General features: G+C 43.2%; 2 protein-coding genes across 2 annotated transcripts in view; both read left to right on the plus strand.

Moving 5' to 3' along the window:
- Positions 1–4611: 4611 nt before the first annotated feature.
- Positions 4612–8316, plus strand: LOC136516474 (auxin-responsive protein IAA17-like). Its single transcript, XM_066509875.1, has 5 exons — positions 4612–5060; positions 5914–6146; positions 6755–6854; positions 6982–7043; positions 7925–8316. Exons 1-5 carry the CDS (start codon positions 4747–4749, stop codon positions 7960–7962), a joined length of 747 nt encoding a protein of 248 aa, XP_066365972.1. The 5' UTR covers positions 4612–4746; the 3' UTR covers positions 7963–8316.
- Positions 8317–71713: 63397 nt separating this feature from the next.
- LOC136515574 (uncharacterized) overlaps positions 71714–72089 on the plus strand; it is a 3323-nt gene continuing 2947 nt past the window's right edge. The window contains exon 1 of the mRNA XM_066509124.1: positions 71714–72089. This exon is cut by the window's right edge and continues 51 nt beyond it. Coding sequence (XP_066365221.1) covers positions 71714–72089 — 376 coding nt within the window.

Below are 72089 nucleotides of genomic sequence, written 5' to 3' on the forward strand. Positions count from 1 at the left end.
TTTCTACTGAAGTAATTTAGGTCACTTGTTCCTCTTCTACCATTTGATGTGTCATGAGAGGGACAACTATTGAATCTCTCTACAATCCTACCATCAGAGTTAGTGTCATGTCCTATTTTTTTGGCTTCTGGTCTTTTTTATGACATACCCTTCACTCCGACCACTTAATTCATCGAGAATAATTTGGGACAAGTTCTTGAAAGTTTCACTACTACAAAAATGATTTTGTGAGACTACCCAATCATTAGCGTAGGGGGTCACAAACTCCGACAGTCTCCTAAAATGCCTGAGCATTTTTAGAGGTGGACGTTTTATTTACAAAGGCGATCAAAATATGTTGCCTCCTGCAATGGATTTATGGAGGCGGTAAAAAAAGTGACTATATCCTAAAATGAATTTACGGAGGCGGTCAAAAAATGTCCGCCTCCTAAAATGATTTTATAAAGGCAAGCCTCTTAAGAGGTCCACCTCCGTAAATGGCCAGCCTACCTCTATTAATAGATTGAGGCCAAAAGCCTAGGCCAATGATTCGATCATATATAATAGAGGCAGGGTTTCACTTGTGGTCCATTCCTTCTTTCCCTCAGCTGCCTCCATTCCTCAAGCGCACAACCGCCTCCGTGACCGAGCTCGGGCCCTTCCTTCTTCCTAGACTAGCATGGCTCCCTTATCCATGATAGAGCTTGGAGTCCTCTCCCTCTCCCTTACAGCCAGCGACCTAGGTGGATCTCGCGTGCGCGGGCCCTTTGACAGTGCGGCATGGTGCATGGCATTGTTCTCCAATGGTGCAGCGTGGCATGGAACCTGGCCTTCTCCTTTGTGCAAGGGGACTGGCCCCCTCCTCCTCTAGATTCGATGCGATGGCATGACCTCAGACTACCTAGCGGTAGCATGGCTCTCCCCGCTGAGAGCGGTGTGAAGAAAACTAAAACGCCATCTCAACCTTCAATCGAACTCAAACCTCTTCCTTCCGGTCCTAAATACGCTTTTCTAAATGGTAATCAAGAACCCCCCTTGATCATAAGTGACAAACTTTCTAAGGAGGAATCATTCAAGCTTATCATCATTTTAGAAAAATATTGATCTATTATGGGCTACTCTCTTCAAGATCTCAAGAAATTGGTCCTACTCCTTGTACACATCGCATCCTTATCGACCCTAATTTCACACCATCAGGGCAGCCTCGACAAAGGTTGAACAATTTTATGAGAGAGGCCATCAAGAAAGAAGTCTTGAAACTCCTACATGCTGGGATAATTTATCTTGTCCAAAACAGCAATGTGGTTAGCCCCGTGCAAGTTGTGCCCAAGAAGGGAGGAATGATGGTCGTTCAAAATGAGAAAAATGAATTGATTCCACAACGGACTGTCACGGTATGGAGAATGTGCAACAACAACAGAAAATTCAACAAGGCTACAAAAAAAAGATCATTTTCCACTACCCTTCATTCATGAAATGTTGAAACGATTAGCAAAGCATTCTTTCTTTTGTTTTCTTGATGGGTAATCAGGTTACCATCAAATTCCCATCCACCCCAATGACCAAAGTAAGACCACATTTACATGCCCTTTATGGAAATTATGTATATCATCAAATGTCGTTCATGCTATGTAATGCCCTAGCTTCTTTCCAAAGGTGCACGATGTCCACATTTTTTGATATGATCAAAGGAATCGTATAAGTATTCATGGAAAATTTCTCTCTATGGAAAACTTTCATTGATTGCCTTGAAAATCTAGACAAGGTCTTATAGAGATGTGAAGAAAAGCACTTACTCCTAAACTAGGAAGAATGTCATGGTTCAAGAAGGCATAATTCTAGGACATATAGTGTCCGAGTGTGGGATAGAGGTGGATAGAGCAAAGATTGAAGTGATAGAACAAATTCCACCTCTCACGAATGTCAAAGGGATTTGTAGCTTTTTGGATCATGAGGGGTTCTACTGTGGTTTCATAAAATAAATACCTCAAATTGATAGACCATTGACTAACCTGTTAGCTAAGGATGCACCCTTTGATTTCAATGATAAGTGGCTTGATTCATTCTACATTCTTAAGAAAACACTTGTCTTAGCTCCAATCATTGAACCCCAAGACTAGGAGTTGCCTTTAATTTTGAAATAATGTGTGATGCAAGTGATTTCGTGTTGGGGTTGTTCTTGGCCAAACAAAAGAAAAAAAAATATCATGCAGTTTCATATGCTAGCAAAACTTTGATAGGGCCATAATTAAATTATGCAACAATTGAAAAAGAATTGTTGGTTGTTGTTTTTTGCTATCGACAAGTTTAAATATTACTTAGTGGGAGCAAAAGTAATTGTCTTTACTAATCATGCTTCTCTAAAATACTTTCTCACTAAGAATGATGCTAAACCTCGCCTAATAAGATGGACTTTGCTACTCCAAGAATTTGATCTTAAAATAAAAGACAAAAAATGAGTACAAAATTCGGTAGCCGATCACTTGTCTCGAATACAATTCACGATCAGGACCTACCAATTAATGTTTTCCTCAGGGTGACACACTTCTCAAGGTAACAAACTCCAATCCCTAGCATGCAATATTGTGAACTTTATAGTTGCAAGATATGTCCTGTCAGGGATAGATAAAAAGAAGCTCATCTACGAAAGTCGACTTCACCTATGGGCCAAGCCTTACTTGTACAAAGTCTGAGCTAATGGATTGTTGCGAAGATGTGCCTCGATGGCCAAGGTAACAAGATAGAGCGATGCCACGCAACACCATATGGAGGTCACTATTGAGCATTCTACACACATGCAATGATCTGGTAAAGCGGATTCTTTTGGCCAACCATGTATGATGACACTAATGAGTTCACCAGAAGATGTTGACAATGCCAAAAGCATGGAACACATCAATGCCAGTGACACTATGTCACTCACCAACAATCTTCAAATAGAGCTCTTCGATGTGTGGGAGATCAACTACATGGGGCCTTTCCCAAAGTCCTATTATTGAATACATCTTTATGATCACGAATTATGTTTCTAAGTGGGTAGAAGCCTTACCATTCGAGCTACCGACTTGAAGCATGCCAAGAAAATGTTCCACGAGATTATCTTTCCACGCTTTGGAAGAGCTTAGTGTGCATGAAAAAACATCCTCTCTATTGTCACTCTCCAGTGCACCTCTCTGGTGCGACACTAAAGAGCTCCGGTGCATGATTTTGAATTTGTCGCCTCCTGCACATGAACTGTTCCAAAGCTCTGGTGCAACATCTTCGGTCTACACCAGAAGGTTGGGTTTGAGTGTTTGAAAACAACATGACTTGGTCAGTGTTTCGATGCTCTAGTGACCCTAAAAACAATGCAAACAACATGTTTTTAAAATCTTTCCAAACATGCTAACTCCGAGTGACCAACACCTTCAAACCTTAGTTAGCATTTTTTAACTTTTTCCCAAAAGTTTGTCACTTGATTTTCAAAACACCACTTGAATCTATAGACAATACAAAGATTGATCTCACAAATGACAGTAGATAACTTAATTTGACCCTCTTGATAGTATAACTGTATGAACTGCCAATCTCACAAATGTGGACATCGGCCACCTTACTCCACTAAACACCTCGTGGACGATAAAAGATAAAACCTATGGATATACATTTGTCTTCACTTTTTTCCCCATCCTTCATCTCCATTTTCACCTCGTTGAGTTTTTTGCATCACATAATCTATGTCATCTCATATTCATGCCTGCATGTAGCTCACTTAGTATAACTTAATCTTTCATGTCTTATATAAAGTCATTAGTTTATAATTATTAATTATCAAAACTCAAACTTATCTAGTACAAGATAGATGTTCACTTTCATCGACCAATGTACCTGAAATTCCTATACGTAAAGTCAAGAGTTAGGGAGAGTAAATGAGACGTTCAAAGAGTGAAGTTAACGCTTCCCTGGCCACTAGGGAGTCATCAAAGTCTGGGTCCATACACTTACTAGGTAATACTGGATCGTCAAAGAGTACTGTATTAGGGCACTCCCAATGCAGAAACCACCATAGCTTCTATGAATATTAATTGTATTGTCACCTAAACGTTTTGCTGATGCGACAAGGTAGTTATTGAAGAGAGAGAAAAATCATAGAAATCGGATCTAAATTAGAAACCATGTCTATGCGAGAACCAAGACATGAAGGGATACGATTGGTAGAGAATTGAGAGATAATATATATGATTGGATAAAAAATTATTCTGTAAAAACTATCTATTAGGATCATAGTTTCTATATATGGTATATATAAAAATTAATAGGTATAGAAAAACATATATTTTCTAGGATAGGGAGTGCCCTTAGTACTGCACGGTCTGCACATCGACGGATTACACTTCAGTAGCTAAGAGGGTATTTGGTTTGAGCTACTAAACTTTAGTAGATACTAAACAGTTTAGTTACTTTTAATAACTCCAGAGTTACTAGAGATGACTCAAGTCTTTTTAATAACTTTTAATCATAACGTTTGGTTAAAAAATTACTAAAGCGACTAAAAACTGCTAAATTTAGTAGCTACTGACCAAAGTGTCGCAAACCATGCCAACTCGACCCAGGGAAGCTCACTTGTTCACCTCTCAAACAAAACCACTCTTCGCTCCGGTTTCCAGTCCCACTCTCTCCCCTTCCGTTCCACTCCCAGACTCCCACTCTCCCCCTACCGGCTACCCCCACACCCAAACAGCCACTCCTCACCTTCCCCACCCTCCGGTTCATGTCCTGCTGCTCCCCATGTCGCCCCCACTCGAGCTCGACTACATAGGCCTCTCGCCGCCGGCGGCCGCCGCCGCCGCTGCCGATGCCGACGACGACCTGAAGGGTACCGAGCTCCGCCTCGGTCTGCCGGGGTCCGGGTCGCCGGACCGCCGTGTCGCGGCTGCCACCACTACCACCCTGGACCTGCTCCCGGCCAAGGGCGCCAAGCGCGGGTTTTCTGACGAGGCGCCCCTGCCATCGCCCGCTGCCGCTGCTGGGAAGGGAAAGAAGGTGGCGGAAGAGGAGGACGACGACAAGAAGGTTACAGCGACGCCACAGCCGGCTGCAAAGTAGGTGGAGTGTGGAAGTGGATCTTGGGGTTTTACTGCCTCAAACGAAAAAAGGGGAAGCTTGGGGCTTTGCCAGCGCGTTCATCTGGCGTTTCTCCATAGTTCTTGGGACTGCGGCCACTAGTGGTTTGCAAATTGTGATTGTTGCCCCTTTGTTTGGGAGCAAGTTTTCTGCTGTTTGGGAAATCTTGCTGGGTTCTTGGAGTTCATGACATTTCCAGGTTCTGTAACAGAAAATTATCTTTGGAAATTCTGTGCTTTTAAGTGAAACAAACAGCCTGTTAGCTGGGTTTCAGCCAGGGCTTATGACCCCGTCAACAGTATTTTCTCCTCCAACAAACCAGCGCCAGGCGAACTTATCACCTCAGCGAACAGGCCGAAAAGGGTAGGAGGAATTGAAAAGGGGCTGAATTGTATGTCAGGGGATCTCTCTTGGCTTGGTATTTTCAATTTGTTTTTACTCTTCTTTGGGTGGGAATTTCGGTTTGTCTTGGGGCCTAGAGGAGGGAAACTAAAGTTGCAGCTTTGTGATGTTCTTTTAAATTCCCACGTTTCCTCCAAATTCTCTACTTTCCAAAATGAGCCCTTGAATTTATCTTCAGCTTCCTTGGTTTTTTTTTCACTTTTCTTGCTTGCTCAAGCTCTTCTCATCTTTTCTCTGCTCTCCCTGCTTTGTTTTTGTTGTATTTTGTTCATAACAATTTGATTTGGCATTACCTTGCTCAAATTCTGTGACTTCCATCCCAAAATTCGCCAAAATTCGTTTCTTTATTTTGTCACCGGTAGAGCATCTCCTGATCTACCTCTTCGTTCCGTGGTTGTAAAGATTATTGAGCTCAGGTGTGTTGTGCAGAGCTCAGGTGGTGGGATGGCCACCAATCCGCAGCTACCGCAAGAACACGATGGCTACCACCCAGCTGAAGGGCAGCAAGGAGGATGCTGAGGCCAAGCAGGGCCAGGGGTTCCTGTACGTCAAGGTCAGCATGGATGGCGCGCCGTACCTCAGGAAGATTGACCTCAAGACTTACAAGAACTACAAGGACCTGTCCACTGAGCTTGAGAAGATGTTCAGTGGCTTCAATACTGGTGAGATGTCTCGGGTTACTCTCCCTCTTTCAGATGGCGCATCAGTATGTAATTGTGTTTCATTTTGATGTGGATGGTGTTAGAAGTACATCAAGAAGCCTTTAAAAACCATCATACTTGTTTCTTAGGATAAGCAATAGCTTCGACTTACCGTTATTTTTTAGTAATTGTAAGATTACAAACAATTTAGCATGCTTTTTTTTTTCTTTGGTGAACTTTCTATTCCTTGCTAAACAAATACCCTGCTGATTGTTCAGTTATTGCATCTGTATCAAGTCTTTCTTAGAAAGATATTATTTCCTGTAAGGCAAAATAAATTTTGGCTCCATGTGTATGATTATTTGAGGATATCTTCGAGTCCTGAGTATTATTCCAGAAGCTACTATTCACTATGAGAGTGGCATCCCCTATATATTTCTGAAATTTGGAGATCTATGGTCCTGTATTTATATATCTAATATCTCATTAGTTTTCACGACTTCCTTAGAATAATGGAATTGAAAATAAGGTCCAAGTCTCTTCAGTAGAAATTTTAGTACAAGAAGAGGCTCTCTTCTGTTTTCCTTTTATTGGTCTTACAGGTTAGTATGGGTGTAATGCCATATCAGGCAAGGACGGCTTATCTGAGTACCGCAAGGATGGTGAATATGTTCTGACTTATGAGGACAAGGATGGAGATTGGATGCTTGTCGGCGATGTACCATGGGAGTAAGTACACTGATCTTACTTAAAACAATGAAAATGGAACTAAATTAATTACCGATTTGATTTTGTGGCTCATTTTGTCGACTAGATACATATTTAGCCGTCACATTTTCTTTCACTCCAATTGTAGGATGTTCGCTGACTCTTGCCGCAGGCTCAGGATCATGAAAGGATCAGATGCAATTGGACTTGGTAAGTTTGTACTCCTATTCTGTTTAGTGTATTGTCGTGCTAATCATATTGTCTTAGTTGGTTGGTGGATATGGTAGGATGGTACATGATATGATGATCCAAGTAGGTTGTGTTGTTAGTTGTACATGATACAATTTTTATTAGGAGTTCCTCACAAAGGGGACATAATTCATGGTCCCTGCATCTGGGGTGATAGCTCTCTTGGGCAATCCATTTGCCATCTTCTTGTACATAGCACTCAAATGTAGGTTCAAAGTCAGAAGCGTGGGATGAGCCATTATCAGTTGTATTTTGCATTTCAAAAAAATTATCAATTGCATTTAGCAAGAACATTTAATTAAAGTTTTCTTTCACCTTGTAAATAACTACTGCAAAATAATTAAAATATAAAAATTAGATTCTGAAAGAAAATTAAAAAATATGCTCCCTTCACGATGAGATGCCTAGCTTCCCGATTAGCACTGTTATCAACACTAGAACCAAGTATGTCATTATCAGTTTGGAGTGCACATAATAAAAAAGGGCGTACCCAGTGCAGAGAGCTCCCGCTCTGTGCGGGGTCTGGGGAAGGGTGTCAGTGGCCTTACCCTCGCATGTGCAATGCGAGGAGACCGTGACTCGAACCCGGAACCTTCCGGTCACAGGTGGTAAGACTCTACCGCTTGCACCAGGCCTGCCCTTCTGGAGTGCACATAATAATATGAAAAAATAGGTGTCAAATTAATAGTTAAATATTGAAATTGGAATATTTGAATCATAGTTGTCACTTGCTAACAAGGTATTCTAATTCAACTCCAGAGTTAATCTAATAGGTTTGGCTCCATTTTTTACTTTGACTTCCCTGAATAATCCGCGTCTCTTGCTTTTTTTTTCTTTTGCAGCTCCAAGGGCAGCTGATAAGTCCAAGAACCGCAACTAGAATGGTTGCTTCCTACAGTCCAGAGCAAGAGGGAGATCCAATGACTGTAGGGATCTTTATGAAAACAAAAAAAAGTCTAACAGTTTTAAGAGGAATTCTGCCTTATGGTCTGTACTACATGGTTTGCTGTTACGCAAGTAAAGAACTCCACGTCTGTCATATTAGTTTTGCAACATCGTCTATGGACAAAACGCTATTTGATTGTTGTTAAGCCTTCGTACCAGTGTTATTCGTGTAAATGGTTTGGTACATTGTGTGGTGCTACTATGATTGAGGACTCCTACCTAGTTTGCAATATAGTGTCCATGAACTGTTTGTTGTTCCTCTATATAAATGTTCGATGAAGCTTGCAAATGTATGGTCCATCTGTGTTCATGCTCTGGTTCATTCATCTTGATTGTGTTGAAATCTGATGAAGCAACTTGTTTTGATACAGTGATCCTCTGTGCAATAGTGTCTTTGTGGAAACTTTGGTTCCTTTTTTACCAGCTTTGATGCCTAAATGCTGGTGGGGCATGCAGTGTATTGAGTTATTTATCTGCTGAAGGTCATGATGGTTGTCTATGATCTAACTCGAAAGTGCCATTATAAAAAGGCTTCCATCTGAACCATCATTCAGGTTGCATATAATATTATGATTTCAAGAGAGATGGCAATGCATTATGATCCCTTGGAATCAGGCTTTATTTGCCTGCCCCATTAGAAGTTATGCTCCACTCTTCTCCTTTTGTGGTGCCTTTTTCTCCTTACTGGTGTCTGTTAGTTGGTGTGCATGTGGAGCACTGCCTATTTGTTCCAAGGAAGACACTTAAAATTCTGATTCTGTTCATGTTTCAGCTGAAAAGGCATCTTTCACTAACCCAAATGAGCCTTCGTCTGCACTTGTTTATCTCTTATAGCTTGCAGGTTGTCGCATCCCAATTTACGAATTTATTCGACGGCAGTGCTGCGGCGCGCATCGGCTGAGAGCGACGGATAGGGTTTATAATTCTTGCAGATTGGCAGTGTATGTAGCAATCCTGGATCGTATGGTATGGTTGTCCCAACACTTGATATCCTGTTGTTTTATCCATGTAGATTATACAGCAGCATCCTGTACCTTGTAGGCTCTGGAGTCCTTTGTTCCCTTCCTGGTGGTCCTGCAACTCCACCATGTCGGTCTGGTTATTGTAAACCTTTGCTTGATCCCTTTCTTAACCGATAAAGCCGCGCATTAGGGGCTAGTATAATGCCTTCGCGGTTCTTTTATGCTCCTGTATGCGGCGGTTTGCCCATCCCACCCACATGTTTCCTTGTCTCCAGATTACTGCCCTGCAATGGTGAAAGCTTTTTAGACTACTTCACTGCTTTCGCTTTCACCTTTCGGGAGACATGGCCGTGCTTATTTTATCGCATAATTACCTTGATTACTACTAACCTTTGGTTGATATGAACCTCTGTAAATGTCAGTCTTGCAGGTCTACATCATTTCTGTTGCGTGCTACTGCTCTCATGCATATTGCATACCTCTACAGATGCATACCCTGCGAATGAATGGAATCAAGATTCTGTTCTTGGTGAATTCCTTTCTGCCATTCTGTTGAGGTCCTGTAGAATTTTGGGAAAAACTGTTGGGAACAATTCTGTAAAATTCGGTGGTTTGAGTCTGACAGGAAACAGTATTTTCTAGAGTAGGCACAATTGCACAAGTGCCACTCTATAGTGTTGACCTGGCGTTATAACGCTTTTTTGAGAATGTCAGGTCTGGTATCAGAAGAGGGGCAAAAAAAATGAGCATTGCTGCACAAGCTTTTGGCTTGTTCGCTTGAACTTATCAACCGGCTTATCAGTTAGAGTTTACAGTATTTTTCTCTCACAACAAATCAGCCAAGGCCGACTTATTAGCCAACTTTAATACTAAACAAGGCCGAGTGGTGATGGCAGCTGCAAATGGCCAGCATCGATCTGTCTCTTTGTACCAGTGGTGAATCATCTGTTGGCCACCATGGAGAAGCAATAATTTTATTTTCATTCCCACGTGAAATTTATGCGGGTTTGTATCTTTTAAAATGCAAAATGGATGGGAATTAAGAACTGTTCGGTGGATTTGGATCTTTCAGGATCTTGTCTCCCTTTGATCAGCAGTAGCCTGCAAAATATGGTTTAGCAAATAGAAATGAATAATTATAAGCTCACCATTGCAGTGTAGGTTAAAATCTTACACCAAACAAGTCCCAAATTACTCCAACAAACTAGAAAGAAAGCACAAAATGGTCCAGATTTTATTAAAAAAAATTGTAACAAATCAGGAACAAAACAAGTAGCAAGCAGCTGGGCCCCACTTGCTTGGGAATTGGATTGACTTTCTGATCGCGGGTTTCGTTTGCCCAACGCCATTCATCTTGCCACAAATCCGGTCCACAGCTAAGCTTTTGCTTGGCTGATAAGCTATGGCTGAAAGTACCGTTGACTGATTTATTGTGAGAGAAAAACATTATTCGTTGGCTGAAAAAGTACGGCTTATAAGCCCAACGAACATGGCGTCAGACAGCATGCACAGTGTCCAGACTCAACGGAATTTGTTGTGCAAACCAAAGAACCTCATCATATTTTGTCTTTTCTAGTCAAAAAGAAATAATGAAGGAAAAAAGGGTGGGGGCCAGAAAGGAAATTATCAGCCTGTTCGGCTTATTCCCTCGTAAATGATCGTAAATTTTCAACCGAAATAATATTTTTCTCTCACACTAAACCAACCAATAGTACTTCTTCACGATCCAGCAACAAAAGCCCAGCCAAACTAACAAGCTGTATGATCGTGGGCCCTGCAGTCGTGGGCTTAGGACATTATGATGGAGCATGGATGCAACGCAGCCCCGTAATCCAGCGGGCCCACCACCACCACCACCCGGTCCCCACGCGAGACAGACCCGGGCGGAACGAGGTGAGAGTGAGACCGCTGCTACTGCCGCACCGAGTCCTGGCCGCGGGTCATAGCGAGAGGCAAGGCCCGTGTGTCAGCGTGTGGTACACGCGTCGCCCACCTGCCGTCAGAGGCGAGGCCGTGCGCGCCGTGTGGGGCCCGCGGTGAAGTGGAGTGGGGCTGCGGGTGGGGAGACACCCCCCACTCCCGTCCGTAATTCCGCGGGGCCCACCGCCGAGAAATAATGGCTGATACGATCCGAACAGGGTGAATAATGCTCTCATTGAAACGTGTGGGGATCTATTAATGTCATTATAACGCTGGACGGTTTTTGGGAGAATAGGCAAATTGACATCCTCAGAGTAAGCAAGCTCTTTCTAATTTTGACCAGCGGCAGTTGAAGCTCGCTTTGATACTGCCTCCAATCATAACGATTTGATGATTTGTTGAAAAAAAAACTGGTCGAAATCTTAAAACTGTGACCAACATTGGTCTTCAAAATATCTAGCATTATCATATGTTTATGAGATTGTAAAGTTACTCATGAGTCATGACGTATTGGAGTACTAGGATATTCTTTTCCAAATGGTTTTGAAACAAATTGACGGATATTCATTGCTTCCCGTCTGGCATAGTATGCAAGGTTGAGAATTGGAGCCATGACCCCGTTCGTTTGGAGGAATTCTGGATAAATTTAGAGTAATCTGAACGAATCTGGAGAAATTTGTGAGAGGAAAACACCGTTCCGGATGAAAAAAGAAACAGATCAAAGCCGGGTTGAAGGTCACGCGAACAGACCCATATGATTATCTTAATGGCCATGACATAATCATTCCTTCATCTCATTGTTGTCCTTCCATTAGTAGTGCTCGTTATTAACTCCGTAAAATCTGCACTATGATATGTTTTCTCAATATTGATTCCAGTTCCAACTTCCTTGTCTTTTTAAAATAATGTTGCTAGAATCCAACGCCCTACATATTGCACTATGAAAACAGTTTATAAAATAAATAAAGGTATACAAAGTGTTGTATAGTAGCAAGTGATGTTTTTTTCTGAACGTCCACACAATCCCCATACTACAACTTAGATAATAAAAGTGTTTATCTGAGAAGGTTAAATTTGACACGTTCTCAAGCAAAATTTTGCATAACATTTTCATATGAATAAAAAGGTTAGCTTCGTTGTAATTTACATAACAAGAGAAACTCATTGAACTTGGGCCATATAAATTTGAATTGGCTGGATTCGGTCAAACACAAGATGGATTCTCTTATGAAAGAAGGGGACTATCCCCATGGAGCAGCTATAGGCACCTGTTGTAGATTCACGAAACGTGTCCATGTACAATTATCCATCACAGTTTTTCTTTTCAACTAATACTCCTAAATTTATGCAATGATCACTTGTGTTTGATGATTTCGTATGCAAACGTAGAGATGAAAACGGTACGGATATTTTCCAACCGTATTCGAGACCGATTCCGTTTAGAGGGGTTTTAATCCGTCCGTATTCGAGTCCGGATATTCAACATCCGATACCGTATTCGTATCTGAATATTTAAATTGCATATTTATGATGTCGATATCTAATCGTATCCTATCCGGCATGGTTGATACTATCCGTATTCGAATCCAAATCCGGACGGAAATATAAAAACAAATATAATATCAGTGATATCCGTTCGTATCTGATCCGTTTTCATCCCTAGCACACGTGTGGGGATCGTTTCCACTCATTTTTTTTCTCAAGGAACACAAGGACATGTTTACGGCCTAATAAAATACGAGGGATGAGAAAATACAATATAGGAGTACATGTGTTCAAATGACTTTTTTTATTTTGAGTTTTATTTTTTTATTAGGCGATCAATCCAAACTGTTTAGTTGGTTAGGTTCTTGCGGTGACCCACAAATTTAAGTCCCTCGAGTTGTCCTTATTTTTCAGAATTTATTCAGGATAAATACTAATTTTCTTTAAATGGTAGACGACATACTTATTAACTTCATCAACCTTAGAGTAAATTGCACGGCCGGTCCTTAAAGTATCAGGTGGTTCTCATCTGGGTCCCCCAAACTATGAAATCGTACATCTAGCTCCCTAATGTATTTAAGTGATCTCATCCAGGTCCAAAATAGACACGAGGATGATTAAAAGCTGACGTGGCTGTCCACGTGGACATAATTTAAGCAGAAAACCTGAGCTGACGGGCGGCAATGGCAGCAGCGGCGCACGACGTGGCGGTTCTGCTAGGCAGTAGTGGGTTCACCAGCGACCGTAGAGTGGCTGGCGGTCTATGCTACCCACGGGCGCATCCATTGGCGGCGATGGCGCGACAGTCAATGCACCGTGGCATGGCTAGCCATGGGCGACAGCCGTCGTGGGGTTGGAACCGCGGCAAGCATTGTTGTTCGAGGTGGTGTCAGAGTGCATGTCTCCGGTGGCTCGGGTGGACTCAAGAACATAAGAATCATAAAGGGGACGCAACGATTTATCCTGGCTTGGGCCGATCGATGCCCTACGTCCAGCAGCTGATGATCCTTATACTCAAGAGCACCCAAAATTGGGCGAGTACAACAGAGTATACAGGAGAAAGGGAGAGATTTGGTAGGGGGTTAGCTTGGTGCTAATCCTAAGGTTGCCTCGCTGCCGGTGGAGCCTTCCCCTCGTCGAAGAGGAGGAAGATGACGAGTGCGGTGGAGGAGCTCTCGGTGCCCCTCTCTGGGTTGCTCTTCTCTCAGTGCTGAGTAGGAGCGGATCGGTGAGGAATGGAATGATCTGTCTTGGATAGTTCTCCCCCCTCTGGGATCCAACCTATTCCTTATATACCAAGATAGATCAGGTACATGGCAGTTTGGGGAGATGAGTCTATGGTCTACATGCTCTGGAGTCTAGGAGGGTCCTACAGTGGCGCTCTATGGACCGTGGCGATGTCATAGAGCCAAAGAAGCTCTGGGTGTCATCCAACTGCTCTGTCCTGACACGCTGAGTGTTAGGCTCTGTCGGCTTGGACCAGCCTTGTAACACCCTCGGTGTTACGCCCTAAACAAAATATAAACCATATCATGAGCATCATGTTTATGTGATAATGCATGTGATGGAATGTGTAGATAACATTTTTGTAACTTCAGATGATCAATAAAAATGTTAAATGATAAGTTATTCCATAACTCATATGTATCAAGTAGGGTGTAAAATTAATTTTTATTGAACAAAAATACCATAAAACATATATGTGCTGATTAAATAAAGTTTGGAACATGAACTTTGTAGATGACAATGAAATACTTGCCATGGAAAAATAACATTGCTAGCCAATATTTCTAATAGCCTAGAAATGCAACTTGGAATCAAGTTCAGCTCAAAGACTTAGAATATTTTCAAGTTCGTAGACAGCAAGACACTGCAATGTTTAGGAATTTATTTTGTGAAATTGGGGTTAAGGAAAGGTGTCATGTTTTAGCTCGGTTTGGTAGCCTCATATGCCATCTTGAGCATGCTAAAAATAGTTTAGGTCCAGAAGCAACCGTTTAGTTGTTATAGGCGATTTAAATTTCGTGCACAACACATTCTCAGGTTGGCTCACCGGGTGGACGCGGTCACCAAGCTCGGTCGCTCAAGGTCACCGCGCTGGTCGTGCGTGCGCGCGCTGCCGCGCATGGCCGGCCATGGCTGCCTCTGGCCTGGTGGTGGCCCAGCCGCCGCTGGCCCCGCCGCGTGGAGCCGTCGCTGCTGCCGCCTGCCCCGCCCCATGCCGCGATGAAGCCACTGTCGGTGCCATAACCTCGTCGTCGCATCCACACACTGCTGTCCTACCTTACGTTGCCGCCATCGATGCCACTGTGACGCCGTGTTGCGCTGCTGCCGCTCGCTCTGCCACCGCGTGCACGTGGGCTATTCCAGCTGTGCTCGCGCCATTGCCTCACCTTAATGGCACTACGGCCGCGCAGGCCATGCCCCCACTTGCCTCTCCATGCATGTGGTCTGGTCGTGCATCACGTAGTGAGTACGTAGACATGGTCGTAAGTCTAGCCAGCCGCTAGCTGCTAAGGTGAGGATGGACAAAGCTCAGACCCGTCTCCCTCTTTCCCTCTGCTATCGCCGTCGGAGCCACACCAGCACGTTAGACAGTGAGAGGTCATCTCCAATGAATTCCGCCTATCGACGGCCCTGCCAGCAAGTTCTCCAACTGTCAAACCCCACCTAGCCATGGAGCACGCACTACCAAGCTCCAATTTGGAGCTTTCCTCGCCACCGTGCCGATAAGGCTACGACCGGCCATGGTCGAGGGCAGTCCTCCGACCGCCACCCTAAGCTAATTCACCTGCACTACTAGCTTCGCCTTGCCTCCCTCTCCACCTTACGCATGCCTAAGGAACCACTACCGCCTCCCCGTCGCCGCTGACATGACCATGCCACCATGGTACACCGCCGAATGGCTCGGCCACATGTGGCCACCCCTTTTCTACCATCTTCCATCCCAACTGTCACCTTGTCCTTGTCCACGGTAGTCTCCTGATGCTCATTCGCTAGCCAATTAGGTCTATAGCGGCCCTAGCTCCTCGGAGCGGGTGCGTCGCCACCGCGGACGACGCGCGTCGCTATAGCTTGCTCCAGCGTGTCCCACCGCCCGCGTTGTTGCTTGGTGTAGGCGGTTGGACCCTAAAGGTCGGCCTGACCGATGGGCCAGGGTGAGCCTCTGGTGGTCAGCGCGGTCGCGCCGTGTCACTGCCCGCCGCGCCATCATGCGCTAAGTCGCTGGGGGTGCGCGCGGGTGAATTAGGGAAAGGTCGGGGGGTTAAGTGAAAAGGTCTGTGAGAGGGGGAAGTAGTATTAGGACTTCGGTGTGATTTAGGAGGAAACTGAGGACGTGGTTGCAAAAGCGCCAGTGCGTGGGCGCCTCGCGCATGGGCCAACCTCACATGGGCCGCGGTAGCGTGCCACCACGTGCGCGCGCTTTGCGCAGCGTGGGCCGCACGGAGAATTCGTTTTCTTTTTCCAAGGGATTAGTAAATAGTTTTCTTATTTAATTTCTGAGCTAATCTTTGGTAATTAATATAAAATCATGTAGGTGTCCAAAAATTATGAAACAAAATTTGTTAGGTTTCTAAAATTGTGATATATCTAATGGTGTATTTAGTTCATGTTTATATGTGTTGATACTAGGAGCTATTAAATCATTTGAAAGTGCTTCATAATATTAAGTTAATTATTGTAGGAATTTTTGTGGTAAATTGGTGATTAGTCCTAAAATTTTTATGGTAGCTTCATTGTATTATTATGTGCTCGTTGTAATTTTTGTAGCCTTAGAATAGAGTAAGCATTAGGGTAGTTAAATGCTCTTTGTTTTAATATACATTAAATCACTAGTAGAAATAAAGATATATCCTTAATTTGCCAAGCTAAGGGTTTGTTAGTTGAACCCAACACTTTGCTTGATGAAGATGATAGTTAGCTTAGTATCTTAGTCATTAGAGATAGCTTAGTAGTTTAGTATGTGTATTCTTATTTTAAGAGTTGTTGTTGCCTAAATGTTAAGTGTTGCATCATCATCGCATGCATGTAGAGAACGAGTTGGTGGAGATAGTGACCATAGACGATCGTGAGTTCGAGGAGATTGTCAAGGAATACGAGGAGGAGATCCTCATGAGGGAGGAGGTCCCAGAGCCACCAACGATTGATTTAGCTGACACCACGCCTGCCCAAGGCAAGCCCCGGTGCATAACCCTTATTTTTTGATAATCACTGTATATATATATATATATATATATATATATATATATATATATATATATATATATATATATATATATATATATTGTTCATTTACGTTACAGGAATCTTATGAAAACCACCTGCATAGATATAACTATCCTATGAGCCCTACTAGTACAGGTTGGAGTAGCTGCTATGCTTAGGTTTTCGGTAGCGTGAGTAACCTGCCGTTACTCATAATAGGTGATTATTATAATTACTCTCATGATAAAATAATGAAAGAAAAAATGGAGACCGGGCAGGGATATGGTATGGGTTATGGTAGGTGTGACGAGTTGTGTCTCGTAGCCATGGGGCTTAGCTTGGTTACACTATTTTCCCTATTTGTGTCGATTAAGGACCGCCCGTTGTTGTGGATAGCACATACTTGCTTATGGGAGCGGGAAGGCTCGTTATGGTCTTGTCATGGGTTCCAGCTCTTTCTGGACCGACTGATTCGAGGCGCGGAAAGGTGGAGGTCTAAGCACCATACTGAGACCAGGTCTCAAGTGTGGGGGCTTGGAGTCCAAGTTTGGATGGGGACCTGGACCCCTCGACATGAGTGGAATGGGTCAGTCTTGTTTGTGCTTGGGGTACAAACAGGGCGTGTGTTTTGGGGTACCCAGTTGGGATATATTGGTTCTTGAATCGCCGTTTTCATGAGACGGTATGACTTGGCTATGGTCTAGCACCATAGTAAGAACTGGAATATGAAAGATGGTAAATTGGTTCTAACTGCTCAACCCTTGCTTGAAAGTAGAACAGGTGCTTACCTAGAATGGTTAGCTAATGAAGTAATCATGACTGCCAATAAAACTTGACTTAAGGACTTACTATTAGTAATGCTTTTCACAAACAAAAAAGAAAACAACAAACCATATTGCCTATCATACCCCTTGGAGTTAGGAAACTATTCCCTCTAGTCGAGTAAGTCTTGTGAGTACATTGTGTACTTAGGGTTTATTTTACCCTGTTGCAGGTGCAGCTTGAGGAGTAGCTCTTGTGTGGAGGATTCTTCTAGTGGGCACAGACGGATCCTTGTATTATTTCCACTAGATGTTTGTTTTCATTCCGCTATTTAATTATCACACTCTGAACCCTAGTATTGTAATAAATAATTTCCAAGAACTCTTGTTGTATGAAATATACTAAGTATTGTAAACTCGTACTCATTATTGGATCCTGGCGGTAAAACATGGATTGTTTTGAGTTCTCCCTTGGGGTGGGCTCGATAGAACAGTCCGATATAGCTCACTTTCGAGGTGCTTAGTGTCTAGTGGAAGACGAGCGCCTCCGAAAGTGTGCTAATTCGGGTGGTTCTGCCACAGGTGGTATTACCAATAATGAGTCTACGAGTTTAAAAACTCTTTTCAAAACCTAAAATTTGACCAACAAAAGCTTTGCGAAAAGTAGGATGCGATAAATTACGTAAATAAGTATAAGCCCTAGTAATATGGTCTATCTAGGATAGTGACACTGGTTTTATCTAATCAATCTTCTATAGGTACACTAACTTACGCTGCGTAAGTGTCGACACAGAATTTCATCCCATGCCGAGGAGACACGCAGCAAACTAGAAGGGTCCGCTTGATGGAGCAGATCCGCCTAGCTTCAGCGTAGGGATGGTCAATCCTGTGCAATCCTCCCAAGGCGTGCCAGTCAATTTGACACTGCAATTGACAAGGAGAGAAAGTTCATCAGTAATTAAGGGCGGAACTTGCTAGTGTTGCCAGACAGTTCTGAAGGTATGGCTATAAGAGCCGATATGGAAGAAAATCGGCTAAATAGCCGATCCCAGTATATTCATGAGAATAAGTTAGTTAGAGCTCATGGGTCGTGTGAAGAAGAATCGGTTGTCATTCAGAATAAATATCATTTAAGCAAACATTAATCAATGGCAATAAGATATCGATGATGATTGGTTTATACTAAGCCAATGATTACAAGTAACTGAACTCCTGTTTATGTAAAGAAACAATTCAACACCGCTCAACCATCTAATAAAAATAAATCTAATGAACATGTTAGATCTCATCTATCGCCATGACCAGTGGGGCATGAGGTAGAATCATGTAGGCTGTAGAAACAACAATAGACTCGACGACCCTAACTTATTACTAATATCAGTGGGGCATGAGGCAGAATCATGCAGGCCATAATACAATAATAAGATCATGGGGCTAACACATCTTTCAACTTATCTCTACTTCAACGATCTAGTGATGTGAACTGTTCATGAAAGCATTCGATATCGGCTAAACAGCCGATTCAGGCATAGCACACAGTTAAGGTCATGCCTTCTCAGGAACGGATCTACCAACTAACGATCCCCACTCCACGGTGCCAACAGTGGGGTGAGAGGCAGAATCCCATAGGCCATGATGATAGGCCATGGAACGGTTCTCGCTAACCAATAGATCTACTATAGATCGAACATGCCTTAACCACACGCTATGCACGATTAAGATTGATATAAAACAGCCAATAAAAACATAACTCATCGTTTAAGGTATAGATTAGATCAGTTTAAGATTAGCAAATGATGGGTTAAATAAGATATAAGGCCGATCCAGATCAATCTCAATCGGGCAGAGTGATATTGCTATAATTAGATAAACAATGAAAGCAATAAGCAATATCGGTAACTTAACGAATCTATCAAAGACTGCCATTCAAAGGTAGAGCCGATAACTTGACCTTGATCTAATTCAAGCAGTGAGGTGTGAGGTAGAATCACACAGGCCATACTTGAATTAGGCAAGAGTCGATAACTAGCTTATACCAGAGCCGCAGTGGGGGTCGACCGGATCGATGCAGCCATATGAACAGAGGTATAAACCATGACAATACTTACAACAAGCAGTGGAGGTCGACTGGATCGATGCAGTCGTACTTGCTGAAGAACTCGCCGAGATCTACTCTACTCCTACTCCTAAGGGGTGGCCAGAGCCGAAAAAAGTAATTGACTTGTATTTGATTGATTGGTTCCTTCTTACAATAGCCGGGGTTTGGTATTTATACCCGGAGCCTGAAACGATCCCTACTTGAGTACGACTTAATACAATCTTTGGCATAATGAAAACATTCCTAATTTAAGATAGCTTGGACTCTAATCTTTCCCTTTTTGTAGAGTCCAACACGTTTTCGTCCTGGAGTCGAGCGTAGCCTCCGTCGTTATCTGCTGGCGCTGTCCGAAGAAAGTCGATTCCTAGATTTTTGTATCTGAATCAGCTATTTCTGATCCACATGATCCTTTGATGATACGATCCTAGGAGCTTCTGGGTCCCTGTGACTCTCCTTCCAAATTTTGGTGTAAACACATGGCCCTAATTTTGGGACAAAAGAAATTTTGTTCCAAAATTACCATGTTCGTGCTCCCGATAGGCCCATAGTCACGGGTAAGGAATCTTGATCTAGGGTCTACTATTTGTTGCCATCCATATCAACTCATGAGCCCATGCTTCAAAACTTTTTCAGAGCATTATTGCTTCCCGAGCGTTTTGGATTCATCCCTCCAAGCCGGCTATAAAAATGGCTATCCGACCTTGGTGAAAGCAAACTCAACGATTCAGCCATGTTCTGCTTCTATCTACCTCCTCGTGTGTTTCTGATCCTGCTGGATCCTCATGGTTTATCCTTTTCCTATGCAGATCTTGAGTGGTTAGAAGAATTCTTGTGCATAGGGTAACTGTGTCACTTATTCTAGCGTTTCGTTGAGCAAGAAGACCAGCCATCGTGGTTAGAAGAATTCTTGTGATATTACCTGAGTCTTCTCTCCATGCTCACAAAGCTATTTTAGTGTTTTGTGAAGGCTAGAATATGTGGACATCTTCCCCTTGTTTGTTCCCTCAAATGCCTATCGGGAAAGCCACAAGCTTCTTTCCAGCGGTGTCCTAGTCACCGAGGAATTAGTTGGGTATCTGTTAGGCAGGTGGCTCTTCCCTTTCTCTTGCACAATCTTATCAACGGGCCGATGTGACTTGGTTTATGATGACCCTCAGCCTTATGGGGATCCAGACTCCCTTCAATCCAAAGAGGCCTTGGTGGGTAGATCTCTAGTCAATGTAGATTCTTTGTATCCGTCCCACGATGCTTTGTAGTTTGGGGAAACGATAAGTTTGAATTTGTTACCCTTCCGTTATCCATCTCCTGAACTTTCGGAGTGCCGTTTCGCTTCCGTTTCTGATTCCAAACTCACACCCCTGGTGAAATCTATCTTCTTGCCTTCCTAGGCTATATAAATGGGCCTCGATAGTTGATCTAAGGATAACTCACTTTGCCCCAAAACTTCTGCACCCCTAGCATAGTTCCTACTTTTCTATAGGTTAGAGATCATAGAGAATAGCAAGAGGTCCCTTGAGAAGGCCTTCATCGGATATGCGTCATCACATCAATGCCTTCGTTGTCAGGAAGGTGTATCCCATGATGCCTCCGCTACCCTAGGGAATAGGGCTGACTCTGTCTGGCCTTCAGGGCCTTCCTCATCGATGGCTTGCCACCAGCCCTCTTGCCATCAGATGAGGCAGATTGACAATGACGATCTACTTGCCTCCATTGATCGACATGGCCAGAGTCTTGCTGAGTGTCTATCCCTCGTAGAATCAGCCTTGGCCATGGTCCGATGTCGGTCCCCTCCTATGGTCGATTAGGTGGAGGATAGGTTGGCCAAGGCCGAGGCCAGAATTACAGGTGAGATACCTATCGTAACCTCTACTTCTTTTCAATTTTGTCTTCGAGACTCTGATCACCTCCCCTTTGAATCTTTTAGATCTATCTGCTCAACTAGAGAGCCTTCGATCAGCTGTGGATCATGCGGCGGGATTCTTCAATGCTAGGGGCGCCGTTCTGGTGGTTTGTTTGCATGACATCCCGAATCATGTTAGGGAGGTTGCTCTCCATGGTGTTCGTCATGGTGCTGCCATGGCGTTGGCTGCCACCCAAGCCTGTTTGGGCCAAAATCTTCAGCTTCTTCCCCATGGGTTTCTAGACGCAGCATACCCTGGGGAGCAGGAGCGCTTGGTCGAGGATTTCATGAGTGCTGCCAATTCTGTAGCTTTTGATACCTTGGCCGATGACATAGTAGGCAAGGTCTTCCTTGGCCCGTAGTTTGTAATAGGCAATATTTAGCATATAATTTTCCTATCTTGGCACTATGCACATCACTTTTGTTTATGCTTGCCTTTTCGGCTAAAGAGCCGATTTGATATAGCTGATCCAGGCCCTTGGTTTCACCAAGTCTGAAAACACGACTTTTATTAAGAGAACCCTTCGATTTCCTGCCTTTCAGTTGCTCAGTGCTATATTTCCATTGGCATTAGTGAAGTAGTGCTTCGCCTTCCATTAATTGTTGTTGCCTTTTACATGTCCCGAGGCGTCCGCCTCTTCGCTTCACGTCTTCAAATACCAACCGAGGGCTTCAGCTTCAAATGCCTCTCTATCTGCAACAGTTCCTTCGCTTCCTTCCGTCTGCCAAAACCTTGCAGCTGTTCCACTCCTTTTTTCTGTAGATTCACTCGTTCCTCATGGCCGGCGAAGGTAATCAAGGCAAGCGTGCGACAGAGGAAATCCTGGTGGAAGACATGCTGATGAACTAGCGTTCCCGGCGCATAAGGTAAGATTGGCAACCCTTGTTCACGATGATGGTCTGCTCTGACTTGCCTATAAGCTCATTGTGAATGACAGCCTTCACTCCTTTTCTAGGACTAACAACCCCGCTAATGCTACATCTTCTGTGTTGGCTTCATCGCTGGGTTCTTCCAACTCATATGACGGTGATGATGCCTGGCATTTCTTCCGAGAATGGAGGATGGCCGAGGAGCACTATTCCAAGGCGATTTTGAATAATGGTCAGCTGGAGATTTGTTTGGGAGTCCTCCAGGCTGCTCTTAATGTGATAGAGGAGGAGACCAACGCTGTTCGAGCGTGGCTAGCTAAGTCTGATGCCGCGGTAGCAGGTAAGATGAGCTTCATGAATGTTTCCATCCTGGTTTCCATTGCCTTTGCCTTGATATTCTTCTGCAATTGCCAGTTCAAATGGTGCAACTGGAATCTCTTTAATCGGCGGTGAATGCGGCTGTGGACATCGTCAATGCAAGGGGGTCCCCCATTGATGTTCGTCTCCAAGACATTCCGGCCCGCGTCCAAGAGATTGCTCTCCATGGCGTTCGTCATGGCACGGTGGTGGTGCTAACTACGACGTAGGTCCAAACCAGGCATGATCTCCATACCATGGAGGTTGGCTTCCCAGCCAACAATGGCCCTGAGGGACATGAAGATCTGATAGAAGATTTCACCGCAGCGGCAAAGGCCATCGTGGACATTACACCCGCTCAAGATGTGGTGAACAAGGTCTTCAATTAGTTTGCATCTAGGATAAACCAATGAATGAAGACCCTTGTTCTTTTATGATTGTGTTTCAATGCAATGCCTTCATGTATGACTGTGAATGTTCCTATCTTTTATTTTTTGCTCTATAGGCGATACATATCGTATCGGCTTTTATTGCCTTTGAAGATTTTCATTTTTGAACTAGAGGCGATACCCTTACGATATCGGCTATTAGAGCCGAGAATGAATCGGCTATCAGATGTTGATTAGACGCCAGGATAACATCTCGTAGAACTTTCAATATCAAAGGTCAGATGAGTAATCAACCCAGGTCATGTGTCGTATTAAGTGAAACAGAACTTCTCTTATGAAATCCATTAACTCTGAATCGCACTTACAATTTAACTCAGCCTTCACATACGTCGGCCTAAACCCATCTCCAAGACTTAATACTCATTTTCCTTTGATCCAACGGCCGACGTGAAGCTGTGACTTTTCTACTAAAACAAACTCTCAGAGCCGATCACTTGCATCGGCTGTTGGCTTTCATTGCTGATTTTAATGAAGCCTCCTTCCCATGTCTTGCCATAAAAACACTCAAAATCTCCTAGTTCCCAAAAGACTGGATCGGCTGTTGCGATGCTTACGGACTCATCAGCACGAACCAGTTCGACATCATCTCCATGCCATTGAATCAAACACTGATGCATGGTCGATGGTATGTAGCAATTCACATGAATCCAATCACGACCGAGGAGTAAACTGTATGATCCTTTCCCATCGATAACGAAGAATGTGGTGAGCAGAGTTTAACTCCCGATTGTCAGTTCGACGTTTATTACCCCCCGAGTCTTAGATGTGTTACCTCCGAAGTCTCTGAGCATCATGTCAATTTCCAACAGATCTTCTGGTCCTTTGCCAAGCTTACGAAAAGTAGTATAAGGCATAGGATTGATAGATGCACCTCCGTCCACCAACATCTTGTTCATCGGCTTCCCATCAACAAAACCTTTCATATACAACGCCTTCAAGTGCTGATGTTTGACTGGTCTGTCAAATATCACTTGCTGCATGACTGTCAACTTGGCAACCATCTCTTCATACCCTAACTCATCGAAGTCTGAATAAATGTCCTGATCTGCCGAAGCTCTGAATTCTGATGGTAACAGAAAAGCCATTTGGATATTAGCCGATGGTTGCCTCTTATCAGCTATCTGCTTGGTACGCCATACTTGAGTTTTATCGGGTGCCTGAGCCTGTTCCATCTCTCTGTTCCTTAGGCACTGCACCCTCCTCTTTTGGCTTCTCGTCAAATCTCCTAGGCACCACTGGCCTTCCTGCCATGTGTATATTCTTTCAGTGCCTTCCTCTTCATGATCAACCCAGTTCTGTCCAATGACTCTTTTCCCCAACCGATCATGAACACTTTTGTTTTTTAAGCGTCGATCCATGTTGTTATAATGATATGCATCTTGAGCATGGATAGACCAGCGGTTGGTTTGAGATTGCCTATACTCCCGATATCGATTGCTGCATTCTAAACAGTCATGTCTGGTAGGCAACTTCAAACCTTCATTCCAGCAATGTCTAAAGAAAGGACAATTCCAATGTAATTCAGTTTGTTCCCTTTCATACTTCTCTTCTTCTAATTGATGCTGGTATACTTGATCTTTTAACCAACGTTGAGAATCCTTTTCTTTCTGCAGCTTGTCGATGAAATATGGTCGGCAGTCCACCTAGGGGTATGCCCAAGGTAGTAGATTATCGGTAGATAGATGCGCAAGCTACAAACAAGATGGTGATGCAAGACTGACACGAGGTTTTATCCAGGTTCGGCCGTTGTGAAGGCGTAATACCTACGTCCTACGTCTGATTGTATTGCTGTATGTCAATGAGAGAAGTTGGAGATCTCCTTATATATTTTGGAGGGGCAGGGTTACAAGTAAAGTAGCCTATTTGGTACTATATAATGTCTCGCGGTGCACGCCGAGCAGTGCCGTGCACGCCTTGATCTTGTAGGCTGGGCCACCTCTGATGGTGCGGCCCGTGTATTGTCTTGTAGATACCGGGGGCCATACCCCCACACCGCTACCATTTATTCAATAGAATCCAAGATGTGACCCGCGGTTTTGACGTCTCTGCTTTCGACATTTTCCCCTGCTCGCATCGTCTCTTTTGTTCAGCATGGTGTCTTCTAATCTCTCTGTACTCATTAGCCGATATTTGTATTTCGGGATCGACTGTTCCAGCTTCTCTCAATTTGGTCAATGTTAGGACCTTGGTTTTTCCTTTGAACAGCCCAGCATCAACCATGTTCTGATCTCCTGGGAAAGGATTATCATCGACTTTCATCTTCCGAGATGTATCAAATTTGAGCCTCCCTTGCTGAATAGCTCTCTGTATATGCTGCCTGAAGATTCTGCATTCATTAGTGGAATGAGAAGTAGCGTTATGGAATTTGCATAACTTCTTATTCTTCAACTGATCAGGGGGCAACATGACATGACCATCGAGCAACTTGATCTGCCCCTTCTCAAGCAAGAAATTGAAGAGCTTGTCCGATGTGGTAACATCAAAGTCATAACTCTCCTCAACTCCTTTTCCCCAAGGATTTGGCACCATCACTGTCTTCTTGCCCCAATTCCATTCAGCTGTAGTGACCTCTTCTTCTTCATCTTCATAGCCGTCATTGACTGAATATGGATCGTAAGCTTTGGCTACTGAAGTACTCTTCTGAAATCGGGCATCTTTGCGTATGCTCTGGAATTGGCTATTAAGTGCTGCCACTCATTGAGCCAATTGACCCAAGTTGTCAAATTCCTATCCCGACAGCTTCTCTTTCCACATTGGTAGCATTCCTTGGACGGCTAAAGCAGCTTACTAATCATCTGCCAAGCTCAACGAGAAACACAGATTCTTAGTCTCTCAGAATCTCTGAAGAAACTTAGTGCCTGATTCATTAGTCCTCTATCTCATGGTTGTCAAATCAGTTATTTTCTTCTCTCCAGTCCTAGTGTAAAAATATGTATGAAACTTCTCTAGGTCAGCCCAATTAGCAATGGAGTTGACTGGTAGTGACAAAAACCAAGTAAAGGCCGGCCCTGACAGGGACAAGGAGAAAAATGAACTCAATGGGCATCCTCAACTGATACTTCACCCAATTGTGTAAGATACCAACTGACATGTTCTATTGTGCTTGTGCCGCCTGTAATTTGTAGGGAGGGCGACCAAATCATACCATTCTAGATATGGGCGTTTGTACGAAAAAGTCATTCCTTTTGGCTTCACACCGAACTGACTCTTCATCATCTTGGTCACCTTGAGCAGCAACTCGTCAGCTTGTGGATTCGGATTTCTCGGTACTTGCTGACCCATCTGTGGATTGAAATCCCACGTGCCTTGATACCCTGGATTTGGTATCATGTGGAGGGTGTTATAATCTGTGCCATAATGATAGCTTGTGGAATCTCAATCTGTTGGGCCCTTTGCTGGCTTGCTGCTTGAAGTCTCTGATTATAGACATAAGGATCTATATCTGTACAGATCCTCTGAATGGATGGTGCTATCTTTTGAGCCGACGACGGTATGTGGCTTGATGTGCCAAAATTGATCATCTGGTTTTGACTTTGCCCTGCCGGCTGCTGCACACACTGTACTGATGGTTCAGGATTGTACTGTATCTGATTTGTTGCAGTACCTAGAGTTTGTTCAGATGAACCTTGAAGTGCCTGGACTTCACCATTACTAGCTGGTGCTGCTTCTTGATGGCTAGTGCCAACTTGATTAGTCCCTTGGGTCAATGGATTTGGAATGTTGTAACAAGTCGATCAAACCAGACTAACTAGAACTCCATGAATTGCCTCTTTCATGGCGTTGTGAAATGCGTCAATGAAAGCTTCATTGCGGCTTGATAGGGCATCACAAACAGATTTGTCTATAGCTTTCACAAAGAAACGCCTGTCTTCAGCTTTAACTGTATCTATCGGTCCGTGTAGTAGAACTCTTGGTAGCAGAAATTTCCGAATAACTGTGCTGTCATGTGTTTTGGTGTAGGACAACAAACACTTCTTCTAAAATTCTTCTGTAGCTTTGTTGATTGTATCCTTATCTTCATCAGGTAGGTCTTCATAATGTGCCATAAGGATGTTGTCGTTGTTGTGAACCGCCATGATGATTATGGTGTCCCACCGAGCGTGCCAGAAACATGTGTCGGCACAGAATTTCATCCCGTGCCGAGGACACACGTAGCAAGCCGAAAGGGTCCGCTCGATGGAGCAGATCCGCCTAACTTCAGCGCAGGGATGGTCGATCCTACGCAATCCTCTCGAGGCATGCCAATCAATTTGACCCTGCAATTGACAAGGAGAGAAAGTTCATCAGTAATTAAGGGTGGAAGTTACCGGTGTTGCCAGATAGTTTCAAAGGTACGGCTATAAGAGCCGATATGGAAGGAAATCGGCTAAATAGCCGATCCTAGTATATTCATGAGAATAAGTCAGTTAGAGCTCATGGGGTCATGTGAAGAAGAATTGGTTATCATTCAGAATAAGTATCATTTAAGCAAACATTAATCAATAGCAATAAGATATCGATGATGATTGGTTTATACTGAGCCAATGATTACAAGTAACCGAACTCCTGTTTATGTAAAGAAACAATTCAACACCGCTCAACCATCTAGTAAAAATAAATCTAATGAACATGTTAGATCTCATCTATCGCCATGACCAGTGGGGCATGAGGCAGAATCATGCAGGCCATAGAAACAACAATAGACTCGACGACCCTAACTTATTACTAATATCAGTGGGGCATGAGGCAGAATCATGCAGGGCATAATACAATAACAAGATCATAGGGCTAACACATCTTTCAACTTATATCTACTTCAACGATCTCGTGATGTGAACTGTTCGTGAAAGCATTCGATATCGGCTAAACAGCCGATTTAGGCATAGTGCACAGTTAAGATCATGCCTTCTTAGGAACAGATCTACTAACTAACGATCCCCACTCCACGGTGCCAATAGTGGGGTGAGAGACAGAATCCCACAGACCGTGATGATGGGCCATGGAACGATTCTCGCTAACCAATAGATCTACTCAAGATCAAACATGCCTTAACCGCACGCTATGCACGATTAAGATTGATATAAAACAACCAATAAAAACGTAACTCATCGTTTAAGGTGTAGATTAGATTAGTTTAAGATTAGCAAACAATGGGTTAAATAAGATATAAGGCCGATCTAGATCAATCTCAATCGGGCAAAGTGATATTGCTGTAATTAGATAAACAATGAAAGCAATAAGCAATATCGGTAACTTAATGAGTCTACCAAAGACTGCCATTCAAAGGTAGAACCGATAACTTGACCTTGATCTAATTCAAGCAGTGGGGTGTGAGGCAGAATCACATAGGCCATACTTGAATTAGGCTAGAGTCGATAACTAGCTTATACCAGAGCCATAGTGGGGGTCAACCGGATCGATGCAGCCATACGAACAGAGGTATAAACCATGATGGTACTTACAACAAGCAGTGGAGGTCGACCGGATCGACGTAGCCGTACTTGCTGAAGAACTCGCCGAGATCTACTCTACTCCTACTCCTAAGGGGTGGCCAGAGCCGAAAAAAGTAATTGACTTGTATTTGATTGATTGGTTCCTTCTTACAATAGCCGGGGTTTGGTATTTATACCCGGAGACTAAAATGAACCCTACTCGAGTATGACTTAATACAATCTTTGGCATAATGAAAACATTCCTAATTTAAGATAACTTGGACTCTAATCTTTCCCTTTTTGTAGAGTCCAACACAATTTCGTCCTGGAGTCGAGCGTAGCCTCTATCGTTATCTGTTGGCGCCGTCCAAAGAAAGTCGATTCCTAGATTTTTGCATCTGAATCAGCTATTTCTGATCCGCCTGATCCTTTGATGATACGATCCTGGTAGCTTCTGGGTCCTTGTGACTCTCCTTCCAAATTTTGGTGTAAACAGTAAGAATCGTTTAGCATATGAGAAGTGAGTGCGCGTTGTGCCAAAAAAGATATGGAATGCCGCTATATTCTGGCTTGAGCGAACGAATAGGTCGATCCATGCATCATGAAAAGAGAATCTTGCTTAAACTAAACTCCCCACACATATAATTTTGGGCAGTAAATTGATAGGATAATAAATAAAGAGAAATGCTTTAACTCTAAGAAAAAGTTCTCGCTTGTAACCATTTATTGGGCCTTATCATCTCTCTAGCTGTTTGTTTCTAAGTATGGAGGCCTGGTCCCTAATGGTGGGTTCCTATCTATATATAGATGAACCTGAGGTCTGGTCATTGGAGCACCAGTGCTGGGATAGGCCATGGTCTTGGTGAAGACAAGGGTGAAAATGGCCATGGCAATGATCATGGCAATGCTAATGGGGAGAGCCACAAGGCCCCACTCCTTGGTCCTCCTCCTCCGCCACCACCACCGTCTTCGATGACCCATGTGAAGATGATGGCCGAGATGTTCGCTGCTCATCACGAGTCAGCCCGTGCCCTGGAGATGCTGGCACATGCTATTGGTGGCTTTGCCCATGGAGGCCCCGGTGGCAATGTCTGGAACAGGTGTAGTGCCCATGGTCCGGAGAGGCCCTGTTCCTATCAGGACATCTTGGGGACGCACCCGCCCATGTTCACATCGACTGCAGAGCCTCTAGACGTGGAGCATTGGCTTCATATTCTGGAGCAGAAGTTTCAGCTGCTCAATGTGACGGATGAGCAGGTGCGCTTTGCTGCACAATAGCTTCTGGGATCTGCTAGTTCTTGGTGGGACACTTTCAATGCCATGCAGCCTATGGATCACCATGTGACTTGGCGGGAGTTTACCATTGCTTTTCATTAGTACTATATTCCTGCTGGTTTATTGAACAGGAAGCTGTCCGAGTTTCTAGAGTTGAAGCAAGGAAACATGACTGTGATGGAATATGTGAACAAGTTCAACCACCTTGCACAGTATGCTAGGACTCATGTGGATACTGATGAGAAGAATATGGACCATTTCAATCATGATCTCTCTTGCATCTTTCAAGAGAAGCTGTATACAGGGGGCTATCAGATCTTTGGTGCTTTGATGAATGTTGCCATTGCTATTGAGGGACTTAGTGTGACTTGACAACCAGGCACTTTACTTTAGGCTTTGATCTGCCACTTACAGAACTGTTTTGGCTGAGTGGAAGCGTATGAGGGTGATCTCTAGATCTTCTAGTCACCCACAGTCTTAGAAGGTACATGTTCTAAGGAGGGTGTCCTATCACTCTTTGGGTGGATAGATGTCTCGTTAGACTTAGCAGACTTACCAGGCACCTCCCACTTAGTATCGTGCACCTACTCAGCAGGTGCAGTAGCCTCAATGACAGTAGGTTCCGCCTCATCAAGGATAGGGGAACAAGCTGGGTGCTTGTTTCAAGTGTGGCAAGGAAGGCCACTATGCCCATGAGTGCCCCCAGAACCAGCTTACTTAGTCTTCTCAGCCTTCAGCCAACTCTCATTTTGTCAAGAGGACTATCATTAGGAAGAAGGTGCCCATGAGCCGCTCGGGATAGGTTAACTTCACTGAGGCTGAGGACATCCTACAGGGAGAGCTCATGATGGCTGGTATGTTCACCCTTGATTCCCACCCAACATATGTATTATTCAAGTTTGGTGCATCACATTCATTCATGAGTATGGGGTTTGCACAAAGGCACAATATATCTACTATGGCTATGCCTATTGCCTAGAGAATCAGAACCCCGGGTGCGTAGTTGTGCGTTAAAACTCAGATGGACATAGTGAGACTAGTGCTAGCCACTCACTCTTATCGTCTCCAGTTCATGGTGTGAAAGGTCCTAATGGCTAGAGGGGGGTGAATAGCCTATTAAAAATTTCTACAACAACACTTAACAACCCGGTTAGACAAATATTAGGTGAAGCGAGTGTTGCGCTAGCCTACTAAAAATTCAAGCCACCTACTATAATTCTAGTTTATATAATCTCTATCCACACAATAGCTATGTCACTACACTAAGTTAGTGTGCTCTCAAAGGCTAACTAAAGAGCCATACTAACCAAACTAACAAGCTCTCATGACTAGCTACACTAAAGAGCTTGACAACTAGTTTGCGGTAATGTAAAGAGAGAGAGCAAGATGGTTATACCGCCGAGTCAAGGAATGAACCAATCAATCACAAGAATGAATATCAATAAAGACCAATCACCTCAGAATCAAATGATGACACAATGATTTTTTACCGAGGTTCACTTGCTTGCCGGCAAGCTAGTCCTCATTGTGGTAATTGTAACACCTCGGGTGTTAGCCTTGCATAACTTGACTTGCATAACATGAGCATGAGCATCAAGCATTCATAAATCATCATTTACAATTGAAACATTTGATCGAAACATATGAAACATTGCTTGTTATCTCGTGTTTCTTGGAACATTTGCATATGATCATGTGCAAATGGATGCAAGTGGGTGATGTTGGTCACTAAAACACCTTAGCTACACTTAGGTTAACAAAAGGAACCTTGTTCATGAAGGCCACATTTCTTGATCAAGCACTTAAGTGATATTTCATGTGTTGACCTGGATAGCTCTATGAGTGACCACTGCATAAAATGATAGGATGACCTTGGAAATTTCTTAAACATGCTTAGGATATCATCATGAACAACTTTGGTATTTAGGGCTAGGGCTAAATTGGTCATTTAGTCATGGTTTGAGTATGTATCATGTTTTCAAAGTGACATGTTTGACTAAAGTTGAACTAGGTGTTAGGGACCTTGCATGGAGGAGTTCACTAAAGCAATGTTGTAGTGTTTGACATAAGGAACAACTTTGATTTTTGGGCCTTTGACTGATTCAGCTCCTAACATGTGTGAATTTGGGTTTCAAAAATCAGAGAAATCACAATTTCTACACTTAGCAAATTTTTGCTAAGTCGTGAACACCGACAGCCTGACAAGCCAACTTTGAGCATGATTTTTCCCCTTAACCGTTGCGAATTAGGTCTTGATCGTTTAAGATGAATTACAGATGGTACTTAGAGCTACAACTTTGGTGTAGATTGTGTGCACTAATACTTCATGGATTAGAAGATCAAGCTCCACGAAAGTACGTCGTCAGGCACTGCATCGCGCGACTGAATCGACTGAATCGCAAACGTTCAGTGGCCGACACCGGCAGAACCCACGCGCCGCGTGTCCCCGGCGACGGCCGTGCGTCGCCAGCGCTCTGTCCACGCAGGCCACGACGCGCCTAGGCGCGCCTTCATCACCGCCAGCGCCCGCCCGAGCCACCCCGCGCCTCATTTCCCAATTTCTGCTCTGTCTTCCTCGCCGCAGCGACAGCCGAGCTCGGCCCGCACCTCCGCCGTCGCCATAGCCAACGCCAACTCGCCCTCGCTGCTTCTCCACCCCGGCAACGCCTCCACTAGTGCCCCAGCGACCCACTGCCTCCTCCCGTGCTCGCTGACCGAGCTTGGTAAGCCCCAGCGCCGTGCAACGCCTCGCCGGAACTCTTCCGCCACACTCCGTCACCGTGGTCCGGCTGACTCCGACCACCGCGTGCCACGTTTGAGCGCGCAATAGGCCAACCATAGCTCGTAGATGCTCGTTCGAGCTTGTGTTTGTGTCACCGTAGCTTCCACCAGCGTTTCACCGTCGTAGCCGCCGTAGCCGCTAGCTCTGACGAGAAGGCCACCCACGTAGCTCAATCGATGCGCGAAGTCGAGTAGATCATCGTGTGATGATGTCACCGCCGGCGAGTTCGCCGTCGGCGAGCTCTGGCCACGCCAGCAGCGTACAGCGCCGCCACTCTGCTTCAGTGTCGATGACATGTGGGGTCCTCTGACCGACGGGTCCCACCGGTCAGCGACAGAAGTAGAGTAGGCTAGTTCAAAAATTTCAGATTCAAGTGTGATTTGTGATTTTTGTATCTTCAGTTTGGTAGCTCCTAAAATTTTGAAATAAATATGATTGTGTTGCTTAGGAAGTGTAGTATTTAAGAAAAATATGTTCTTGGTTTCAACAGTAGAAATTTCTGGAGATTTAAATAGGGATTTGAAATGTGCTTTTGAATGCATTTAAATTTGTTTATTTTATATCTAGAGTTCCTGTGCTCCAAAAATTATGAAATTTTTGTGGTAGGCTATTCTTGTCATATATGAACTCTAGTAAAAATTTGAGGATCAGTGCATGTGTAGATCTATAGTTATAGATTTTTATTTTTTAAATAGTGAATCCTTGTATAAATTTTAATAAATTAATTATGGATCTAAAATTCATGAAATTTGTTGGAGGGTATACTAGTACCCTAAAGATGTTAAGAAAAATAAGAAATCTGTTGCTTGAGACTTTTCAATAGGATTTTCCATTTATGCTATTTCAAGCCTTGCTTCCTTATCATTTTTGTATCGAATGTTCTGCTTAGTAAAATGACTTGAAATTTTTATAGTAGTCCTTTGATAGCATTAGTAAGATTCTGTAAATTTTTGAGAATTTATTAAGCACATCTGATATATACTTATTATTTAACCTAGATATCTAAATAAAATAATAAAGGCAATTTAATAAATAGTTTGGGCTTCACCATTATATCATCTTAACTGTATTTGGTATGCTTAAACTGTTGGTAGGTTCTAGGTTGTCAAATTTTGAATGATTACATGAAGTAGAGGTGTTATTACTTTATATTGCATGTTAAATAGTTTCCGGACTAATTCTAGGGTGTGATAAGTTGCATGTTGAAACTGAGGTGTACTGTAAAAATGGTTAATAGCAAAGTTGTAGAGAATTTGATAAGCTTTCCAGAAAGTCCAGGATCACTATTTTTGGATTTGTAGAACTCCAGTTATGAGTGAAACAAGTAGCTACTGTTATGGCATAGTCGATGCATTGTAGAAGTAGTTAAGTAGTAATCGAGAAGAGATATGCACCTACTCAAACAACGTGATGCACTTGTTAACATATATGCATTCGTGATACTCATACCATACTCATGCATCTAGGATCGGAGGAAGAGATCACGTTGCTGGAATTCGAAGAAGCAGAGGAAGGGAACCAGCAGGAGGATCCGCAAGCCGCAGCTCCCGAAGGCGTGGAGCAGAACCCAGAAGAGCTTCCGGAGTGTCCTGACCATCGCCCTACTTCCTTTCTGCGAGGCAAGCCCCAGAGCATTATAAGTCTCCCAGTAATTTACAACTGTTTACTTACGTACTTATGATTGTTGCATTAGGTTATAAGAGTTGATTGAAACCACTTGGTGCATGTACATTCCTTGTCCAGATATCACACCTTTAACCGGTATAGGTCCAGGATCGAATATATGCTTAGCCATGCTTAGACCAGTAGAAGTCGGGTGAGTTCCTGTCACCTGCAAGATATAGGTGGATACCAGAGCATGGTTGGTTATAATTGTTATCGTGGAAAAGAACCATGGTTAATGTAAATGGAGACCGGGCGGGATGTCGATAGAAAAGCAACAAGACATGGAGGTCTTGGGTGTGGATCTATCCCCGTCTGTGTCGATCAAGGACCGTACCGTTGTTGGAACTTCTGACAAGATTGAACGCATGCCTCTCACTTAGCTGGCCGGATAATTCGTTCCGACCGCGAAGCCGAGTAATTCAACTCAGGCCGGGAACCGTTCTGTTGTGCGCTCCTTCCGGGGAACGATCAGACTGAGCCCAAGGGCAGGCTTGGCCTGAGCATCCTGGCATCTGGTGTTCCAGATTGTGCGGCGCGGTATGGACCCACGAAATGTGTACCTGAGTTGTATCAAAGGTGACCTAAGGCTATCGTGGCTGGTAGACCTGGGTTTGTGTTAGGAATAAACTCCCAGCTGGTTGAAATCGATTCGAATCGCCGTCTCTCCCGGATAGTGAGAAACTTGGCTAGCTCCAACATCGTAGTAACTGTGTTATGAAACATGATGGTTCGGATAAAATTGGAATTTCAATACCGGCTATGGTTACTATTGTATGCTTCTAAATGATATACCACATGTTTGGCACAGGATAGTTGCTAATCTAGAGAGGAATAGTTATAATTAACTTGATAAAGGAATCATAATTGTTCAACGGGTAAGTTGCCTTTTTCGCAAAATGTTGCCAAGTTACGTCCACTTATACAGCCTTGCATAATCCTTGGAGTCATTTTATTTCTGGTTCATGACGGGTAAGTCTAGCTGAGTACCTTCTCGTACTCAGGGTTTATTTTCCCATTGTTGCAGATGGCACTGTGTATCATGGGTATTGCAAGAGTTGCTTCTATCCTGCTGTGGATGAGGAGTAAGCCTTGGGCAGGCTTCCTTAGTAATTCCTATCTTTGCTTTTGTGGACCGTGATCTGGTTTGGCACTGTATCAAACTATGATGGAAACTTTATCTTCGAACTTATTTGCTTCCGCTTTATTTATCAAACTCGGTTTGTAATAACTTTTATTCGTACTCTGATGATGAAAAGTATCTGTGAACTATATGTAATATGTGGCATGTATGTTGAATCCTGTACGATCTTGGTTGTTGTAAATCGTTTATCGAGACCTGTCGTGGTACTCGACGGACTACCGGGTTTATATGGGTTCAAGTATGACAGTGCGACCGCTTGCGGATTGCCATTATACTTGTATTCTTATAAATTGGTCGGTTCTGCGACAGCTGGCATCAGAGCAAGATTCAACGTTAATTGTCACAAGTGTATTTAAAACAAAAGTTTTTGTTTTCCAAAAACCCTTCTCTGGCAACTAATAGTTATTTAATAGGTATTTGAAATCTAAAGTGTGCCAATGATCACTTTCCTTATGCCCAAATTAAGGACTATTAGGTGGCTATTTAAGTACTAACATGGGGGTTTTTACTTCGTCATCCATACGGCGTGCTATAGTATGGATGCCATTCACTTGAGTGGTAATGTATGGATCAAATGCCTCTACGCCAAGGTAAGATAAGTGTATGACCGCAAGATGTGAGCGTGCGGTCGGGAAGAGTTAGCTTTGGTACGGCTATGTATGCATGCTTGCATGTGTATGTGGTACGTATTTAATTGTGGGTTTAAATTCTTGTCGGGTAGATTGATATGGAAGTATATGTATGGGTATACATATATGAAAGTATTTACAATTACATTCTGCATATTCATTATGGGATTAGGGCTGAAATGAAATTTTATGCAGGTACACTAACAACGAAACGTGTAGCTCGATTAGTTACGATATATATGAGAGAACGTATGTATGCCACCGTGTCTACCGTTAGAAACAAATTTTTCCTAAGTTTGTGAGGACGTACGGCACGAGCATGCATCATGTTAAAATACCATTCACATAATTACATTTGTTCCTTCCCTTATAAAATTCTTACTCGGTTATGTAACTCTTATCCATTATGGCATTGTCTCACCAAGGGGTACATGTTAATGGTGCAGATGGCACGCACCAAGCAGACTGCTCGCAAGTCCACCGGAGGCAGAGCTCCTAGCCGTCAGCTTGCTCCATGTACCCGTCAACGTCACACGTTCCTTGGAGAGTTTGGGATGCCTACACTCTTATGGAGAGTGCTCAGCTATGTAGGTTATCCTGATGGAATGGAACCCCGCTACTTCTGGGCGAATGAGCGGTTGGGAGAAGGTCTCTTAGTTACTGTGGAGGCCATTGTTCGTCCCCATGATGACGATTCTGAGTGGACAGGCTGGTGTTATGAGTCAACTGGTAGGACTGCTGAAGAAGCAGCTGGCAGGGCAGTCTTTGGGATCCTGAGGGATATCATGGATCGTTTTCCTTAGGAGCTGGCAGCCGCTTTGGTTGGAGTCTTTCCAAGAGGTAACCCCTCCACTGACTCATGGCAGCAGGCAAGAGGAAGATCTTTGGAGATTGGTGCAGCAGAAGGGCAGAACAGCGATAACCCTTCCATGAGCGCCATGTTCGCAATGATGAGAGTGTTAGATGGAGTTGAGGGTAGCCTCAGACGTGTGTCTGGTGCACTTGGTCATGCCCACGAGGATCGACGTCAGCTTCAGAGGGAGCACGACGCCGAGATTGAGAGGCTCACTAAAGAGATGACTCGGTTAACTCACCAGCGAAATGCAGCTTGGTCCAGGGAAGATGTCCTGAGGGCTCGACAGTTTGAGCTAGGACAGCAGCTGGCCAATGCGGAAGAATACAACGATAATCTGAATGAAGAGGTTCATCTGCTGCACAATCAGCTCCACCCGTATGTTCCACTGGGAGCCACAGAAATGGATCTAGAAGGGTACGAGGAAGAAGAAGAAGTGGCACTTGAAGAAGAAGTCGAACCTGAGGAAGGAGATGATTCTGCGTCTGACCTTGATAGTGATCATGATGAGGATTAGATCGCTTAGCATTTAGTGGAAGGACTAAGGTATCACCTTTATTTATGTAATGGACCTATAGTTCCAAGTTGGCATTAGTAACCAGACTACCATGTAATGTTAATCACACGTTTGGAGGAACGTCAATGCAATTCTTGTACTTTGTCGTTAATCACGCTTTAAAAATTGCATGCGTTATGAGCACGATAAGTGGTCAAATTGGCGATGTCATGTTGCGAGAATGAATTGTTATGCCTCTGTTTTTATTGTGCTTTTGAGAATTTTCTCCAGTAATTTCAGTTTGGCATGAGTACCTAATTCATCTGCAATCTCTTGGCATCAACCAATAATCGCTTATTGTTGCAACTTCACAGATGACGCGCACCCGTGCAGGAGCTAGTAGCAGCCAGGATGGCAACCATGATGACTTGCCACCCCCACCCCCACCGTCTGCTCAGGAGTTCTTTGCCCAGTTCCTGGGGAGCCAGAGGACAATGGAAGAAGCCTTGCGCCTTATCGTGCAAAACACTGCTCGTGGCCACCCACAGCAACCGGGGGCCGAGCCAAATCAGCACAGTTCATTCAAGGAGTTTCTGGACACGAAGCCTCCGATCTTCAAGGTGGCTAAGGAACCACTGCAGGCCGATGAGTGGCTGAATACCATCGAGCAGAAATTTCGTCTGCTAAGGGTCACAGAGCACCTGAAAGCAGAATATGCTTCTCATCAATTGCAAGGACCAGCAGGAATCTGGTGGACGCACTTTTTGTCGTCTCTGCCTGCTAATGCGAGAGTGACCTGGGATCAATTCAAGCTGGCTTTTAGGGGACACCATATTCCCCCAGGCCTGATGCGCATGAAAGCAGCAGAATTTATGAGGCTCACTCAGGGAACAAAGTCACTCACAGAATATATGCACGCATTCAACAACTTGTCAAGATATGCTCCAAGTTTCGTGGATACTAAAGAGAAAAAGATTGAGAGTTTCAAGCGAGGGTTGGGTACCAAGTTAATGAAGACTATGGCAAATTCTCGATGTGCCACGTACAATGAGTTTATTAGTGATGCCTTGACCCAAGAAAACCACAACAACATGCATGCAGTTGCTAAAGGTCGCAAGAGGGCCTATGAGGCCGGTGCATCCGGATCTTTCCAATCGAAAGCGTCTATCACAGCTAGGCCACAATTCCGTCCACCTGCACCCAAGTTCAGGCCTCCACCACTGAAAGCTCAGAATAACAGGCCACAGAAACCATTTCGTAAGGCGTTCACTATTGCCTTACCAAAAGGGAATGGTAATCAGGACAGCTCCACCGGATTCAGAAGTAATCAACCTTGTTTCAACTGCAACCAACTGGGTCATTGGTCCAAGGAGTGCCCCCACCCCAAGAGGAATGGCAACCCAAATCAGAACAATCAGAGGCAGGTGAATGCCAGGGCACGTCAGGGACAAGTGCATTATACCACTGTGGAGGAAGTGCCCACCGGAGAAGTTGTCACGGCTGGTATGTTTCTTGTCAACAAGCATCCCGCTGTTGTTTTATTTGATTCGGGAGCTTCTCATTCATTTATGAGTCAAGCATTTGCATCTAGACATGATCAAGAAATAATAGAAGTAAGTAAAGGGGGTTTTAACATAAGTTCAGCAGGGGGAACTGTTACTACCAAAAAGATAGTCAAAAATGTACTCATCTTGATACAAGGGAGGGAGTACACAACAGATTTGATAATATTGCCGGGATTGTCGATAAGTGTAATCTTAGGCATGAATTGGATGAAGGATCATGGTGTTCTTATCGACACTAGCACCCGTACTATCATGTTGAGAGAACCCACGGGAGGGAATGCTTTTCTAGTTCCACTCTCCCGCGATTTCGAACCCCAACATTTAGCCTGTGCTATCCAAGCCACCACCATATGTGATATTCCAGTGGTTTGTGAGTTTTCGGATGTATTTCCAGAGGAATTACCAGGTCTACCACCGGATAGGGATGTGGAATTTAAGATTGAATTAGTGCCAGGTACCGCACCCATATCCAGAAGGCAACGTATCAAGTGCAAACCAACCTCTCCGTGCAAACCGTGCAAACCAACTGCGGGGGAGAGGTGGGAGGGGGGATTTGCAAAAGTGTGATTAGGAGCGGGCATAATTACACTTTTGCAAATCCCCCCTCACACCTCTCCTCCGCAGTTGGTTTGCATGGTTTGCACGGAGAGGTTGGTTTGCACTAGATATGTTCCCTATCTAGAAGGCCCTATAGAATGCCACCCAATGAGTTAGCAGAACTCAAGGTTCAATTGCAAGATCTATTGGACAAAGGTCTTATCCAACCTAGCTCATCTCCGTGGGGATGTCCAGCACTATTTGTGAAAAAGAAGGATAAGTCACTGAGGATGTGTGTAGATTATAGACCACTCAATGCTGTGACCATCAAGAACAAATATCCGTTACCCCGCATCGACATCTTGTTCGATCAGCTAGCGAAGGCAAAGGTATTCTCCAAAATTGACTTAAGATCAGGTTACCATCAGATAAAGATCAGACCAGAGGATATACCTAAGACTGCTTTCTCTACTAGGTACGGCTTATATGAGTATTTGGTTATGTCTTTCGGACTAACAAATGCTCCCGCCTACTTTATGTACTTAATGAACTCGGTATTCATGCCCGAACTTGATAAGTTTGTGGTTGTGTTTATCGATGACATATTGATTTATTCAGAAAATGAGTCAGATCATGAAGAGCATCTAAGGATTGTCCTATCCAGACTGAGGGAGCATAAGCTATATGCCAAGTTTAGCAAATGTGAATTTTGGATGAGCAAAGTACCTTTCTTAGGTCACATTTTATCAAGAGATGGAATCTCAGTAGACCCATCAAAAGTACAAGAGGTCATGGATTGGAAAGCCCCAACTTCGGTGCATGAAGTTCAGAGTTTTCTAGGGTTAGCAGGATACTATCGCCGGTTTATTCCAGATTTCTCAAAGATAGCTAAGCCTATGACCAGACTACTTCAGAAAGATGAGAAGTACAAGTGGACACCAGAATGTGAAACAACTTTTCACACCCTTAGAACTTTGTTGACTACAGCACCAGTGCTAGCACAACCAGACATCGAAAAGCCTTTTGATGTATTTTGTGATGCATCAGGAATAGGTTTGGGATGTGTACTTATGCAAGAAGGGAGAGTAATTGCATATGCCTCTCGGCAACTGAGAAAACATGAAGTCAACTACCCTACACATGATTTGGAACTTGCAGCCGTTGTCCATGCATTAAAGATATGGAGACATTACTTGTTGGGCAATGTATGTCATATCTATACTGACCACAAAAGCCTCAAGTATATCTTTACCCAGCCAGAACTGAACATGAGACAACGTAGATGGTTGGAATTGATTAATGACTATAATTTGGAAGTGCATTACCATCCGGATAAAGCTAATGTAGTAGCCGATGCACTTAGTCGAAAGTCCCATTGCAACCCCGTGGAAGCGCTATTGGAAGATGGATTCAACTTGCTACATCCTGCTGTACTACACAATATCACAATCAGTTGTTCACTTGAGGGCAAAATCATAGAGCTACAGCAGACTGATGTAGGAATAAGTCACATCAAGAGAAAAATGCAAGAGCAAGAAACCAAACATTTTAGATTGGACGAAAGAGGTGTATTATGGTTTGAGGACCGACTAGTGGTGCCGAAAGACCGTGAGCTAAGGAATCAAATTTTAGAAGAAGCTCACTCGTCCAAATTGTCTATCCACCCGGGTAGTAGTAACATGTATCAAGATCTAAGAAACCATTTTTGGTGGACTAAGATGAAGAAAGAGATCGCAGCCTATGTTGCTAGGTGTGATAACTGCAGCAGAGTGAAAGCCGTCCATATGAAAACCGCTGGATTACTTCAGCCACTGCCTATTCCAGGATGGAAATGGGAGGAGATCAGTATGGACTTTATCACAGGCCTTCCAACAACGCCCCAAGGTCACGATTCAATCTGGGTCATTGTTGATCGTCTCACCAAGTCAGCACATTTTGTACCAGTTCACACAACATATCACACGGGTAAATACTCTGAGTTATATGTTTCCCAGATCGTGAAATTGCATGGAGTACCCAGGACCATAATCTCAGATAGAGGACCACAGTTCATAGCTCGTTTCTGGGAGCACTTACACCAAGCTTTGGGAACCAAGCTAATCAGAAGTTCAGCTTATCATCCGCAAACTTCAGGACAGACAGAGCGAGTGAACCAAATCCTAGAAGATTTACTTAGGGCTTGTGTTATATCTTCAAAAGGTTTATGGGAGAAATGGTTACCTTTAGCTGAATTCTCCTATAACAACAGTTATCAAGCGAGTATCAAAATGGCTCCATTTGAAGCCTTGTATGGCAGAAAGTGCAGAACTCCATTGAATTGGATTGAGCCCGGTGAAAGGAGATATTTTGGTATTGATTTTGTCAATGAAGCCGAAGAACAAGTATGTATCATCCAACAACACATGAAGGCAGCTCAATCAAGACAGAAGAGTTATGCCAATAAAAGAAGAAGACCACTAACTTTTGAAGTAGGTGACTATGTGTACTTGAGAGTATCACCCATGAAAGGTGTGAAGAGATTTGGGATGAAAAAGAAGCTTTCACCAAGATATGTAGGGCCATACAAAATTTTGGAACGAAAAGGAAATGTTGCGTATAAGCTACAACTACCACCAGAGACGAGTGCAATCTTTGATGTGTTCCATGTTTCTCAGCTAAAGAAATGTCTTTGAGTACCGGAAGAAGCTATTGCACCCACCAACGTGCAACTTCAATCGGATTTGACTTATGAAGAAAAGCCAATTCGAGTATTAGAAGAGATGGAGAGAGTAACAAGGAGTAAGATCATTAAGTTTTATAAGGTGGTGTGGAACAATCATAGTGAACAAGATGCTACGTGGGAAAGAGAAGATTATCAGCAAGAAGTTTATCCCGCCTTTTTCCAAGAATGGTAGGCCTTGCAAATCTTGGGACAAGATTTTTATAAGGGGGAGGGGCTGTAACACCTCGGGTGTTAGCCTTGCATAACTTGACTTGCATAACATGAGCATGAGCATCAAGCATTCATAAATCATCATTTACAATTGAAACATTTGATCGAAACATATGAAACATTGCTTGTTATCTCGTGTTTCTTGGAACATTTGCATATGATCATGTGCAAATGGATGCAAGTGGGTGATGTTGGTCACTAAAACACCTTAGCTACACTTAGGTTAACAAAAGGAACCTTGTTCATGAAGGCCACATTTCTTGATCAAGCACTTAAGTGATATTTCATGTGTTGACCTGGATAGCTCTATGAGTGACCACTGCATAAAATGATAGGATGACCTTGGAAATTTCTTAAACATGCTTAGGATATCATCATGAACAACTTTGGTATTTAGGGCTAGGGCTAAATTGGTCATTTAGTCATGGTTTGAGTATGTATCATGTTTTCAAAGTGACATGTTTGACTAAAGTTGAACTAGGTGTTAGGGACCTTGCATGGAGGAGTTCACTAAAGCAATGTTGTAGTGTTTGACATAAGGAACAACTTTGATTTTTGGGCCTTTGACTGATTCAGCTCCTAACATGTGTGAATTTGGGTTTCAAAAATCAGAGAAATCACAATTTCTACACTTAGCAAATTTTTGCTAAGTCGTGAACACCGACAGCCTGACAAGCCAACTTTGAGCATGATTTTTCCCCTTAACCGTTGCGAATTAGGTCTTGATCGTTTAAGATGAATTACAGATGGTACTTAGAGCTACAACTTTGGTGTAGATTGTGTGCACTAATACTTCATGGATTAGAAGATCAAGCTCCACGAAAGTACGTCGTCAGGCACTGCATCGCGCGACTGAATCGACTGAATCGCAAACGTTCAGTGGCCGACACCGGCAGAACCCACGCGCCGCGTGTCCCCGGCGACGGCCGTGCGTCGCCAGCGCTCTGTCCACGCAGGCCACGACGCGCCTAGGCGCGCCTTCATCACCGCCAGCGCCCGCCCGAGCCACCCCGCGCCTCATTTCCCAATTTCTGCTCTGTCTTCCTCGCCGCAGCGACAGCCGAGCTCGGCCCGCACCTCCGCCGTCGCCATAGCCAACGCCAACTCGCCCTCGCTGCTTCTCCACCCCGGCAACGCCTCCACTAGTGCCCCAGCGACCCACTGCCTCCTCCCGTGCTCGCTGACCGAGCTTGGTAAGCCCCAGCGCCGTGCAACGCCTCGCCGGAACTCTTCCGCCACACTCCGTCACCGTGGTCCGGCTGACTCCGACCACCGCGTGCCACGTTTGAGCGCGCAATAGGCCAACCATAGCTCGTAGATGCTCGTTCGTAGCCGCCGTAGCCGCTAGCTCTGACGAGAAGGCCACCCACGTAGCTCAATCGATGCGCGAAGTCGAGTAGATCATCGTGTGATGATGTCACCGCCGGCGAGTTCGCCGTCGATGAGCTCTGGCCGCGCCAGCAGCGTACAGCGCCGCCACTCTGCTTCGGTGTCGATGACATGTGGGGTCCTCTGACCGACGGGTCCCACCGGTCAGCGACAGAAGTAGAGTAGGCTAGTTCAAAAATTTCAGATTCAAGTGTGATTTGTGATTTTTGTATCTTCAGTTTGGTAGCTCCTAAAATTTTGAAATAAATATGATTGTGTTGCTTAGGAAGTGTAGTATTTAAGAAAAATATGTTCTTGGTTTCAACAGTAGAAATTTCTGGAGATTTAAATAGGGATTTGAAATGTGCTTTTGAATGCATTTAAATTTGTTTATTTTATATCTAGAGTTCTTGTGCTCCAAAAATTATGAAATTTTTGTGGTAGGCTATTCTTGTCATATATGAACTCTAGTAAAAATTTGAGGATCAGTGCATGTGTAGATCTATAGTTATAGATTTTTATTTTTTAAATAGTGAATCCTTGTATAAATTTTAATAAATTAATTATGGATCTAAAATTCATGAAATTTGTTGGAGGGTATACTAGTACCCTAAAGATGTTAAGAAAAATAAGAAATCTGTTGCTTGACACTTTTCAATAGGATTTTCCATTTATGCTATTTCAAGCCTTGCTTCCTTATCATTTTTGTATCGAATGTTCTACTTAGTAAAATGACATGAAATTTTTATAGTAGTCCTTTGATAGCATTAGTAAGATTCTGTAAATTTTTGAGAATTTATTAAGCACATCTGATATATACTTATTATTTAACCTAGATATCTAAATAAAATAATAAAGGCAATTTAATAAATAGTTTGGGCTTCACCATTATATCATCTTAACTGTATTTGGTATGTTTAAACTGTTGGTAGGTTCTAGGTTGTCAAATTTTGAATGATTACATGAAGTAGATGTGTTATTACTTTATATTGCATGTTAAATAGTTTCCGGACTAATTCTAGGGTGTGATAAGTTGCATATTGAAACTGAGGTGTACTGTAAAAATGGTTAATAGCAAAGTTGTAGAGAATTTGATAAGCTTTCCAGAAAGTCCAGGATCACTGTTTTTGGATTTGTAGAACTCCAGTTATGAGTGAAACAAGTAGCTACTGTTATGGCATAGTCGATGCATTGTAGAAGTAGTTAAGTAGTAATCGAGAAGAGATATGCACCTACTCAAACAACATGATGCACTTGTTAACATATATGCATTCGTGATACTCATACCATACTCATGCATCTAGGATCGGAGGAAGAGATCACGTTGCTGGAATTCGAAGAAGCAGAGGAAGGGAACCAGCAGGAGGATCCGCAAGCCGCAGCTCCCGAAGGCGTGGAGCAGAACCCTGAAGAGCTTCCGGAGTGTCCTGACCATCGCCCTACTTCCTTTCTGCGAGGCAAGCCCCGAAGCATTATAAGTCTCCCAGTAATTTACAACTGTTTACTTACGTACTTATGATTGTTGCATTAGGTTATAAGAGTTGATTGAAACCACTTGGTGCATGTACATTCCTTGTCCAGATATCACACCTTTAACCGGTATAGGTCCAGGATCGAATATATGCTTAGCCATGCTTAGACCGATAGAAGTCGGGTGATTTCCTATCACCTGCGAGATATAGGTGGATACCGGAGCACGGTTGGTTATAATTGTTATCGTGGAAAAGAACCATGGTTAATGTAAATGGAGACCGGGCGGGATGTCGATAGAAAAGCAACAAGACATGGAGGTCTTGGGTGTGGATCTATCCCCGTCTGTGTCGATCAAGGACCGTACCTTTGTTGGAACTTCTGACAAGATTGAACGCATGCCTCTCACTTAGCTGGCTGGATAATTCGTTCCGACCGCGAAGCCGAGTAATTCAACTCAGGCCGGGAACCGTTCTGTTGTGCGCTCCTTCCGGGGAACGATCAGACTGAGCCCAAGGGCAGGCTTGGCCTGAGCATCCTGGCATCTGGTGTTCCAGATTGTGCGGCGCGGTACGGACCCGCGAAATGTGTACCTGAGTTGTATCAAAGGTGACCTAAGGCTATCGTGGCTGGTAGACCTGGGTTTGTGTTAGGAATAAACTCCCAGCTGGTTGAAATCGATTCGAATCGCCGTCTCTCCCGGATAGTGAAAAACTTGGCTAGCTCCAACATCGTAGTAACTGTGTTATGAAACATGATGGTTCGGATAAAATTGGAATTTCAATACCGGCTATGGTTACTATTGTATGCTTCTAAATGATATACCACATGTTTGGCATAGGATAGTTGCTAATCTAGAGAGGAATAGTTATAATTAACTTGATAAAGGAATCATAATTGTTCAACGGGTAAGTTGCCTTTTCGCAAAATGTTGCCAAGTTACGTCCACTTATACAGCCTTGCATAATCCTTGGAGTCATTTTATTTCTGGTTCATGACGGGTAAGTCTAGCTGAGTACCTTCTCGTACTCAGGGTTTATTTTCCCATTGTTGTAGATGGCACTGTGTATCATGGGTATTGCAAGAGTTGCTTCTATCCCGCTGTGGATGAGGAGTAAGCCTTGGGCAGGCTTCCTTAGTAATTCCTATCTTTGCTTTTGTGGACCGTGATCTGGTTTGGCACTGTATCAAACTATGATGGAAACTTTATCTTCGAACTTATTTGCTTCCGCTTTATTTATCAAACTCGGTTTGTAATAACTTTTATTCGTACTTTGATGATGAAAAGTATCTGTGAACTTTATGTAATATGTGGCATGTATGTTGAATCCTGTACGATCTTGGTTGTTGTAAATCGTTTATCGAGACCCATCGTGGTACTCGACGGACTACCAGGTTTATATGGGTTCAAGTATGACAGTGCGACCGCTTGCGGATTGCCATTATACTTGTATTCTTATAAATTGGTTGGTTCTGCGATAGTAATTCACTCACTTTGAGGTTCACGCGCTAATTAGCATCACACGCCAAACACTCAATAGGGTGCCACACAACCAATACAAAATGAGGATCACATAAGCCATGAGCAATTTACTAGAGTACCTTTTGGCTCTCCACCGGGGAAAGGTCAAGAATCCCTCACAATCACCATGGTTGGAGCAGGAGATAATCACCAACCTTCGTTTGACGATCCTCACTGCTCCATCCCATCTAGGTGGCGGCAACCACCAAGAGTAACAAGTGAATCCCACAACAAAACACGAACACCATGTGCCTCTAGATGCAAACACTCAAGCAATGCACTTGGATTCACTCCCAATCTCACAAAGATGATGAATCAATGATGGAGATGGGTGGGAGGGCTTTGGCTAAGCTCACAAGGTTGCTATGTCAATGAAAATGGCCAAGAGAGTGAACTAGAGCTGGCCAAATGATATTTATAGACACCCCCAAATAATAGAGCCGTTGGCTCAATTATTGGGCTGACTACGGGTAGATTGATATGGAAGTATATGTATGGGTATACATGTCTGATCGCTGCGTCTAGTTGCAACCTGACTGCCACGTGTCCCTTTCAAACTTTTTAGCCATTCGTGCCCAATGGCTAAAACTACGCACAATAATGCTAGTGACCGGACGCACCGTTAGAAATCGACTGGACGTGGGAGACGCAGCGTCCGGTAGTGTCTAGAGAGCTCCCATAGCCTGTCGACTGAATATCGTCGGTAGTCCTCCGAGGGGTATCCCATGAGGGTAGATTGATCGACAGAGAAGCATGTGATCAAGAACAAGACGGCAACATAGACACACGAGTTAGACAGGTTCAGGCCATCAGTATGAAGTAATACCTTACTCCTATGGTCTGTTGGTTTGTATTAACTATCGTATGATATTGCGTATGTTTGGAGGGGGTCCCTGCCCACCTTATATAGTCTAGGGAGCAAGGTTATAAGTCGGTTAGATCTGAGAGATAACTGGAAAGTAATAACATATTACAGGAATCTTGGGATCGTACATATCCTAATAGATCTCATAGTATCTTCAGGATATCTTCCAGCTATCTTGCAGGAGGCGCCGAGCAGAGTCGTGCCCCGCAAGGCTTCGTCTTGTGGGCTGGGCTGCCCCTGAGGGCGCAGCCCATGTGATCTACCATGGGTATCTAGGGCCATACCCCCCATAGCTAGTCCTCGAGCTCCTTGTACCCGTTATGCAACGCTGTCTTGAGCTTGTCTGAGCAGGTGTGAACATGGCCGAGCAGTCAAACTCATGGTCCAACCACCATGATGAGTTGCCGAGCAGTTGCGAGCAGTCGCCGAGTAGCGTGAACTGTCGCCGAGCAGTGTGAACCAAATATGGCTTGCCATAAGGGTGTAAGGAGCTCAAGTTCAGAATCAAAAATTTCTTCACAGTAGACCAAGTGTGCCCACTTAGAGTCCGACCATGAGAAAAGGAGATAACCTTCTTTAGCTTCAAGAGGCGCAGAGTCTTCCAAAATAAAGCAAGCACATTCACCTCTAGGTGAAGTGTGCCCACTTAGTCCCCAAGCCTGACAGTAGATGACGCAGTCATGTGGTGCCAGGGTCCAAAGTAGAAGAAAAATAAAAGACCATCTGAGCAAGCAGCCAGTCCCCGGGCGTAGCCCCAAAAAGCACATTCAACGCAAGGTGAAGTGTGCCCACTTAGCCGCTCTGGGCCGATCGGACATGTCTGATGTGGCCGACTAGATGCACCCCTGTGTCCGGTCCTCTCTGGACCAACACCCATGCCGCACGTCACCTCATCAACTCTATCGCACCTGGCTAGAATACCAGACACGTCCGGTATGGATATCGGAGTCCGATCACGTCGGGAAGATATCGGACACATCTGGTCCGCACGTCAAATGCGTCCGGTCACCCCGTGACCAGCGCATTCAACTCATTTTCGACTCTATCTTCTTTACCCTTGCTCAAATGTGCCAACCACCAAGTGTATCACCTTGTGCACATGTGTTAGCATATTTTCATAAATATTTTCAAGGGTGTTAGCATTCCACTAGATCCTAAATGCATATGCAATGAGTTAGAGCATCTAGTGGCACTTTGATAACTGTATTTTGATATGAGTTTCACCCCTCTTAATAGTATGCCTATCGATCCTAAATGTGATCACACTCACTAAGTGTCTCGACCACCAAAATGAAAAAGCTCCTATCAAGTTTCACCTTTGCCTTGAGCTTTTTGTTTTTCTTTCTTCTTTTCCAAGTCCAAGCATTTGATCATCTCCCAACCATCACCATCATCATGTCATGATCTTCATTTGCTTCATCACTTGGAGTAGTGCTACCTATCTCATAATTACTTTGATAAACTAGGTTAGCACTTTGGGTTTCATCAATTTACTAAAACCAAACTAGAGCTTTCAATCTCTCCCTTTTTGGTAATTGATGACAACCCTTTCACAAAGATATGAATTGAAATTCATTTGAATCCATGTTGCTTGCCCAAGCATATTTACCATGTGTAAAAGGTTATGGACAAGTTTCATGAATCCCATATGGTAGCAATTGCTCCCCCTACATATGTGCTAAGAGTTTGGATTGTAGCTTGCACATATGCTTAGATAGGAAATATAGGAGACAATGTCTACCAAATGATGCTAAGCTATAAAAGATGGACCTTTGAAGCATGATACCAATCGAAGTGCACCAGTATACCATCCTTAGCACCATGAGTAACTAGACATACACACAAAAACTAGAATACCTCATGAGATTAACATTAGAAGCAAGGGTCTAGTTTTCATAATGTGAACATGAGTCTAGTTACTTAACCTATGCATGCTAGTTTTTTATTTTATCATTCAAACCTACAACTAGCATACACCACACAAGCATGGATATTGAAATTTAAAACTTGTGCCATGCAAGCAAACATGTGAAATGCACATTCAAATGCTTCAATCAAGTTTATGAGCTTGCTCCCTGTACTTGTGTGCTTAAAATTTTAATTGATCCCCTTCCTTTGTCATATATCTCCCCCTATGTCATTTTCTCAATTTCTCACTATTTCTCCCCCTATCACTTATATCTTTGTACACTATTTCTCCCCTTTGTTATCAATGACCACAAAGGTTCAAAATGTAGATAGGTTGAGATTATCAATGTCAATCAATGGGGTGAGGATCATTTTCCCAAATATGGTACAATCTAGATCATTTGCCAAAGATATTTAACTTGGTTTGATCCCAGGACAAGCTTCTCACACCTCTAAATAAGGGTTATCTTGTACCATGTTGAGTTAAACACTTAGAACTCATTTTCTAGATTAAACACTAGGTTTACAAGCCCACAAACATGTCATATGCTACCACTAGATTCAATTAAGCATAGAAGCAATAGTGGTACCATACAAACATCAAAATCATTTGATTTTCATGAATGAGCCTATAAAAAGTGAAAAAAGACTAGATGCACTAAACATGTCCTTAGCAAGGATGTATGCCATGCCAATCAACTTTTACCTTGGATTGCTCGAAGGAGAGGCATGTCATATAAGTGGGGAGGTGCATCAACACATATTTGAGAAATCCAATATGTTCAACTCATTCCTTAGCTTGCAAAACCTTTTCTCATCTAATGGCTTGGTGAATATATCGGAAGTTGATCTTCGATGCCTATACTCTCAATGCAAATGTCCCCTTTTTATTCGTGATCTCTTTTGAAATGGTGGTGGACATCAATGTGCTTTGTTCTTGCATATTGAACCAGATTGTTGGTTAACTTGATTGCACTCTCATTATCACATAGCAATGGCACTTTCTTAAACTTGATTCCAAAGTCATTCAAGGTGGCCTTCATCCAAAGTATTTATGTATATAACTACCGGCGGATTTGTATTCAACTTCGGCAGTTGATAATGCAACACTATTTTGCTTCTTTGATGACCATGATATAAGTGATCTTTCCAACAATTGACATGTGCCCAAGGTGCTCTTCCTTTCAACCTTACATCCCGCATAATCCAAGTCAGAGTAACCAACTAGCTCAAACTTTGCTCCTTTAGGATACCACAAATCAACATTTTGTGTATGCTTTAAGTACTTCAATATTCTCTTTGTAGCCTTCAAATGACTTTCTCTTGGTGAGGCTTGAAATCTTGCACACATGCATACACTAAATATGACATCTGGCCTTGATGCGGTCACATAGCATAGGCTTCCAATCATAGACCAATACAATTTTTGATCCACCATATTGCCACTTGCATCACTATCCAAGTTGTCATTTATTCCCATTTTTGTATTAATGGCTTTGCTATCACTCATGTAAAACTTCTTGATCATGTCCTTGATATACTTGCCTTGACTCACAAATATACCATTCTTCAATTGCTTGATTTGAAGACCAAGAAAGTAACTTAACTCTCTAATCATGGACATCTCAAACTCATTAGCCATCATCTTTCCAAATTCTTCACAAAAGTCTTGATTGGTTGATCCAAATATGATGTCATCAACATAGATTTGCAACACAAATAAATCTTTTCCAATCTTCTTGATGAAAAGAGTGGTGTCAACCTTGCCCATCATGAACCCTTTAGAGAGTAGGAAGTCCCTCAATCTCTCATACCATGCTCTAGGTGCTTGCTTCAAGCCATACAATGCCTTCTTCAACTTGTACACATGGTCGGGCTTCTTGTCATCTTCAAAACCAAGAGGTTGCTCAACATACACTTCTTCATTGATGTAACCATTAAGAAATGCACTCTTGACATCCATTCGATAGAGCTTGATGTTGTGGGAACAGGCATAGGCTAATAAGATTCTAATTGCTTCCAATCTAGCAACCGAGGCATATGTTTCTCCAAAGTCAAGACCTTCAACTTGTGTATATCCTTGTGCTACCAATCTTGCTTTGTTCCTTACAACTATCCCATCTTGATCTTGCTTGTTTCTAAATACCTATTTGGTTCCAGTCACATTGTGTCCCTTTGGTCTCTCTACCAATTCCCATACTCAATTTCTTGTGAAGTTATTCAATTCTTTATGCATATCATTCACCCAATCAACATCCTTCAATGCTTCATCTATCTTCTTTGGTTCAATGGATGACACAAATGAGAAATGCTCACAAAATGAAGCCAATATTGATCTAGTTTACACACCTCTTGAAATATCACCAATGATAGTGTCCAATGGATGATCCCTTGCAATATTTGTTGGTTGAAGTATTGGAACTTGATTGCTTGCACTTGCTTGATCATTGGATTGAGATGATGCACTAGCCACTTGATCTTGTTTATTATCATGAGAGCCACTTGTACTAGCTTGATTTGTATCATCTTGCATATTTGAGTTAGAGAGCACTTGCACTTGATCATCTTCATTATCATTCACTTGCCTAGGCCTCAATTCACCAACATCCATGTTCTTCATGGCATTTGAAATTTGAATGCCTCTAACATCTTCCAAGTTCTCATTCTCTTCTTGTGAACCCTTGGTTTCATCAAATTCAACATCATGAACTTCCTCAAGAGTACCACTATCCAAATTCCAAACTCTATATGCTTTGCTAGTAGTTGAGGATCCAAGTAGGAATCCTTTATCACATTTCTTGTCAAACTTGCCCAATCTAGTGCCTTTCTTCAAGATATAGCATTTGCAACCAAAGACCCGAAAATATGCAATGTTGGGCTTTCTACCATTCAAGAGCTCATATGGTGTCTTCTCTTGCAATGGGTGACAATAGATGCGGTTGCTACAATAGCAAGCCATGCTGATAGCTTCGGCCCAAAAAGATTGACTCACATTGTACTCACTAAGCATAGACCTTGCCATATCAATGAGTGTTCTATTTTTCCTCTCAACAAGGCCATTTGATTGTGGAGTGTACTTGGTCGAGAATTGATTAATTCCAAATTCATCACACAACGCATCAATTCTAGTGTTCTTGAACTCACTACCATTGTCACTTCTAACTCTCTTGATGGTTGTTTCAAACTCATTGTGAATGCCCTTGACAAATGTTTTGAATGTTGCAAACACATCACTTTTGTCCACTAGAAAGAATACCCAAGTGTATCTAGTATAATCATCCACTATCACAAAGCTATATTTGTTTCCACCGATGCTAGTGTATTCTGTTGGTACAAATAAATCCATGTGCAATAACTCAAATGCTTTACTAGTGCTCATCATGCTTTTCTTAGAATTGGTGTTTCCATCTTGTTTGCCAGCTTGACAAGAGTTACAAAGCTTATCCTTCTCAAACACATCTTTCAAGCCTCTAACCAAGTCATGCTTAACCAATCTATTCAATTGTTTCATTCTAACATGACCAAGCCTTCTATGCCATAACCAACCCATGCTAGACTTAGTGAACAAACATGTAGATAATTTAGCTTCACTAGCATGGAAATCAACCAAGTACATATCTAAAGACTTTGAAGATCAAGTTAGAGCCATCTACACTTATGATCTCTATATCATCTACCCCAAATATGCATTTGAATCCAAGATCACACAATTGAGCCACAGATAGCAAGTTGAAGTTCAAGCTCTCTACTAGCAACACATTGAAAATACTCATGTCATTGGATATTGCAATCTTACCAAGCCCCTTGACCTTGCCTTTGCCATTATCACCAAATGTGATACTATCATAACCATCATTGCCGTTGGTGTTGATTGAGTTGAACATTCTTGCATCACTGGTCATGTGTTGAGTGCACCCACTATCAAGAACTCAATGCCTTGCTCCGGATTTGTAATTGACCTACAAAAGAAGATCAATTCTTTTTAGGTACCCAAACTTGCTTGGGTCCTTGAAGATTAGTGACCAGGCTCTTTGACACCCAAATGGCTTTCTTCTTTGAGCCCATCCATGGTGTACCGATGAACTTAGCTTTCACAACATTTGTACCCCTAGTAAGCACATAGAAAGAATTAATCTTAATTGAGGATACATTAGCATTTTTGCTCTTGTTCTTCCATTCATGCTATTTATGACCAACTTGCTTGGAACTAGTGTAAAACCGACCATTGTTCTTCACAAAACTAGTCTTGTGAGGAGCAAAGGCCGCCTTGCCTTTCTTAGGGGTATAGTAATGTAGACAAGGCCTGATCTTCCGAAAGGTATGATAGCATTGATTGGTGGAGACTCAACATTCATGATCTAGGCTTCGAACCAAGACTAATTCGGACCCCGCAACCGTTACACCACTGCTCCATTGGTTATCAACCACGCAATCGCGATTGACCTCGCCGAGAAGGCTTTTCTGCAAGCAAATCGAGAACATAGGCAAGAACGGGATGAACACAATCTGAAATTGCAAATAAATATGAGGCTTATGAAAACAAGAAAGATTTCAAGTCTTTATTCGAAAGGGCTAATCGCCATAGGCGAATGAGATCAAGAACTAGGGACCTGGTTCACACCAAGCAGCCTTGGCGGCATAGTTGTAGCAAAACGATGTCTGTTTCATGAGGAAATCAAGAACTAAATAGAACCCAAACCCTAAGGAGAGCGATAGCTACTAATTATAGAGTCTTGGGTGTCACCCCCCTAGACGCGCCCCCTAATGGGCCCAAACACGATACACGGTCCAACGGACCAAAAGACGGTGTCGCAGCACCCTGGTAGATTCTTGGTGCTGACTTGTTTCGATGATTCCCATTGATTCTGAAGGGAGTTTGACATGAGACCACTTGCATTGGCTTCCTTATCTAATTAGCTTTCCATCCATATGTGGATCGTCAAAAATGGAGCCCGGATGCACCCGTATGACTAGTTTTATGATAGACTGATCCTAGAACCCAAGATGGGCTCCAACTTCAGTTGGACTAGGCCTCCACCATGAGAAAGATGAATTGGACACCCATCCTAGACCTCCTCCTCTCCTTGGCTTGTATGCGATGAAGTAGTGATGTCCTCATCATCCTCCCTTTCTTGAATTGAAGTCGTCCTTGACTAAAGTAGATCGCCTCCTCCATTGGATGACAACAACGATGGCTCTGGAAGAAGACGTTCATCTTGGCGCCCAATCCTTTGCAAAGGTGGCTGCCATGGTGGCCTCCTTGCTAGGAATTCATCCTCCTTCTCCTGCAAAAGGTTAGTACCAACAAGAGGCATAGCACTAGAAGTAGGACCAAGTGGACATATAGGCGATGTACAAGTTAAAGCATAACATGGTTCATCATGATCACCAAGAGCAGATTTAAGAGCAAATAAAACTTCTTTCATGTTACTTGATGGTTCATTTGTTGGTTTGCTAAAGTCTTTATCATGGCCTTTCTTTTTCTTTTCAGCAAGTTCCTTTTCATATTGCACAATTTCAGCAGGAGTTAAAGGAAATAAAGTAATGGTCTTTCCATTAAACATAAAAGTATATCTATTTTGCCTACCATGATGTACAATATTATTATCATATTGCTAAGGGTGGCCTAACAAAAGTGAACAAGCTTGCATAGGCATGACATCAAAATCAGCATAATCATGGTATGATCCTATAGAAAAATGCACACGAGCAGATTGTGTTACCTTTGCCTTACCACTATTGTTGAACCACTGAACATGGTATGAATGTGGAAGAGCACGTGTAGATAAACCTAGGGTCTTGACAAGCTCAGAACTTATCAAGTTATTGCTGCTCCCTCCATCAATTATAGCATGAACACGGAAATTATTAACAATGAGGAACATTTGAAACAAATTATGGCGTTGTAGCTTGTCTATTGGCTCAACTTGTGTACTCAAAACACGCTGAACGAGGATTGATTTGTAGTTTGCAGTGCATGCCACACTATCAATTACCTCATCAGGATCTTCAGCAACATCAGGATCTTCAGCACTATCCGCAAATTTATCTGCATAAAGATCAGTTGCAAGTGCAAATTCATTCTCTTCATCACTAGTACTAGCATACCCACCATCATCAGTAGTAATATATGCACGTTTGCTAGGGCATTCTTTAGCAATATGTCCCATGCCCTTGTAGCGGTGGTAAACAACTTTTGAAGAGCTGCTAGAGGAAGGTGTAGCAGATCCACTAGAAGAAGGTGTGATAGGAGAACTCTTCTTTATAGGAGCTGGTGGTGTTTGCACATTAGAAAATTTACTCACCTTGGTTGGACGTGAAGGAGTGGACGGAGTCATGGAATGCCTAGGTTGTCATCCCTATACTTCCCTTTCAGCTTTAAGAGCATAATGATATAATTGGGAAAATCTAGTCCATTCTTTATAGTCAAGAACATCCTGTATTTCATGATGCAAGCCTCCAAAAAATCTAGAACACTTATCCATTTCATCCTCCTATATGTTACTACGTGCTAGACCAATTAAAAGCTCATAATAATATTCCTCAACAGTCTTACTACCTTGATTTAAACGTTGTAGTTTTAATCGCAGATCACGCTGATAGTATGGAGGAACAAATCTTGATTTCATTTGTCGTTTAAGTACAGTCCAAGTTTGAGGTATTTGAGCATTAGCATTAACATTATTGCAAATATCATTCCACCAGAAAAGAGTAAAACTATTAAACTCACTAGTAGCAAGTGTAACTCTATATTCTTCAGGTACTTAATGGGAGCTAAATTTTTTATCTATAGCCATCTCCCAATCTAAATATGCTTCAGGATCAGCAGAACTAGAAAAAGGGGATATCTTAAACTTGGTTTTAGAGAAAGGATCATTACTACCTTGGTTATTACCTCCCATACCATGTCGGTTAAAATTCAACTGATTACGGTTACGTGCATCCTCAGCACATCGTTGAGCTTTGGCTTTAGCTTCAGCCTCCGCATCGCCATCCTCCTCCTCAGAGAGATCATCATCAGCAGCATCTTCAGGACATGGTTCAGGATGTCGTTGTTCAACATCTTCAATCCTCTTGGCCAAGTTGGTGATTTGCCAAAGGATCTCATTAAACTTGTCATCAAGAACGGCACAAAGCTCATTCTTGGAAACACAGTCATTGAAATATGTAGGTGTGTCCTCAGTCCCTTTGCCGTTGCCTCCAGGTTTTCCTGACATGGTTAGTAGAAAGGAGAAGACAACACAAATAGTATTATCTCTACCAACTACTTTGGTTGTGGACAAGGAAAAATAAGGCACTCAACTCTCAAGCATCTTACCACGGTCTTACAAGTGTTCTTACCAAAGCAACAGGCGATGCAATTGGTCGGTGACTGTGATACCATTGTAGCTTGAGTGTAATAGGTGCAAGGCAAACCTGTACTTAGTTAGGAGAAAGTGGAGCTTGGACAAACATAATATAGTAGCAATGAATAGCAATATTCACAACTGAATAGCAAAGTTGAATAAGTATCCCGAGTACTTGTCTTAGTTATTGGCCTACTCATGTTCCAAGTACTAGACATATCAAGTGATGTGAACAACAGGAATATGATTAGGAACAAGGCAGAAATCAGCACACGCAAACACAACTCAAATGGCGCTCTCTATGTACTCCTCTAGATATTATTCCACTTTTGCCCCTCTTTTTTCTCTATTTTTGGGCTGTCGTTGTTTTTTTGGGATTCTTTGACTTTTTCTTTTTATTTTTTGATATTTTTTCTTCACTTAGGAGCACAAAAGAAGTAACCACATAAAATATGAGCTTAAACAAGTGAAAGGCATGGCCTGTGGAAAATTCAGAAGATGTGCTCAAAATTGACAAAAAGCTTGTGACCACGAAAAGAGGATCGTGTGACCAGTTTTTGGCCAAAATAAAATTTTTTGAACCTAGCAAGACTAGGGACGAACGGATCTAAAATTTTTTTTGATCGATTTGGATATATGGAATGTCGAAATCCGAGTTTGTATGCGAAAACTAGAAAAGTTTTGAGAACTGACTCCGAATTAGAGGACAAAACGGGAACAATGCGCGCAAAAATTATTGTGGCGGCTATGGATAAATGCAAATAGTGAATATAAGTGTAACAAATTAGATGGCGTGGACTAGGGTTTGATGGATATAAAGGAAACACAGTACGACGTGAAGGTGTTCACGGATTATGATGAACAACAAAGGAAAAGACACAAACTGGACTAAAAATGATCTATAACCAGCAACCAAAACTTGCCCTAGGACACAAACTCAACAACGCGAAACAGAGACGAAATTGCATGGCACAACAAGGCTATAGGATAGGGAATATGAGGTGGTGTATATATTTTTTGGCTTTTTTGTGGACTATAGGTAAAACAAAAACAGTAACAATCTAAAAGGGAAAATAAAAGTATACCTAACGGGCAACAAGATCTCTGATACCACTTGATGTAGACAAGGCCCAATCTTCCAAAAGCTATGATAGCGTTGATTGGTGGAGACTTGACGTTCACTATCTAGGCTTCGAACCAAGACTAATTCGGACCCCCGCAACCGTTGCACCACTGCTCCGTTGGTTGTCCACCACACGAACGTGATTGACCTCGTCGAGAAGGCTTTCCTGCAAGTGAATCAAGAACACAGGCAAGAACGGGATGAACACAATCTGAAATTGCAAATAAATATGAGGCTTATGAAAACAAGAAAGAGTTCAAGTCTTTATTTGAAAGGACTAATCACCATAGGCGAACAAGATCAAGAACTAGGGGTCTGGTTCACAGCAAGCAGCGTTGGCGGCACAGTTGCAGCAAAACGATGTCTGTTTCATGAGGAAATCAAGAACTAAACAAAATCCAAACCCTAAGGAGAGCGACAGCTGCTAATTATAGAGTCTTGGGCGTCACCCCCCTAGACGTGCCCCCTAATGAGCCCAAACACGATACACGGTCCATCAGACCAAAAGACGGTGTTGCAGCACCCTGGCAGATTCTAGACACTGACTTGTTTCAACGATTCCCTTTGATTCCAAAGGGCTTTTGACATGAGACAACTTGCATTGGATTCCTTATCTAATTAGATTTTCATCCATATGTGGATCGTAAAAAATGGAGCCTAGACACGCTCATGTGACCAGTTTTATGACAGACTGGTCCTAGAACCCGAGATGGGCTCCAACTTCAGTTAGACTGGGCCTCCACCATGGGAAAGATGAATTGGACGCCCATGCTAGACCTCGTCCTCTCCTTGGCTTGTATGCGACGAAGTAGTGATGTCCTCATCATATAGCCCAATCCCTGTTTGTAGAGAGATGCTCTTTGTCTACCCAAGCACATAAGCAAGCGGTCCTCACCACCATAGGCTTGACCTCCTTCTTGAGGGTCTCATTCTCAACCATTAGTGAGGCATCACAAGTGAAACCATCACTACTAGATGAGGTGGAAGTAGAAGTGCTACAAGAAGGGTTAGTGGGAGCAACAATGATTGGCATATATAATGATTCATCAATTAGGTTACAAGTTAAGCCTACATTACATGTCTCAACATGCTTCTTATTTTGCTCATCAAGCAAAGAGGAATGAGCTTTTTCAAGCTTCTTGTGAGCCTTGACAAGCTTCTCATGGGCTTCCTCTAGCCTCTCATGAGACGCCTTGAGCTCATCAAAGGCTTCCTTAAGGGCTTTTATTTCCTTATGCAAGCTTTTGCATTCCCTTCTCTTAATGTCAAAGTGTTTTTTAGCATCATCTAGCTTGTCAAGTAGTTCATCCTTAGTTGGTTCATCATCATTACTATCACTTTGATTTTTATTTTCATTATCATGTTCCTCATCACTTCCATCATCACAAGTTTATACCTTAGTGGCCTTAGCCATGAAGCATGATGGAGTGTTGAAGAGAGAAGGCTTCTCATTGATAGCAATACTTGCAAGTGCCTTCTTCTTGGTGGTCTTGTCATCATCACTATCATCATCATCACTTGAGGAAGCATCACTATCCCAAGTGACCATATATGAACCACCCTTCTTCTTCTTCTTCTTGAAGGTCATCTTGTCCTTCTTCTCTTTCTTTTTCTTCTTGTCCTTCTTCTTGTTCTTCTTGTCATCATCTTTGTCACTATTGTATGGGCATTGAGCAACAAGATGATCTTTGCTTCCACAATTGAAGCACCTTCTTGACTCTTCCTTGTTCTTGGATGAAGACTTCTTTCTTCTAGCATGGTAGCTCTTCTTCATCATGAACTTGCCAAATCTCTTGACAAAGAGAGACATCTTCTCATCATCCATCTCATCAAAGCTCAAGTCTTCACCATCACTTGATGATTCTTGCTTTGCCTTGCCCTTGGATGATGTGGCCTTGAATGCCACACTCTCCTTTTTGTCATCCTTCTTGTCATCTTTCTTCTCCCTCTTTTCTTCCTTCTCATCATCATCTCTATAAGCATATCGGTCATGATATCTCCCAAGATTTGGTTTGGTATCATTGTGTCCAAACCAGTCCTCACTAGCAATGTGACCAACATGCCAAATCTTGCAGGTAAGCATTTTAAGAACTTATGAGAGAAGTCCTTGTCCTCCACCTTCTCACCAAGTGCTTTGAGATCATTGACAAGCACTTCCATCCGATGGAACTTGTTCGGCACACTCTCATCTTTCTTCATCTTGAAGCTAGCAAATTTCTCCTTGAGAATGTATGCCTTTGCACCCTTCATTACCTTGGTGCCCTCAAATGATTCCTCCAACTTCTTCCAAGCCTCATGAGCCATCTCAATGTTCTTGATTTGATCAAATGTTCTCTCATTAATTGCATCATGAATGGCACTTAGAGCAATATTATTATTTTGGAGAAGCACTTCTTCGGCCGTGGTGGGATTTTCTAGATCGTCAATCTCAATTTTGGTTTCTACCACCTTCCACACCCTTCTATTGATTGACTTGATATGTGTGGTCATCTTTGACTTCCAATATAGATAATTTGTGCCATCAAATTGGGGTGAATTCTTGGTGTTGTTGATTTGAGCCATTTTTTACATCGAAGGTTGTTAAGCCTCAAATTACGGTGACCATGGCTCTGATACCACTTGAAAGATCCTAATGGCTAGAGGGGGGTGAATAGCCTATTAAAAATTTCTACAACAACACTTAGCAACCCGGTTAGACAAATATTAGGCGAAGCGAGTGTTGCGCTATCCTACTAAAAATGCAAGCCACCTACCACAATTCTAGTTTATATAATCTCTATTCACACAATGGATATGTCACTACACTAAGTTAGTGTGCTCTCAAAGGCTAACTAAAGAGCCACACTAACCAAACTGACAACCTCTCATGACTAGCTATACTAAAGAGCTTGACAACTAGTTTGCGGTAATGTAAAGAGAGAGAGCAAGATGGTTATACCGTTGAGCTGAGGAATGAACCAATCAATCACAAGAATGAATACCAATGAAGACCAATCACCTCGGAATCAAATGATGACACAATGATTTTTTACCGAGGTTCACTTGCTTGCTAGCAAGCTAGTCCTTGTTATGGCAATTCACTCACTTGGAGGTTCACACGCTAATTGGTATCACACGCTAAACCCCCAATAGAGTGCCACACAACCAACACAAGATGAGGATCACACAAGCCATGAGCAATTTACTAGAGTACCTTTTGGCTCTCCGTCGGGGAAAGGTCAAGAACCCCTCACAATCACCGCGATCGGAACCAGAGACAATTACCAACCTCCGCTCAACGATACTCGCTGCTCCAAGCCATCTAGGTGGCGGCAACCACCAAGAGTAACAAGCGAATCCCATAGTTAAACACAAACACCAAGTGCCTCTAGATGCAAACACTTAAGCAATGCACTTGGATTCACTCCCAATCTCACAAAGATGATGACTCAATGATGGAGATGAGTGGGAGGGCTTTGGCTAAGCTCACAAGGTTGCTATGTCAATGCAAATGGCCAAGAGAGTGAGCTAGAGCCGGCCAAACAACATTTATAGACATCCCCAAATAATAGAGCCGTTGGCTCAATTATTGGGCTGACTGTGGGATGACTGGTCACACCAGTCGTGTGCACCGGACGCATATGGTGTCTGGTCATTGCATCTGATCACAACCTGACCACCATGTGTCCCTTTCAAACTGTTTAGACATTCACGCCCAACGGCTAAAACTACACATAGTAATGCTAGTGACCGGACGCACCATTAGAAATCGACCGGATGTGGGAGACGTAGCGTCCGATCGAGTCTAGAGAGCTCCCAGAGCCGCTCTAGGCCGATCGGACGCGTCCGGTCACACCAGACCAGACGCTCCCAGCGTCCAATCAATTACAGCGCTAAAAACCCAAGCCCGGCTAGTTCATACCGGACATGTCCGGTGTGGTGACTGAACGCGTCCGGTCGTAGTGTCCAGTTGCTATGTCCGGTCGAGTCTAGAGAGCTCCCAGAGCCGCTCTGGACCGACCGGACGTACCCCTTCGTCCGGTCCTCTCTGGACCAAGACCCAGGCCACACGTCACCTCAACCGGACGTTAAACCATGATTGGTCAGCGTCCGATCACTGCTATGACCTAGAGTCCAGGCACCTCGTCAACTCTGCCGCGCCTAGCCAGAATACTGGACGTGTCCGGTATGGATATTGGACGCATCCGATCACGTCGAGAACATACCGGACGCATCCAGTCCGCATGTCGAGCACATCCGGTATCCCCATGACCAGCGCATTCAACTCCTTTTCAACTCTATCTTCTTTACCCTTGCTCAAATGTGCCAACCACCAAGTGTATCACCTTGTGCACATGTGTTAGCATATTTTCACAAATGTTTTCAAGGGTGTTAGCATTCCCCTAGATCCTAAATGCATATGCAATGAGTTAGAGCATCTAGTGGCACTTTGATAATCGCATTTCGATACGAGTTTCACCCCTCTTAATAGTACGGCAATCGATTCTAAATGTGATCACACTCACTAAGTGTCTAGACCACCAAAACGAAAAAGCTCCTATCAAGTTTCACCTTTGCCTTAAGCTTTTTGTTTTTCTTTCTTCTTTTCCAAGTCCAAGCGTTTGATCATCACCTTGCCATCACCATCATCATGTCATGATCTTCGTTTGCTTCATCACTTGGAGTAGTGCTACCTATCTCATAATTACTTTGATAAACTAGGTTAGCACTTTGGGTTTCATCAATTCACCAAAACTAAACTAGAGCTTTCATGGTGCTGCTTGGGCAAGGCATAAATGCAATTTTGGGAATGAACTGGTTGAGAAATTATGGGGTAGTCTTGAACCTTAGGCAAAGAATTGTTGAGTTGAAGCTTCCTTCTTTTGAGGATAGAATGTCTCTCCTTATGCCTTCAGTCCCCATCCTACCAGTTATTGCTCATACTGAAGTTTCTCCTGATCTTGCCTCTATTCCTATGGTTTGTGAGTTTCTGGATATCTTTCCTAAAGATCTACCTAGGTTACCACCGGATAGGGATGTGGAGTTTTCCATTGAGTTAGAACCTAGAACTGCTCCTATTTCACGGCGTCCTTACCGCATGACTCCAAAAGAATTGGTTGAGATGAAGAAATAGTTAGAGGAATTGTTGGAGAAGGGATTCATCTGTTCAAGTTCTTCACCATAGGGTTGTCCAGCTATTTTTGTGAAGAAGAAGGATGACACTCTTTGGATGTGTGTGGATTATCGCCCTCTCAACGTGGTAACCATTAAGAACAAGTATCCCTTACCTTATATTGATACTTTGTTCGATCAGTTGGCTGGTGCAAAAGTGTTTTTTAAGATTGATCTTCGTTCTAGATATCACCAAATTAAGATCTAGCCACAAGATATACCAAAGATAGCTTTCTCTACTAGGTATGGGCTCTATGAATATCTAGTCATGTCTTTTGGTCTCACCAATGCTCCTGTATTCTTCATGTATCTCATGAATTTAGTCTTCATGCCAGAGTTAGACAAGTTTGTAGTGGTGTTCATTGATGACATATTGATATATTCTAAGAACAACGAAGAGCATGCACAACATCTTCGCATAGTCTTGACTCGATTGTGGGAACACAAGTTGTATACCAAATTCAGTAAGTGTGAGTTTTGGTTGGATCGAGTGCAGTTTTTGGGACATGTCCTGACACCTGAAGGCATCTCTATGGATCCTGGCAAGGTGCAGGATGTGTTAAATTGGAAATCTCCAAAGTCAGTGCATCAGATTCGTTAGTTCCTTGATCTTGTTGGTTATTATTGGCGCTTCATCCCTGAGTTTTCTAAAGTAGCTCAACCAATGACCAATGTGCTGTAGAAGGATGTCAAGTTTGTATAGAGTCTGGCTTGTGAAGAAGCTTTCCAAGCACTGAAGAAGTTTCTTACCTCTGCTCCTGTTCTTGCCCAACCAGATATTGATAGGCTATTTGATGTGTATTGTGATACCTCTAGGACTAGACTGGGATGTGTTCTTATGCAAGATGGACGTGTAATAGCTTATGTTCACATCAGCTAAAAAAGCACGAGATGAATTACCCCACTCATGATTTAGAGCTGGCTGTAGTGGTGCGCGCTCTAAAAATTTGGAGACATTACCTATTAGGAAATAAAGTGCATATCTACATGGATCACAAGAGTCTCAAATATATTTTCTGTCAGTCCAAGCTGAACATGAGACAACGGAAGTGGCTGGAGTTAATCAAAGATTATAATTTAGAAGTTCATTATCATCCAAGAAAAGCTAATGTGGTAGCTGATGCCTTAAGTCAGAAGTCGCATCAGATTGAGGAAGAATCTTTGCCCCTTAGTCATTCTGAAGTGTTAGCCCATATTGCTCGAGTCTCGGATTTACTTGAGCAAATTATTATAGAGCAAAGGCAAGATGCTTTGGAAATCCCTCATATCAAGAAGTTAATTGCCGAAGGGCGTGGTCCTCATTTTTGTATTGATGATCAAGGTGTGGTGAAGTTCAAGAACTGATTGGTGGTTCCCTCAAGTGATGAGCTTAGGAGAAAAATTTTGGATGAAGCTCACAACTCCAAATTATCCATTCATTCGGGAAGTAACAAGATGTATCATGATTTGCATCACTTGTATTGGTGGCCAAATATGAAACAGGATATTACCAAATACATCTTAGAATGTGACATTTGTGGAAGGGTTAAGGTAGACCATATACATACGCCTGGATTTCTACAGCCCTTGCCTATCCCTGTTTGGAAATGGGAGGATATTTCCATGGACTTTGTTGTGGGTTTGCCCCGCACGACAAAGGGGTATGACTCTATTTGGGTCATTGTGGATCACCTTACCAAGTCCGCTCATTTCCTTTCAGTGGATACAAGGTATTCAGCCAAGAAGTATGCCAAGTTGTATTTTGATCTGGTTGTGAACCTACATGGAATTCCTCTTACCATTGTTTCCGATAGAGGGTCAGTCTTTGTCTTTCGTTTCTAGGAGCAACTCCAGAAGTGTCTTGGTACTCGTCTCCTTAGAAGTTCATCTTATCACACGCAAACTGATGGTCAGACCAAAAGAGTTAGCCAAGTACTTGAGGATATGTTGAGAGCTTGTGTCATTTCTATTCCAGAAAAGTGGGATGAATGCTTGTCTTTAGCTAAGTTTTCTTATAACAATAGCTATCAAGAGAGCATTCGCATGGCACCATCGAGGCCCTATATGGCAAGAAATGTAGGACACCTCTTAACTAGGTGGAAGTGGGTGACCATGGTTACTTTGGACCTAATTTTATCAAAGAAGCAAGAGAACAGGTCAGTGTTATTCAGGGTCATTTGAAAGCGGCTCAAAACCGTTAGAAAGCTTATGCGGACAAGAGGAGAAGGCCTTTGCAATTTGAAGTTGGTGACCATGTGTACCTAAAGGTATCCCTAATGAGAGGTGTGCATCAGTTTGGAGTCCGTGGAAAGTTAACTCCTCATTATGTTGGACCTTATAAAATTTTGGAGCGGTGTGGTTCTGTTGCTTATCGTCTCCAACTCTCGGATATTTTATCAGCCTTCCATAGTGTCTTCCATATTTTCTAGTTAAAGAAGTGTCTGTGGGTTTTCGATGAAGTGGTGGAAATTGAAGGACTCCCTCTCCAACTTGATCTTTCTTATATTGAGCATCGCATCAAAATCTTGGATGAAAAAGAGAGTCACTAGGAACAAAGTGGTAAAATTCTATAAACTCCAGTGGCAGAATCATTCGAAGGATGAAGCAACTTGGGAACAGGAGAGTTATATTCTAGAGCATTATCCCCATCTTCTCCCTGAAGTATCAAGGTAATGGTTTAAGTTAAAAGTTTATTTCTTATCCCTTTTCCCACACTAGGCACTCACATGAAATCTCAGGACGAGATTTTGTTTAAGGGGGGAGAGCTGTAACACCCTCGGTGTTACGCCCTAAACAAATTACCAAACCATGTCATGAGCATCATGTTTATGTGATAGTGCATGTGATGGAATGTGTATATAACATTTTTGTAACTTCAAATGATCAATAAAAATGTTAAATGATAAGCTGTTCCATAACTCATATGTCTCAAGTAGGGTATAAAACTAATTTTCATTGAACAAAAATGCTATAGAACATATATGTGGCGCTTAAAGAAAGTTTGTAATATGAACTTTGTAGATGACAATGAAATACTTGCCGTGGAAAAATAACAATGCTAGCCAACATTTCTAATAGCCTAGAAATGCAACTTGGAATCAAGTTCAGCTCAAAGACTTAGAATATTTTCAAGTTCATAGGCAGCAAGACAATCCAATGTTTAGGAATTTGTTTTGTGAAATTGGGTTAAGGAAAGGTGTCATGTTTTAGCTCGGTTTGGTAGCCTCATATGCCATCTTGAGCAAGGTGAAAATGGTTTAGGTCCAGAAGCAATTGTTTAGTTGTTATAGGTGCTTTAAATTTCGTGCACAGCACATTCTTGGGTTGGCTCGCCAAGAGGATACGGTCACCAAGCTCGAGCGCTCAGGGTCACCGTGCTGGTCACGCGTGTGTGCACTGCCATGTGTGGCCGGCCGTGGCTGCCTCTAGCCTAGGTGGTGGCCTAGCCGCCACTGGACCCGCCATGTGGAGCCACTGTTGCTGCCGCCTGCCCCGCCCTATGCCACGATGAAGCCACTGCTGGTGCCATCACCTCGTCGTCGCATCCGTGCACTGCTGCCTAGCCTTGCATTACCGCTACTGATGCCACCACAATGCTATGATGTGCTGCTACCGCTCGCTCTGCCACCGCGTGCACGTGGGCTGTCCTGACTGCGTTCGCGCCGTCGCCTCGCCTTAATGGTGCTGTGGCCACGTAGGCCATGCCCCCACTTGCCTCCCCACATGTGCACGTGGTTTGGTCGTATGTCATGTAGCGAGTGCACAAACACGGTTGTGAGTCTCGCCGACCGCTAGCTGCCAAGGTGAGAATGGCCAAAGCTTTGACCCATCTCCCTCTTTCCCTCTGCTACCGCCGTCGGAGCCGCGCCAACATGTTGGACAGCATGAGGTCATCTCCAATCAATTCCGCCCATCTATAGCCCTGCCAGTGAGTTCTCCAGCTACCCAACCCCACCTAGCCATGGAGCACGCACTGCCAAGCTCCAATTTGGAGCTTTCCCCGCCGCCGTGCTGATAAGGCCGCGATCGGCCATGGTCGAGGGCAGCCCTCCTACCGCCACCCCAAGCCAATTAACCTACACTACTAGCTTTGCCTTGCCTCCCTCTCCACCTTGCGCATGCTAGAGGAACCGCTATCGCCTCCCCATCGCCGCTGACACGACCGTGCCACCGTGGTGCACTATCGTACGCACATGGCCACCCCTTCTCTGACATCCTCCACCCCAATTGTCACCTCATCCTAGTACATGGTAGTCTCCTGATGCTCACTCACTAGCAAATTAGGTCCTTAGCGACCCAGCTCACCAGAGCGGGTGCACCACCGTCGTGGATGGCCGTGCGTCACTGCAGCTCGCTCCAGCGCGTCTTGCCACCCCGTGTTGCTGTTTGGTGTAGGCGGTTGGACCGTAGTTAAAGGTTGGCCCGACCGACAGGCCAGTGCGAGCCTCTAGTGGCCGGTGTGGTCGCGCCGTGTCACCACCCGATGCACCGCCGTGCACTGATTCGCTGGGGGTGCTCGCGGGTGAATTAGGAAAAGGTCGAGGGGTTAAGTGAAAAGGTCTATGAGAGAGGGAAATAGTATTAGGACTTCGGTGTGATTCAAGAGGAAACCGAGGATGTGGTTGCAAAAGTGCCAGTGTGCGGGCGCCTCGCGCGTGGGCCGGCCTCACATGGGCCATGGAAGCGAGTCGTCACGTGCGCGCGCTGCGCAGTGCGGGCCGCACGAAGAATCCGTTTTCTGTTTCCAAGGGATTAGTAAATAGTTTTCTAATTTCATTTTTGAGCTGATCTTTGGTAAATAATATAAAATCATGTAGGTGTCCAAAAATTGTGAAACAAATTTTGTTAGGTTCCTAAAGTTGTGTTATATTTATTGGTGTATTTTGTTCATGTTTATTTGTGTTGACACTAGGAGCTATTGAATCATTTGAAAGTGCTTCATAATATTAAGTTAATTATTGTAGGAATTTTTGTGGTAAATTGGTGACAGCTTTAGTCCTAAAATTTTAATGGTAGCTTCATTGTATTATTATGTGCTCACTGTAATTTCTGTAGCTTTAGAATAGACTAAGCATTAGGGTAGTTAAATGCTCTTTGTTTCAATATACATTAAATCACTAGTAGAAATACAGATATATCCTTAATTTGCCAAGCTAAGGGTTTGTTAGTTGAACCCAACACTTTGCTTGATGAAGATGATAGTTAGCTTAGTATCTTAGTCATTAGAGCTAGCTTAGTAGTTTAGTTGTTGTTGTCTAAATGCTAAGCGTTGTGTCATCATCGCATGCATGTAGAGAACGAGTTGGTGGAGATAGTGACCATAGACGATCATGAGTTCGACAAGATCGTTGAGGAATATGAGGAGATCCTCGTGAGGGAGGAGGTCTCGGAGCCACCGATGACTAATTCAACTGACACCATGCCTGCCCAAGGAAAGCCCCAGTGCATAATCCTTATTTTTTATAATAACTATATATATATATATATATATATATATATATATATATATATATATATATATATATGTTATGTGCATTAATCTTATGAAAACCACCTGCATAGATATAACTGTCCTATGACTCCTACTAGTACAGGTTCGAGTAGCAGCTATGCTTAGGTTGTTGGGAGTATGCCCTAGAGATGATCATAGAGATGATTATATTGCCTTGTATCCATGATATATTATGAGTTCATTGAATTTCCATTAAAGACAACATGTATCGACTAGCAATTATGTGAATTGTTTGTGAAACTCTTTTACTTGTATGGTTATTCTAAGGTTGTCCCTGGTCAGAGTTCATATGAGGACACACATGAATAATGGATCAGCACATTATTAGTTGATGACTATGTTTCACAAGTCATAGACATGGAGATGTCAAACTAATAATGTGGGCACATGTATGACATGGGGCTGGACTGACCCAACGTGAGATGTCGTTATTATCTCTATTCACATCATGTATGTTATGTCCTTAGACCTGAGATTGTTGTATGTTTTCAAGATGTGAAATGATCTACTCAGGGACTATCAAACGCTACTCCGTAACAGGGTACTTATAAAGGTGGTTTTTGGGTTTGTCGGGAAACATTCTGAGACATAGACAATCAAGATGGAATTTGCCCCTCTCTATATATGAGAGAGATATCACTGGATCACTCTAATGATTAGATCAAGAAATGCATGGCCGTGCTTGGGTTAAGTGTTAACCTATGAGTTGGACTAAATATCGTGAGGCAAGGGAATAACAAGTATGTGGTTTTGTGGTGGTTCGTCTTATATGATCTTTGCGTACACATAGGAGTTGACATGCCTTGCTAGAGGCCGCTATCAACTAATGGCCGAGTAGGAGTACTCGGGCCATGTCTATGTGTGCGTGAACCCATAGGGTCGCACGCTTAAGGGGCTGGAAGCCTAATTCAGATTGGATCCGAGTTAGACAAGGTGTAGGGTTACTAATGGGCCTCCAACTTAGGAGCTCATTAGGGACACCTATAAATATGTGGGATGGGCAATGGGGCTAAGTAATCCCATGCCTTTTTGGCAGCCGCCGCTGCCCATCCTATGCCCGCGCCTGTTGCTCCTCACGGACCTAGCAGTCCGGAGGCGCGACGCTTCCTCCCTATACGTGTGGATACCTCGAAGGTGCTGCATCTGGAGCACAAGGATGAACCGCACGAAGACAGATGGATGGACGGATGACCTTGCAACTGCACGGCACTGCTACGATATGTTTGACTACATCGAGTCACTTCCGTTGCACCTGCGTGTCTAGTGGTAATCCCATGATCTATAACCTGCAGTAGATCCTGGTTTATGAGGTCGAAATTTTTGTTTTCCGGCTAGCGTAGCATCCTCATAACCCAACATTGGTGTGAAAGCTATTACTGTGTTGTTATAGGTTCGGATGAGTGCGTATGGAGATATGCGCGGTTCTAGATGAGTCTCTGATCATGGTTCGTGATTTTACCGTGTTGGTCTTGTAACGATCTACTCGTACCGGTCGGAATTCCGCCATCCGAGTTAAGTGATACATGTAAATCCAGTCATGGCAAGATGGACATCAATCAGATTGATCGAATTGAACCTAGGTCAAGAGCCGAGCGCATGTGATGCGCAACGGTGATAGATTGGATCTACTGCCGGGCGCCGGGGTGTAAGAAAAAGTGTTGTTCGGTAAAACAACCATACATTTTGTATACGACCTCGGATTGAGACGAACTCTATATGAAAATTGTAGAGAAAAATTTTTTACATCCGATTCTCACCGCCTTTGGCGGTTTCACTGAAATTAGATTTGTGAAAAATGGCCGGGAAGATGGTGTTTTCGGCGTTTTAAGATTAGACGTCGGAATCAGTTAACTCTGTTTTATAGGAATTTGTGACTGGTATAGCCCTTATGTGTATGTGATGCATGTATGTAATTAATTCATGGCTTGCATGTCGTGAGTATGACAATATGGCTGGAGCCACTAAGATATTGTCAAATTGATGTAATGGCCTGCGTGCCAAACTGTGATGATCCTATCCGCGACTATGTAATCTTCTTCACTGCCTTGCGTTAGTGATAGCTAGTCTTGGTGGAATCAACACTGAAGGATGGGATGCATGGATCATGGAGATGGAGATCATCATGAGGAACAGTTCGATGGAGATGGAAATCCCTAAAGGAACAATGGGCTATACCATGTTATATCTGTGTTAATGCTGTTCTTACTATGTTCTACTTTCACGTGCGATAATGTTTTTGTCTACATGCGATGGTGAAGTAGAACGATCCCTCGGCAATGTTTAAGTTAAAATGCTTCCCCAAACCTTGCACTGTCATGTGTCTTGTACAATCGGTGGTGGGTCTATGAAATTAGGGTGCCACTGGTTTTCCTTGACTAGACAGGTTCGTATCGGATACTTACAGCAAAAGGGTTGGTTATTTGGACATGGTCATCCTAACGGTTAGGGACCTTGGAGCATGAGTAGTTGGGCACCAAAGCATAGAGATGCTACCCAACAACAAGAGTCATATGTGATATGATTAGCAAAGAATTGCTTACCAATCTACCATGTCTTCTAGCGGTGATGCTAAAGCTCACTAGTAGACTTGTTAGTTGTGGGTCTTGAATCACTAAGTTTTAATAGAGGGATATTGATTTTAGTGGGAGTAGATTATATTAAAGGTTTAATATTGTTTACTCTATCTTGGATATATTGTCTTAGTGTTTTGCATTACTTTTGTTGTAGATAAATGGTGCCTAGCAATCAACCATTTACTTTGCGTTCAATTGTTGAGAAAGATAAGTTGAATGGAACAAACTATGTGGATTGGATCCGCAACCTGAGAATTGTTCTCAGGGCTGAGAAAAAGGAAGAAATTCTAGACACCCCATTACCAGATGAGCCTGCTGATAATGCACCTGCTGTAGAGAAAAACGCTTACAAGAAAGCATGTGATGCTGATCTTGAAGTGAGTTGCCTTATGCTTGCTTGTATGGAACCAGATCTACAGTTGCAGTTTGACAATAACCATGCAGCGCACGATATGATCGTGGCGCTCAATGATATGTTCCAGACTTAAGCCAGGACTGAAAGGTTCAATGTCTCAAAGGCTTTTGCTAAAACCAAGCTAGCAGAGGGCGCAGCAGTTGGGCCACATGTGATCAAAATGGTTGGTTACACTCAGAGGTTGGAGAAGCTGGGCTTCCCAATTGGCCCTGAATTAGCTACTGATTTTATTCTCGCGTCTCTTCCGCCCAGCTATGGAAATTTCGTCTTGAACTACCAAATGCATGGGGTGGAGAAGGGCTTGAATGAATTATGTGGCATGCTTAAAATAGCAGAGGCTGACATCAAAAAAGGTGCTGGTAGTAGCCATGTGATGGCGGTCCAAAACAAGCCTAAGTTTAAGAAGAAGGGCAATTCTTGGAAGAAGAAAAAGGGCAAGGCTAAAGATGAGATCTCTAAGCCAAACCCACCTGCGCCCAAGGCTAGACCAACTACTGATGCTGAGTGCTTTCATTGTCATGGGAAAGGTCACTGGA

Source organism: Miscanthus floridulus, chromosome 17, assembly GCF_019320115.1.
Source record: "Miscanthus floridulus cultivar M001 chromosome 17, ASM1932011v1, whole genome shotgun sequence".
Taxonomy (NCBI): Eukaryota; Viridiplantae; Streptophyta; class Magnoliopsida; order Poales; family Poaceae; genus Miscanthus; species Miscanthus floridulus.

Bases quoted from the DNA above. Each gene is read 5' to 3' on its own strand.
- LOC136516474 (XM_066509875.1), top strand. From the start codon at position 4,747: ATGTCGCCCCCACTCGAGCTCGACTACATAGGCCTCTCGCCGCCGGCG. The intron at 5,061-5,913 runs GTAGGTGGAGTG...TGTGTTGTGCAG, and splicing joins ACGCCACAGCCGGCTGCAAA to AGCTCAGGTGGTGGGATGGC. The intron at 6,147-6,754 runs GTGAGATGTCTC...ATGCCATATCAG, and splicing joins GTTCAGTGGCTTCAATACTG to GCAAGGACGGCTTATCTGAG.